This window comes from Cervus elaphus, chromosome 30, assembly GCF_910594005.1.
Source record: "Cervus elaphus chromosome 30, mCerEla1.1, whole genome shotgun sequence".
Classification (NCBI taxonomy): domain Eukaryota; kingdom Metazoa; phylum Chordata; class Mammalia; order Artiodactyla; family Cervidae; genus Cervus; species Cervus elaphus.
In genome coordinates, this window is record NC_057844.1 from 74,044,292 (window position 1) to 74,116,380 (window position 72,089).

Consider the following 72,089-nt stretch of genomic DNA (forward strand, 5'->3'; position numbering starts at 1 on the left):
GCCGGGCCCCGCCCCCCGGGCCGCCGGGCCCCGCCCCCCGGCAGCGCTGCGGCTCGGGCTCGGGCTCGGGCGCGCGCTCCGCCGCCGGGAAGAGCAGCAGCAGCGGCGGCGGCGGCGGCGGGCGGGGAGCTGGGCGTGGAGGCGCGAGGGGCGGGGCGGGGCGGCCGGGCGGGCGGCACTGCGGGCCCGCGGTTCGGGCGGCTCGGGCGTCTCCTTAGCTCCCGCTACCCGCTCGCTTTCAGTGCCTGCTGGCGCCCGCGGGGCCGCCTTGCCACCCGGCTCGGCCCCTATGCCCAGGGTTGCACTTGCCTCCGCCGGCGCCCGGGGTGCCGCGGCGGCCGTGAGGTGGGGGCGGCCGCGGAAGGCGGCGGGGCCGGCCGCCGGCGCAGGGTCCGGGCGCGCAGCGAGGCGGGCGTAGGTCTATGTCGCGGGCGGCGGCGGCGGCGGCGGCCGCGGAGGGACGATGCGCGAGTACAAAGTGGTGGTGCTGGGCTCGGGCGGGGTCGGCAAATCCGCCCTGACCGTGCAGTTCGTGACCGGCACCTTCATCGAGAAATACGACCCCACCATCGAGGACTTCTACCGCAAGGAGATCGAGGTGGACTCGTCGCCGTCGGTCCTGGAGATCCTGGACACGGCGGGCACCGAGCAGTTCGCGTCCATGCGGGACCTGTACATCAAGAACGGCCAGGGCTTCATCCTCGTCTACAGCCTGGTCAACCAGCAGAGCTTCCAGGACATCAAGCCCATGCGGGACCAGATCATCCGAGTAAAGCGGTGAGAGGGCCGGGGGCGCGGGCAGGAGCTTCCCCGGTGGGGGGCCGGCAGCCCCCTGTTCGGAGATCAGAACTCCCTCCCGCGTGCTCTGGGGTGGCCGTGGGCTGGAGGAACTGTCTTGGGAGACAGCTTTAGGATCATAACGCTTTATCATAATTTTTTTTTTTTTTTTACCAGCATCGTCCTCATCCTCTTGAATCTCAAATTTGAGTGCTTTGTTTCACAACTCAAATTTGGCATCCCACAAGCCCAGCTCTTTGTCTCTTGGATGTTACTAGTAGCGCTTGTGCAGAACCCCCAAAGCAAAGAAAGTTTAAATCTCGCAGAGGGGAGAGGGGCGGGTTGGTTTCTGCTGGGAAGAGCAGCTGTGCAAGTATAGTGGAGACATTTTCAGATTCAACAACAAAAAGACCTTTGCAGTTAGTTGACAGCAAAAATTGCCCACACATACGTGGTAAACATGTCAAGTCCGAAGGAAAAAGACCTTTCTCATTTCATAGAAGACTGAAGGGTGCCAAGGCGTTTTAACAAAAATGAACTCTGCAATTAAGATGAAACTTGAAAGACAGATTTGAAGACTTGGCTCAGTGGGATCGAGAAAGTATATTAGTATATAGAGGCATAAATATACCATTCACATTAAAGAATGTAACAACTTTTTTCCCCTTTTTTTAGTCTAGCTGCCTTATTCCTCTCAAAAACAGAAAGAAAAGGGGGGAGGGGGGAGGCATTCCTGGAAATAAAGCAAGTTTCTTCAAAGGTGTGACTCAAATATTAGCTAATGTAAAGTTACTGCAAATAAGCACTTTCCTAATAGGAACTCTTTTTCTCTAAAGTGTGCATTTTGAAAATATGGCCGGTAGCTTAAATGGCTTATGATATTTGTATTCTCTTAAACTGATTATATTTTTTCCTATAATTTCAAGAATCAGAAATGCAATGTCTCAGTTCCTAGTTTTAGCAAATTTTTCTAATTACTGTTTAAGTGTACGTTACTGTTTTATTCTTATTATTAATAATTGCTAATAATTTTGATCTAGTGTAATTTTGTTTTTCTTACCCGATTCTACCTATAACCTTGAATTAATAGACATCGGCTGAAAGCTAGTTGTAAGTGTACTGTAGACATAATCTCATTTTTAGCCAAGTTGAATCAACTCATTTTGAAAGAGCAAATACCAAGTCATGTGCCCTCAGGGGTTGTTCAAAAATTCATTACAAGAAGTAGATTTTTGATGCCACATATAAGATCAAAGGGGAAGCCCTCTCCTGAAGCTCCTCCTCCTTAACTCATTGAGTATGCACTTTAATAGGTAAAATAAAATTATGTATATTACTTCTTCCATTAAATTTCAAACTAGAATAAAGTGAATATTTTTACGGTCTCTGATGATGTTCTAAGATATAAATCTGATAGCTTTTTTTTTTCTTCAGTATCATTTTCTTAAAGTTAATTGCTATAGTTAACATAGAAATACTTTTGGTGTTAAAGTATGTGATATTAAGAGGCTACATTTAAGTGACTCAAATCTTTAACACTTCCCCCTTACTATTAACAACAACAACAACAACAAAAAATCCCTATAGAACAGGGCAATCAAACACATTGCCACATGTCAATCTTACATATATCACATTAAAGTAAATGCCCCAACTGCTCCACTCTTTGTATTTACATATATACAGATAATACATACATCGATAAAATCACATGCCCAGTGCAAACTTCTTGACAGGAGCCCAGGGGACAGAATAGGGCAAAATGTCATTGGATAGTATAGTTCACATGATTTTGTAGTTTCTTTTGGTGTATTTGAGATCACCAATAATGAGTTAGTCTGAACTTAGTGTACTGGAACAATTTATTTGTTTGCAATATGACCCAGGAAGAAAAAACATAAAACTCTACTTGCCCTGATGTCATTGTACTCACTCGTCTCAGTTCCTGATGTAAAAGATTGAAAAAAATCAGCTGACATGGAGTTCCTAAGCTCAAGATAATTGTCCGTAAGAACCACTTGGGCCCATCTGTGTCCTGATATTTTTTTTAACCTCACCCTAACCTCATTATCTGGCCTCCCAGCCTATAGCATATTTTAAACAATATTGAAAGAAAGGATCTGTGTATTTTATGTATGTTATAATACAGTATATATTATGCTAAAGCAGGCATTCAGTGTATTGATTCTTTAACTTTTCCCATTTAAACAATAAAATGTGATTTTCAAATAAGTGCATTTTTTGTTCTTTTTGAGGATCAGTTTTTAAGCAGTTGCTGTAGGAGGTATTTGTAGTTGTTCTTTCCCCTCTGCCAGTTAGCTGCTTTACATATTACACACAACAGTTGTTTAAGGATGTTTAATATCACCATAATGCTGATGACATAAGTGAAATGTAGAGAGGGTTGATATTTTTTTGCCAAAAACTAGTCACTGGTGGAGAGGATATTTAAACCAAATCTGCATGAATCCATGTACTCTTCTCTTCCTCTGCACTGGGCTGCCTTTGAACTTGGCATTTACTGACAAATTCAATTATGCAGCCTTTGGTCTACGGCAGTACTATTCAATTCAAATATAATTGTGAGCCACATGTGTAGTTTTGAAATATCTAGTAGCTGAATTTTTTTTTTTAATGTGAAGCAGGTAAAATTAATTTTAATAATGTATTTTATTTAACCCACTCTAAAATACTGTCATGTCAACCTGTAATCAGTATTCAAAAATTGAGGTATTTTCATCATTTTCTTTTGCATACTAAATTTTCAAAACTTGGGGTTCTGTTTATACTTACTGCACATCTCAGTATTTATAGAGTATTATAGCTGTATTTCAGTTGCTCGGCAGCCACACGTGGCTCCAAGGCTAACATATGGGACAGTGCAGGTCTAAGGTGTAAATATTTTGGGGAAACGCTGGCTTCTCTAAGCCCCAGCTTCCATGTTGTGAATTATGAGTATGGCACGCACCTCTCAGAGAATCTGCCCGCAGTGCTGGAGACCCAGGTTCGATCCCTAGGTCAGGAAGAGCCCCTGGAGAAGGAAATGGCAACCCACTCCAGTATTTCTGCCTGGAGAATCCCATGGACAGAGGAGCCTGGTGGGCTACAGCCCATGGAGTCGCAAAGAGTTGGACACAACTAAGCGACTAACACACACGGACGTGCACCTCTCAGAGTCTTTGTCATATTAAATGAGGTGATAGATTTTAAGGTGTCCAGCACAATACCTTGAACATAAAAATGGCAGCTGTTATTTAACTTTGTCTCCTTGTCTGCTTAAATGTTATTTTAGAGGAAATAAATTTGTGGCTGCATTTTGAAATTCATCACCTAGTGTAGACTAGTGAAGTGTTAGTCACTCAGTCACGTCTGACTCTCCGTCCCCATAGATTGTAGCCCCCCAGGCTCCACTGTCTATGGGATCTCCCAGACAAGAATACTGGAGTGGGGAGCCATTCCCTTCTCCAGGGGAATCAACCTGACCCAGGGATTGAACCCAGGTATCCTGCCATTGCAGACAGATTCTTTACCATCTGAGCCACCAGGGAAGCCCAAGATTATACCAAAAAAAGCAATCATGATGAAAACAATCCTTGGAAAAATTTTGTTGGTATTCTTTTAAAATATTTTCGCTTATTAAGGATCTTGCGGGAAAGGCCACAGAATGAACATGTAACTTTTACTGTAGCATCCATGCGTGGGCAACAGTGAAATGGAGCGTGTCGCTGGATTGTTCTTGCATGGAGTGTTGCTTCTAGAAAATATAAAACAGGCCCCCACTCCCTTAAGTGTCTATCAGTCAGTTCAGTTTAGTTGCTCAGTCATGTCCAACTCTTTGCGACCCCATGGACTGCAGCACACCAGGCTTCCCCATCCATCACCACCTCCTGGAGCCTACTCAAACTTATATCCATTGCGTCGGTGATGCCATCCAACCATCTCATCCTCTGTCGTCTCCTCCTCCTGCCTTCAAGCTTTCCCAGCATCAGGGTCTTTTCCAATGAGTCAGTTCTTCACATCAGGTAGCCAAAGTATTGGAGTTTCAGCTTCAGCATCAGTCCTTCCAATGAATATTCAGGGTTGATTTCCTTTAGGATGGACTGGTTGGATCTCTTGCTGTCCAAGGGACTCTCAAGAGTCTTCTCCAACACCACAGATCAAAAGCATCAATTCTTCAGTGCTCAGCTTTCTTTATAGTCCAACTCTCACATCCATACACAACTACTGGAAACAAAGTAGTCATAGGTTCACAGGTTCATGGATATCCATACACAGGTTTCCCACGCCCCATCTGAAAGGAGAGTGTTCCTATGAAACCTTTCCTAAGCCACAATGGCATAAAGCAAATAAGCGGTTACCTTAGGACATATCGTGCTTACAGATACACACCCAAAAAATGTGCTAGGTAAAGCTCAGATGCGCATAGACACAGTTCAAAGCGGTGGCAGCTTGATGCTGAGATGCTGAGCGTGGTTCCTGGGGAGGGAGCTTGGGGGTGCCTCTCTCCCCATGGGGTAGTGCTACTTCTCAGCTGCTCACAGCAAACCAAATGCTGAATACCATTTTCATTTTTCACTTTTAAAAGCAAAAATCACCTGATTTCTTTTGGTTATCAAAAACAGGTACTAACAGAGGTCCTTTGTAAAAGCAAAGTGGTATACAGCAACTTTGGAAAAGCACAGGGTGTTTGGAAAGTAGGTGCGCAAGTTTCTATCCAAGCTTAGCAGGCCAACTAAATGGTGGTTTTTATAAATTCCCATGCTTGCTTTCATTGAAATTGACTTTGAATGAGATCAAATGCATAGAGAAGAGTGACAGGGATAGAGAATGTATTTCAGTTGAAATAAGACTCGAATTCTTTCTAGTGTCCTGGTTACTTGTCCCATTCCCCCCAGGGTAAGCTGTGGTCCTGACTTGAAGTATCTTGGAACATGCTGTGGAAGGCCTGTCGTAGGATAAAGCCCAGAAATCCTCACCATGGCGAGGCTCAGCATGCTGTTGTCCCTCCCGGCCTTTCCAGCTTCCCCTCTGGCAACCTTCCTCGCCCCTTGCATTTGAGCACCCAGACCTCCTTTTAGTTCCTTTTAGTTCCGTGAAATTGCCTATCTTCTGGGCATTCCTTCTACATGTAGAAATCACCTGCCTTTTGCAGGGTTAAATCCTCCTCTTGGTTGCTGTAGTTTTTTAGTCACTGAGTCATATCCGACTCTTTGCAACCCTATAGACTGTAGCCCTCCAGGCCCCACTGTCCATGGGATTTCTCAGGCAAAAATACTGGAGTGGGTTGCCATTTCCTCCTCCAGGGGATCTTCCTGACCTAGGGATCAAACCTTCATCTCCTGGTGGCTCAGACAGTACAAGAGTCTGCCTGCAGTGCAGGAGACCCGGGTTCGATCTGTGGGTCAGGAAGATACCCTGAAGGAGGAAATGACTACCCACTCCAAAATTCTTGCCTGGAGGATTCCAAAGACAGAGGAACCTGGCAGGCTACAGACCATGGGGTAGCAAAGAGTCGGACATGATTGAATGACTAACACACACATAAAAGATTTCCTCCTCAGGGAAGCCTTCCTCATCTTCCCAAATTGAATTTACTCCTTCCCATCTTCCCACACTATACTGACTTCATGCCTTGCCCCTTCCCTCAACCACGCGTATTTCAGACATCAGTGGCACCCTGTGCTTCCCCTCTTTTGGTAGTGCTCATCAAAGTTTAAATATTTGAGTGATACTTAAGTACAATCAGTCTTTCTTATTAAACTCTAATCCCATGTGGCTAGCACAGCCCCTGGCACTTAGGAAACAATCAAGAAAAATATGTTGAAAAAATTCAGTGTTCAAAGAAAGATTTACTTTAGTGGCCTCAGTTTCCCCAAGCATTTTAATTTTACAGATAGAGGAGGTGATTCTTTAAAGCCCATTTTGTAGCTGGAGTAGACATTCTCCCTTCAACTCTTAACATTCTAGGAGAATACTCCTATCTACATAGGGCAACCAGAGAAGAGGTAGTTTAATAAGAACCTTAAAGAATTAGGAACATGACGTCATCCAGATGGAGAACTTGGCATGGGAAATGCTCAGCAGATGTTTTGTTCAGGTGCTCAGTCGTGTCCGACTTTTTGCAACTCCATGGACTGCAGCACGCCAGGCTTCCCTGTCCTTTGATATCTCCCCATAGTTTGCTCAAACTCATGTCCATTGAATCGGCAATGCCATATAACCATCCCATCTTCTGTCATCCCCTTCTCCTGCCTTCAGTCTTCCCCAGCATTGGGGTCTTTTCCAGTGAGTCAACTCTTTGCATCAGGTGGCCAAAGTGTTGGAGCTTCAGCTTCAGCATCAGTCCTTCCAATGAATATTCAGGACTGATCTCCTTTAGGATTGGCTGGTTTGATGTCCTTGCAGTTCAAGGGACTCTCAAGAGTTCTCCAGCACCACAGTTCAAAAGCATCAATTTTTAGGTGCTCAGCCTTCTTTATAGTCCATCTCTCACACTCATCCATGTCTACTGGAAAAACCATAGCTTTGACTAGATGGACCTTTGTTGATAAAGATGGACCTTTGTTGATAAAGTAATATCTCTGCTTTTTAATACGCTGTCTAGGTTTGTCATAACTTTCCTTCCAAGGAACAAGCATGTTTTAATTTCATGGCTATAGTCACAGTCCACAGTGATTTTGGAGCCCAAGAAAATAAAGTCTGTCTCTGTTTCCATTTTTCCCCATCTGTTTGCCATGAAGTGCTGGGACCAGATGCCATGATCTTAGTTTTTTGAATGTTGAGTTTTATGACAGCTTTTTCACTCTCCTATTTCACCTTCATCAAGAGGCTTTTTAGTTCCTCTTTGTTGACTGTTAAATAGACCAGATTAGCTAAACCAGGAATTTATATAAAGTGTGAGAGGAGGTAAGGCTAAATATTAATATGCAAAGCTGAATTACAGAAGGTTAAAGACTTTCGGACTTGATCTTGTAGTCAAGGAGCACGATCAGGATTGTTGCTGAAATGGTAATATAGTGATGATATGATAGATGGCTTAGTGATAATAGACCAGAATCAGAAGGAAGAGTTGTGAGATACTGTCAGAATCTCATATAAAGATTCTGAGTGAGCATGGTGTCTGTCAGAACAGAAAGGAAAGAATGGATGCAAACGATGTGAAGAACGAATTAATCAAACTTAGTGGGAGAGACGAGGGAAAGGTCAAAAGTAACCTTGACGTTCTGAACATGAGCCAATAGGCTTAGGGAGGAATAGCTGGGGGAGATGTTTTCACCTTTGGAGATGGTGATCATCCAGATAAATGCAAATAATAAGCAATTAGGATATTGGAATAAAGCCTGAAAAGTCAGTTTATGTATGAATACAGAGACTCGAGATCATCTTCATAATTCAGATCTGGAGAGCAGATGAAACCTTCTGGATAGAGTATAGAGAGACAGAAGTGGATGGCCGGTAATAGAAAATAGAAATGTATATGACCAAGGATAGAACTTGAGAATTTCAAGATACCTAGAGGAGACTTTGTTAGGTTAGAAGAAATGGCGTGTTTTAAGACTGGGAAGAAGACTGGGGAAAGGGGTGGTTAATGTTTACTACCCAAGTGAGTGAGTGACTTTTTTATGTTTTTTTAACCTTATTTATATTTCTGTATCATTTGAGCGATCACTTTTAAGTGACCAGCTGGTTGTTTGCACTTTTTCTTCTCACAGCAAGTTGCCAAAAAGCCTGCTCTAAGGTAGAGATGGATTGCCAATTGTTAAAGCATAGATCTTGACCCACAGTAATTTGGCGCACAGAGCTAAAACCAGGAAATACATACAGTGCTGTTTGTCCCGATAAATGATTTCTGGAATCTGCCACCAACTCCTTCTTCCCCAAACACTACCTTGCCCTGTTTGATCCCCCCGAAAACCAAAATTGTAATTGAGAGCTCCTCCAAGGTACAGAGCCTGATAGCTATGAGTCATCTTTTTATAGCCCAGAGGTTTTTTTTTTTCCCTGAAAGGGGAACTTGGTTTCGCTGCAATGTAAAATTAGAGTAAATTACAGTAGAGTCGGGTTCTTTTTACCATCCCAGGATTAGAATTTTTTGAGTTCACTTTGTAGATGATGTCCCTACAGCTCAGCTTTCTGGGAATACCTCTGTGTAGTTAGCACGATAAGGGAAAAAGTAGTTTGCTATGAATCTTAAAGAATCAGCAGCTTGTGACCTACAAATCTTAATCTAGTTAAGGTTTTGTAATCATTGTATCAATAAAATCTCTAATCAGGGGAATCATTACAGTTTCTTTTTAAAGGTAGATAGGGCAAAAAGAATTTAGCCAGCTAGCCATGCCACTGTATACAAACAAAAGATATAAACCCTCCCCAAATGGATAAATCCTCTGGCAAATGGAACAAATGGATGATTCAAAAGGCAATTTGACCGGCCACTGAAATGAGAAGTATTCAGGCAGGTAGAGGACACTGACCACCTAACTCTCCTTTGGGGAAAAGTCAATAATTTATAAACGTTAAGGAGTAGGAACTAATAAAATATGTCTGGATGATAAAACCAACAGGAAAAGCCAACATATTTCTAAGCAGTGATCTTTATATAATACTAGGTATACCACACTTAAGGAGGTTTTTTCTAAGGATAATTTTTACTTTATATGGTTTCTCTCTTAGCCATCGTCTTTAGAACCTGAACCCCTGGGGAAAGAAGTGAGGTTCCCATTCTAGAGTTTCCTCTGGCTTTGTTTGGACTTCCCCCCTTCTCTCCATCTGTTCTTACCTACTGTTTCCTCAGGTACTTATGTTTTTCTGGCCTATAGTATAAAAGGAATTCTACGTACCCCACATTGTGGGGAGAAATATTTGAGTTTGAATATGAGTAGACTTTAACCCAAGATAAAACTGTTGGAGACGGAATAATTGCAGAAGTAAAACTGAAGAGAGTGTATTTCTGTAGGAAATGTATTGTGAAATATTAATGGTGTGCAGAAATATACCATGTATATATTTGCCTTTTTATTTGTAACTTGGACAGTTGTGAAAGTGAAACTCACCTGTTTAAATTATACTTAGAAAAGATTGAAACCTCTTTGGAAACATCTGATCTAATATTTCAACTACTTCACCTTTTATTCTTGTAGGAAAACTCTAATAAAAAACAGACACCTATATTAGCCTGATTTTTAATAAATTTCAGTTTAAATTAAAGGTCACCGCTATGAAATAAGATTCTTTTTTTCCAGCATGTGAGTCAGAATAAGGTTATTGGTTATCTGAATCAAATGTCAGCAGCGTATTATATTGAAGACATGGTTTGGAAGGTCCAGTAACAGAACAGCATTGGGATTCTTTGCAGTTTGATGTATTTCATTACTTAATGTTGGAAATGAACTTATCACACATTGCTGAACTCTATCTGAATAAGCTATTTAAAACAGATTGCAGCATGTGAATAAAGTGTACTTGTAAATTACACATTCTTTAAATCAAAATGCTGAAATGTATTCACTGGCCGCATTGGATAGATTGTTGGATTTATTTTTGTTTTGAAAACAAGTCAGATTGGTATTTTATGGGGAAGTATGCTGATTAATTATTTTGTGGGTTTTTACAGTTTATTCTTATTGAGATAATTGATGTATATGTTGTGATAGTTGTAGGGTTTTTTCACTCAGTAAAATTACCCAGGACAAAAACATTGTAAAGCTTTAACTTAAAATATTTAGAAGTTATTTCTCATAAAATGTAATGATTTGATATACATATATACTGCAAAATGATCACCACAGTATGTTTAGTTAACATCTGTCACCACACCTAGTTAGAACTTGTGTGTGTGTGCTGACAGCTTTCATGGTTTACTCTCTTAACAACTTTCAAATATCCAATACAGTATTGTTACTATGCTGTACCTTACCTCCCCAGGACTTACTTATTAGTTATTTTATAACTGGTAGCGTATACCTTTTTTTTTTTTTAAGCACCTTCACCCATTTACCACCCTCCATCTGTTCTCTGTATCTTTGAGTTCAGTTTTGTGGCTTATTTGTTTCTCTTAAGATTCTCTATATAAGTGAAATTATACAGTATCTGTCTTTTTCTGTCTGACTTATTCCACTTCACAGGCTACCCTTAAGTTCTATCCCATATTGTCTCAAATGGCAGGATTTCCTTTTGTTTTTTTATTTTCTTATGGTTTAGTAATATTCTGTTTTGTGTATATACCACATTTTCTTTATCAACTGTCCTTCGGTGGATACTTAGGTTGCTTCCATGTCTTGACTCTTGTAAATAATGTGGCAGTGAATTTGAGGGCGCATGTATCTCTTTGAAATAGTGATTTTGTTTTCTTCAGATGTAAATATCCAAATGTGGCATCTCTAGATCATATGATAGTTCTATTTTTAATTTTTTGAGGATCTTCCATACTGTTCTCCTTGGTGGCTGTGCCGATTTACATCCCTGCCCACTGTGCTCAGGGGTTTTGTCTTCTCCACATTCTCAACAACACTTGTTATTCTTTGTGTTCTGGGTGATAGTCACTCTAACAGGTGATAATCTCATTGTGACTTTGATATGTCCTTCCCTGATTAGCAGTGTTGAGCACCTTTACATGTACTTGTTGGTCATCTGTATGTCTCCTTCAGAAAAATGTCTGTTCAGATCCTCTTCCCATTTTTTAATTGGATTTTTTTTTTCTATTGAGTTGCATGAGTCCCCTTTATATTTTGCATATTAACCCCTTGTAAGATGTGTGATATGTAAATGTTTTCTTCCACTCTATAGGTTGCCTTTTCATTTGGTTGATGGTTTCATTTGCTGTGCAGAAGCTTTTTAGCTCTTTTTTTATTTGTTTTGTTGCCTTCGCTTTTTATGTCAAATCCAAAAACTTATTACCAAGACCAGTGTCAAAGAGCTTACCACCCTGTGTTTCCTTCTAGGAGTTTTATGGTTTTAGGTTTCATGTTTAAATCTTTAAATCTGTTTTGAGTTGGTTTTTGTTTCTGGTGCGAGATAATACTCCAGTTCCATTTTTCTGCATGCAGCTGTCCAATTTTCCCAGCACCAGTTCTGGAAGAAACTACTCGTTCCCCATTGTATATGCTTGGCTGCTTTGCTGTGAAGTAGTTGATCGTATATGTATGGGCATTCTTTAATCTGTCCCATTGATATATTAATATATGTCTGTTTTTATGTTGGCACCATACTGTTTTGATTTCTGTGGCTTTGTAATATAGTTTGGAATCAGGAAGTATGATGGCCCCTGCTTGGTTCTTCTTTCTCAAGATTCCTTTGGCTATTTGAGGTCTTTTGTAATTCCATACAATTTTAGAATTGTTTATTATATTTATGTGGAAAAGGCCTTTGGAGTTTTGATAGAGATTGAATTGAATCTGTAGACTGCTTTGGGTAGAATGGACATTTTAACAATAATCGTCTAGGCCTTAAGTACAGAACAGTCTTAGATTTTCCTTCATTTTCTCTCATCAATGTGTTTTTTTTTATTGTTATTATCTGTCAAAAAGGAATATTTTTTAAAAAGCTATCTACTTCTTTGTATTTAGTCAGCAATGAGGGGCTTTTACATTTTATTAAATCATGGCTCTCAGAAATACATTTTACAGTGCACATACAGACATAAATACATGTAACTGAAACCAAAATTTCATGAAACAATAGTTACACTTGCTGTGTTGCTATTATTATAGTTTCTGTATTATTCTTTCCTTACTTTGTAAAAATGAAAATATAATAAATATTATAAAATTATAAATATTATAAATTATTTTATAAATACATATAAATTATTTTTATATATTTATAAATATATATAAATGATTATAAATATTATAAAATATTATAAAAATATAAGTGTTCCTCTTGATCCACTAAATTGATCTCATCACACACAATTTGAAAACTGCTATTGTGGAACATTCTTCTCTAAGAAAAATAAATGGAACTATCTCTTTCATAGTTTGAAACAACTTTTATCTTCTCTTCCCACTTTTCCATTTTCCAGCAATGCTGTATAAATGCTCTAAAAGTGAAATAAATTTCCCAACTTGAGTTAGTAAATGCAGCCTCTGTTATGGAAAAAGAAACCATTTAGTCAAGGATCAAAAAGATACAGAAAGTGTATCTTTTGAGGAAGCATCTATTACTGTTTGCTGGGCAGGTTACAATTACGAGGACTTGTTTCTCAAGTAGGTTTGTTCGTCCTGATAAGGCGGGATAGCTCTGGCCCTGTGCAGCGTGGAACAGAGAACGGGGCGCTGCAGTTGGATTCCAACCGGAGTGCGTGTTCATTAGCACAACAGGTTGCTGGGGAGACTGATCTTTATAAGAGGCCTGCTGCATCTCTCCAAGATGATATTGATTCAGCTCTGCCTTTACGACAGTAAAAAGAGATGAAGATGACCATAATTATAGCTATCTTAAAATTACTTTGTAAAATTACCCCAGAGAAACATTATAGACCTTTACTTAAAACACTTAGGAGTGTTGTTTTTCATGTTTTTCTTGGAGCAGCCCTTAAAAATTAATAATTCAAATGTGGAAATCCTACATCCTGTTAATAATTCAGTACATCTTAATATTTTCTTCTTACCAGATGTCTTTACATCTTTCTGCAAATGAAGCCTTAGAGTGTTTTTCTCGCATTTTGGGTGGAAATTTTTATTTTGTTCTTAATTCTAAATACATGCATCCTTAGGTTTCCAATGAACATAACAAATATACTGTATTTATTGTAGTTCTAATTCAGTTTTTAATTTTATCATACATAATGATCTGATTTTACCTATGAAGACCCATAACAGTTAATCTGGTTAAAGCTGAGCTTCAGTACTTACTAGTTATGAGGAGCAAGTTAGCATTCTCTGCATCTCAACTTCCTCATCTGGAATATAGGTATAATATAATAATTGATGAGGTAATGAATGTAAATTTTCTGTGCCTTGGTGTAGTTGCTCAGTTGTGTCTGACTCTTTGCGACCCCATGGACTGCAGTACTTCAGGCTTCCCTGTCCATCACCAACTCCCAGAGCTTGCTCAGACTCATGTCCATCGAGTCAGTGATGCCATCTAACCATCTCATCTTCTGTCATCCCCTTATCCTCCCGCCTTCAATCTTTCCCAGCATCATGGTCTTTTCCATTGAGTCAGTTCTTCACATCAGGTGGCCAAAGTATTGGAGCTTCAGCTTCAGCATCAGTCCTTCCATTGAGTGTTCAGGACTGGTTTCCTATAGAATTCTTTGCATAGTAACCCTAAAATATCAATAATAACGTTTCACCAAAGATCACAGAAATAGAAATGTGAGCCAAATATTTTCCGACTTTATAAAATCAGTGTACCGCCACGTGATTTCTTAGGCCTTTGACTCAGTTGCCTTCCTATATGTAGATAAATTATATAGCTTATCTAGTATTGCATTTCCATTTTTCCATTGCTTTCTCCTCCGTGGGCTTCCCTGGTGGCTCAGAGGTAAAGAATCTGCCTGCAATGCAGGAACTACAGGAGACACAGTTTCAATCCCTGGGTCAGGAAGATCCCCTGGAGAAGGGCATGGCAACCCACTCCAGTATTCTTACCTGGAGAATCCCATGGACAGGGGAGCCTGGTGGGCTACAGTCCGTGGGGTCGCAAAGTCGGACATGACTGAAGCAGCTTAGCACAGAGCACAATCTAGTATTGCATTTCCATTTTCCCACTGCTTTCTCCTCCACGTCTGAAGTGCTCATCCAGTGTGTGTTACAGACCTTATAGGCCTGAGTGCTTTGTATGTTCGCCTTCCACAAGACTCTGTTGCCTGTAGATGGTGACAGTATGATTTTGGGCTCACAAAGAATTGTGATTCTTTTTTTTTTTTTTAAATGTGTGTTTGTCACTCAGTCGTGTCCGACTCTTTGCGACCCCATGGACTGTAGCCTGCCAGGCTCCTCTGTCCATGGAATTCTCCAGGCAAGAATACTGGAGTGGGTTGCCATTTCCTTCTCCATTTTTTTTAGTACATATATGTAAAATATAAAAATATTTCACAGGAAATGATCAGATATATAAAAAGTATTTGTTAAATAACATTTCTTTTTTAAAAAGTTGACGATGATAATAGACTTTGTGTGAAAGCCAAAACTGCGCACGGGGTAGAAATAATTTTAATAGTGTTTATGGCTAGTTATATATATAACTACATCTGTATATATGTATATATAGAGAGAGAGAAAGAAGGAGGGGGGCAATGGAGGGAAATATGTTGACAGAGCTTTTTAATAAATTGATTCTAGAAGTCTTGTCTTTGCATAAAAGTCATCACTGTCAACATCAAATACTATGGTTTAAAGCATTTTATTTGCATAGCATTGCCCTGGGCGTTATGCAGAATAAGTACAAGATTCTATCTTCGTCCATGTGGTGTGTCAACATGTACTACAAATGAATATATGTTTGACAGTGTTGAGTTTATTATATATGGAGAGAGAGACAGAATACATTTTTTTTTTGGAACAATTTTATTTCTAAGTTTTAAAGTATTATTCCACCAAAGACATTGCTTTTACTAGACCACTTTTTCTAAGGAAGCTTTTGGGGGGTACAACATTTTTTCCCCTTCCTATTTTATTGAGCTGTAACTCACCCACAGCACTATATAAGTTTAAAGTGTACAGCATAATGATTTGACTCATGTACATCATGAAATGATTATCACAGGAGGTTTAGTGAACATTCATAATCTCATGCAGATGCAACATTAAAGAAATAGGAAAAAAAGATTTTTTTTCCTTGTGATGAGACTCTTAGAATTTACTCTCTTAACAACTTTCATTGATAACATACAACAGTGTTAATTATATTTAATCATGTTGTACATTATATCCTTAGAACTTATTTACTTAGAACTAGAAATTTGCGCATTTTGACTCCTTCATCCAGTTCCTCCCCCAACCCCCATACACCCCTGCCTCTGGTAACCACAAATCTGTTCTCTTTTTCTGTGAGTTTGTTTTTTTGTTTTTGAAGCCTACAACAAATACTTGGCCTGCAACGCTATGTGGGTTCCTGGTGCACAACATAGTGATTTGATATTTCTACACATTGCAAAATGATCACCATGATAAGTCCTGTTACCATCTGTCATCATACAAAGATTTTACATTATTATTGATGCTATTCCCCTGTACAGATGTATACTATATATTTCATACTTCTGAATCATTCATTTTCTAACTAGAAGTCTGTGCCTCTTAATCCCCCTCACCTATTTCTCTCACCTTTTCTAAAGATGCATTCTGACTCAAAAATTTCTCTCTAAGACTAATGTCAACAATTGTGTATTTTCTTTATTTAGTACATCTTAATCCTCCCTGGAAATGAAATCTTAAAACTTTCTGTCTGTATTTGGTTGTTGAATGGTTTGAGCAGAATTGTTATCTTAGAAAGCATTAAGAAAGCAAACTGATTTATGGATAATTGAGAGAAAATAGAGCCGGTTAGCTAGTACCCAGGGAAGATCGCTGGGAGATAAGCTAAAGATAAAAGTTCACTTAAAAATAAAAGTTCGTTATCAGGGATAGTTTAATATAGATTGAGAAACAAAGGATAAGCTTTATCGCCATATCAGGTGTTTGTTTTTTGGTCTTTGCATTTAGTAAAACTGAAGTTTCCAAATATGCTATATATAAAACTATTTTCGTTCAGTGTCTAATTAAGTCGTGTCCGACTCGGTGAGACCCCATAAACTGTGGCCTGCCAGGATCCTCTGTCCATGGGATCTCCCGGGCACCAGGCAAGAATACTGGAGTGGGTTGCCGTTTCCTCCTCCAAAACCATACTGAGATATAATCTCCTCCTCACCCAGACAACCCACGTATACTCAGAATGCTTTCTCTTCTGCTTTGTGAGCCAAACAAACTTTGCCCATCAGTCCTGTTGGCATAATGAGGGGCTCGGTGTGCTCACAAGTGCATGCTACATGGACACTAACTAGAAAGTTAAGGTGATTTTTTAAGTTTTATTTTAGAGGAGCTAGAGATGAGAAAATAACATCTCGATGATATATCAGTTTACGCATAATACTAATGACACAGAACTTTTCTCAGTGGCCTTACATTAAAGAGCCGTAATGCTTGCATAAACTCTACCTGTTCTTGCACTCAAATGGCCATTAACCAGTTTGGCATACTGCTGTCTTCAGAGGGGAAGGACGTAAACACTGTCGGGTGGTAGGTAGGACGCCTCCCAGAGCTACATCCATCTGAAAAGACCACTCTTGGTATTTATTCCTCAGGCTATCCTGAGCACATCATCTGGTTTTACTAAATGAAACAGTTGGACATTTACAGAGGAAGGACTATTTGGGGAAGGCGAGTGGTTCTGTTGCTCCCATCAGCACACGCTGTCGAAATCACAAATCCTCAAGTTTTTGGAGGGGAAGGGGACAGCAGAGGATGAGATGGTTGGATGACTCAATGGACATGAGTTTGGGTAAGCTCTGGGAGTTGGACATCTGGGAGATGGACAGGGAGGCCTGGCGTGGCGCGGTCCATGGAGTCACAAAGAGTCGGACACGACTGAGCGACTGAACCGAACTGAACTGAAAGCTTTTGTAGGCCATGCTGATTGGCTTCTAACAATCCCATAAATATTTTCCTTTGAATGAGTACCACCACTTTCATCTGTTCCCTTTTCTCCAAAGGTGACCTGATGTCTTTTTACCTGGGACAGTTCAGGTTTATGCCTGTTGCCTTGGCACATTTGTTTACGGTGTCCCTTTCCATCTCAAAAGCATCTCTTGGCAGTAAATTATATAGTCCCTCTAGACTCTTACCTTAAGTTCCCTGTTTTTAGAATCATGACAATTGCAGCCTGGTTTTTTACATGTATTTTTGAAATACCCAGTCTGTATAAACAGTCTCTTTCTTTGACTTGGCCGCCATCCTTCTGTATTATATTTCTTAACTTGGGGCAGCAGATCCTCATGACCTGGAAATTCAGTTTAAAGAATGACATCTTCTTTACAAAACATGCTAGACTAAAGATGGCTGTGGATTGTTGGACACGACTCCCAGAAAGAGGTGGGATCTATTTCCCCTCCCCCTGAATCTGGGCTGGCCTGTAACTATTTTGACCAAGAAAGATGGCGGAAGTGATGCTAAGCAAGTTTGGGGCCTAGTCTCTACAAGGACTGTGCACCTTCCACCATGGTCTTTTGGAGCCTTGAGCTGCCATGTGAGAAGTCCAGCTGCCCTGAAAAGGCCCTGAGACTGTGTGGAGAGAGAGAAGGAGCTGCCCGTCCAACTGAGTCCACCAATGTGCCAGGCCTAGGGTGCAGCCAGCGTTGACTGCCTGCCCAGCCCAGCCCTAGCTGAGCATCACTGAGTGAGCCCAGTCAGTACCACATGGGGCAGAAGAATCACCCACATGGAGCAGAAGAATCACCCAGCTGAGCTCTGCCCAAATTCCTGACTCACACCACCACAAAATCCAGTAAAATGGTTATGTTAAGCCATTAGTTTCGGGGTAGTTTTTTATACAGCAATAGTTATCTGAAACAGTAAAACATTTTTAGATGAACATGTTGATATTTTAGAAATTATTTTGACAAAAGAGCACTATTGATCCTTTGGATTTCTCTGTGACAATCTTTAAAGAATATTGAGGATGGGTGGTAAGTGAATGGATGAATGTATTTTAGCTGTTAAAAGGTGGCAGAGTGATGCAGGCACTCACCCTTTGCCTTCACATTTTATCTGCCCTGTGTCATTTTACTGTTCTTACCCACACATGACTGACTACACTTTGAAGATCATACTTAATTTTATTAGATTATAACATATTAAAGTTTAGTTTCAGCAGAAAAATCTAAGTCTACTGTATATGCTTTGCACCTGCTTGTAATAATAATAGTCTTACTGGCCCCTCCCCCTGAACTCTGCCCGCAGTGTATATTGTTTATAAACGTAGTTGACATACACCATCTAATCTGTGTTAAGAATAAAAGCTTCTTCCATGTATTTATTTGGTGGTAGTCTGCTTCAATTTTGATATCTAGCACTTGGTACAAAGAAAGCATCTAGTAAATATTTGTTGAATTATAAATAAATGTTCCTTTAGTTCATTACATTATGGATTTTGACCATTTTTCTTCCAAATATCTGGAGAGCCTTTATGCTGCAAATCAGTTTTAAGCATTTTGGCATCTAATGGAAAGCACGATAAAGGATAAAGAAAAATAAAGCATTCTAGATAAAGTACATCCAAAACGCTCTCTCAGCCTGGGGACCATGGATATGGCTTTCCTGGTGGCTCAGTGGTGAAGAATCTGCCTGCCGGTGCAGGAGACGCAGGTTTGATCCCTGGTCAGGAAGATCCCCTGGAGAAGGAAATGGCAACCCACTCCAGTGTTCTTGCCTGGAGAATTCCACGGACAGAGGAGACTGGTGGGCTACAGTCTGTGGGGTCGCAAGGGAGTCGGACACAACTGAGCAACTAAAACAATAGCAGCCATGGATGTGTTTGCATGGTTTCTGTGACATTTTCACTAGGGGCTCCATGTGAAAGCTGTCATATTTGCAAATCATCACTTTAAGTCATTCTGTTTTGTAAGACTGTAAGTGTCAAGAATTGATTCCAGTACTGGAGAAACAGCTACATAAAAACATTCCTGGCCCTTGCTTTCCTGAGGTCCCTGATCTAACTTCAAAGGTGGCACCGCTGGTTTAAGGCAGAAACGAGACCTCGGTTCTCCTCCTTCTCTTCAGTTCTGTTCCATTTTCTTTTTTATTATCCCACATTGTTCTGCAAGGCTTCAGAGCCACGGTTCAGCCTACGGCCATACCACCCTGAGCACGCCCGATCTCGTCAGAGCCGGGGTTCATATCTAGTGACTTGACTCAGCAGTGTTTGAAGCAAGAAGATGAATAGAGTAAGGAAAGATACTTCTGTTTGGAGAAGATGGTAAACGGTCAGCTTTTGATGTTAGAGGCAGTTTGATAGTAGTAGTAGACTAATTTGATATTAGTATCTATCCTGTTGTTCTCACATTGTACCCACAAGAGCTAATGGCCTTTATTGTAGAAGACCATCCTGCCAGGGAATGGGAGCTGGAGATAAGAAATAAGATACTATGGAACAATTTGTGTACTTTTTTACAGCTATATCACCACAATTAAAATTCTAAAACTGACTTACTAACAGATGGTTGGAGAGAACTTAGAAAAGAATAATTAGCATTTTGTAGTATTTTACAGTATCCATAATACTTCAATGGATAATTCATGTAAACTGCTTAGCACAGTGTCTGGCACCTACTAAGCCCTCTACGGATGCTAAGCTATCATTAGTAAAGTCATCACCGTCTTCTTCCATGCTGTAATACCTAAAGATCAGTAATGTTTGTTTCACAAATAAGGAACAGGAGGGGAATTTGTTTGGCAAACCAGTGGTTGGACTCCGAGCTTCCCGTGCGGAGGGTGCGAGTTCAATCCCTGGTCAAGGAACTAAGATCCCACATGCCACATGGCGCAGCCAAATTTTAAGGAAAAAAAAAAGGGGGGGAAACTGAGACTGAGAGAGATCATATGACATGTCTTAGGGAGCACAGCGGGGACTTTTTGTAGGTGCCCTAAATATGCATCCAGTTCTCTTCCCATTGTGGACTCCATCACGATTTTAGCCAGTGACCAAGCCGTGGTTGACCTTGAGTGTTAGCCTTTATCTAGTGGTTGTAATTGTTGTTCTTTAGTTGCTAAGTCATATCCAATTCTTTGCAACCCCATGGACTGTAGCCCGCCAGGCTTCTCTGTCCATGGGATTTCCCAGGCAAGCGAACTGGAGTGGGGTGCCATTTCCTTCTACAAGGGATCGTCCCGATGCAGGGATTGAACCCACATCTCCTGCATTGGCAGGCAGGTTCTTTACCATTAAGCCACCGGTGAAGCCCCAGTGGTTGTATAGCCGCCATTTATTTTTCTAAGGTAGCGATTTGCGGGGATGGGGCGAGGACCGTGTGCAGGGTTGTAGGATAACTGTTGTGGACATGGCATAGAGGATAGAATAGCGGGGCAAGAAATTGGAGGTAGGACCAGTTAGGAGACTTGCATAGCTCAGGCTTGAGTTGTTTTGGAAATTAAAGGAGTTTTGTAGCAGGAATGAAAATGAAGGGACCAGTTTTCTCACATCCAATAATTCTCACCTTGCCTGTCCCCTATAATCAGTACTGTTCCAGACCTGTTGTTACAGCCTCTCATCTCAAACTTGATTACTTTAGAGACTCTTGAAGACTTTTGCTGACCATCCTTTCTCCCTCATTCCCACAGTGACCTCTTATAACCATTTCTAACTTTTTTTACTTCGCTGTTGGGTTGAACCCTGCCAACATACCCGTAGCTCATCATTCTCCATTGACTGCTCTTGGGCACCATAATCTCTGCCAATAATGAGGGTTTCCAGTTCCTTTCTTCACTGTGCGTTTGTTTTGTTTTGCCTCTGCCATCTGTCACCTGTTACTTCTCCCAGTTCAAATGAAAAATCCTTTTTAATGGACATCACCAGTAAAATTTACGCCCAGTTGAACCAACCAGTTGCAACCTGCCGTACATAATTGATGCACTCATTCCCTGAGCTGTTTATTGCTGAAAGAAGAAAAGCTCATTCTGCTGGTCTGATAACCTGAACTTTCTAGAGATTCAGCGTGTTTCTGTTTTTTAGTTTTATTTGGTGCTGTTTATATTTAGTGATTTGGAAATAAATATTTGAAGATCTTACTACAACAGAAGGAAAGTACCCCAGGGAAAAACACTGTTCTGTTCATAATTTAAAAGTTTCTTAAAAAGTGTTAGCTCTACCTAGCTTTGATGCATCTTTAAATGTTCTTCAGTCAGAGATAACTTTTTTAAAAATACTTGTAATTGAACTTTAACTGTGTACCAGAAACATACGAATTTTCATTCACCAACATTTTTGCCAAGAATGCTGAAATGAGGGGATGCTGAAAAGAAATATCCTATAATTTGACATAAATATAGATAACAGTTCAAATAACTTGTGTATTTCTGAGTAATTGACTCAATTTAGTCTTTTCGACTACAATAGTTGGACCTGTTTTTTAATGCAGAGGTTTTAGATTTCAACTGTCATTAAAGATAAAATGCAAGTTTTATGTCTGAAGACCTTTGTTTCTTAGATGAGACTTCTGTGTTCTTTGAATATGTGCCCATGCTTGAATTGTCCCTGCTGTTTAAATTATCTAAGAAGATGCTTACTTTGTTGACAGATTAGTTGATGACTGAATATACATTAAAATGCAGGTTGAAATTTAGTTACACATTAAAGTACCAAATGTGAACCCAGTAGCTGCTCTTCTCTGCCTTATTTTGGATATCTTGGATATTGTGCTTTAAAAAAAATTAATAATAATGGTTTATTCAGATATTTGCACATGTAGTTTCTAAATAACAAGGTTTAAGGCTTCCAGTTGCAAACACTTACCCACATAAGACACATATCTGGGGTGGAGCATTTTCATATCTAGTAGATAAAAAGCCAGGTTGAATGTAGTCATAGTTATATTTTTTTCTAACATGAATATTTGGAGTTCTCTGGCTTACTGTGACATGTTGCTATGCCTGAGAAGAATTGTAGTCAGATGGATACAATTTATAGATCCAATAGTGAAGAAAATGTTCAGAGTTTTCATCGTTTTTATTTCTAAAAGCATTTACTTTGGTATAGTATTCCTTATGCTTTCAGTCTTCAGCCAGCTTTGAATATAAGATAAATAGCATGGGGCGTGGACAGAATTTTAGAATAGACTAGCAGTATTTAGCTGAGCAGTAAACTAACTGATCCACTTAATCATGTACTGGACTTCCCTGGTGGCTGTGCCTACAATGCGGGAGACCCGGGTTCTATCCCTGGGTGGGGAAGATCCTCTGGAGAAGGAAATGGCAACCCACTCCAGTACTCTTGCCTGGAAAATCCCATGGGAGAAGCCTGGTGGGCTACAGTCCATGGGGTCGCAAAGAGTCAGACACGACTGAGCGACTTTACTTCACTACTTCACTTGTGCAACTTACACCCATTACCAACATGCATGCTCGCTCGGTTGGCCTTGAAGGTTATTTTACTATTCCTATTTCAGTGAGGAAATCATTTAGATAATTATTTATTGATGTTTTTTGTTTCAATTTCTTTCTTTAATTGAGGTATAACTTTTATGTGGTTAAACATACAAATAAGATCAGACAGCTAGATGTATACTCCAGGTAGCCAAATCCTGCATAAAGATGTGGGACAAACCTCTCAAACAACACAGCACTTTCCCTCATGTTCCATGCTCGAAGACCAACACAGATTAGTTTTGTTTATTTTTAGGCTTCTGAAAGTGAAAGTGTTAGTCGCTCAGTTGTGTCTGACTCTCTGCAACCACATGGACTGTAGCCCACCAGGCTCCTCTGTCTATGGGATTCTCAAGGCAAGAATACTGGAGTGGATTGCCGTTTCCTTCTCCAGGGGATCTTCCTGACCCAGGGATCAAACCGGGGTCTCATCACAGCATCCTCATTGTGAGACTCATCCATGTCACTTATAGCAGTAGCTAATTCTTCATTGAGGTACAGTAGTCCCTTGTGTGGATATCCCATGATTTCATTGTTTATTCTGCTGACGGGCACTTGGGCAGTTTTGAGATCAGGGCTATCATGAGTAACACTACTGTGAACGTTCTAGTACGTATCGTTGGGTGCATATATGCACACTGTCCCTTGGTGAACAGCTCGGAGCAGAATTATTGGGTCATAAATGCATAGTAGATACAGCTAACCCTTGGACAACGTGGGACGAACTGTGCAGGTCCACTCACATGCAGACATTTTTCAGTGGTAACTCCTGCATTGCCGCGCAGTCCATGGTTTGCTGAAGCCCGAGCTGTGACCACGGATACAGAGGGCCAGCTCTAAGCTATGTGTAGATTATCCCCAAGTTGTTGAAGTTGTACTAACCAATGATTCTCCCAAACAGCTGTGCTGATTTCCTTTTTTCCCCAATAAGAGTCGTTCCACTTGCTGGCCAACATTTGATATTATCAGCCTTTTAAAGTTTTAGCTTATCTGATAAGAGTTGAGTGGTACCTCATTTTGATTTTAGTTTTTATTTCTCTGGTATATAATGATAAACACCTTTCTATATGCTTAATGACTGTTGGCATATCCTCTTTTTAAAACAACTTACTCACATGTTTGGTCCACTTAAAACTTGTATTGTCTTTTTCTTAAATTTTGTGGAAATTGTTTATACATTTTGGATTGAAGTTCTTTTTCAGATACATGTATTGCAGGTACCTTTTCCTCACCTTTGCCTTACCTGTTCACCTGCTTAATAGTTTCTTTTAAAGAACATAAATTCTTAATTTTAGTTTATTAATCTTGCATTTTTATGCTTAGTTCTTTTCTGTGTCCTAGTTAATGTATCTTTCTCCACTCCAAGGTTATGAAGATTCTTCTTCCATGTTTATTTCTAGAAGGTGTATTGACTTTTATTCTGTGATTCATCTCTAATTTGTATGAAAGGTGTGAGATGCAGAGAGTCAAGGTTTTTCTTTTTGTCCCCCCATGTATGGCTATCCAGTTGACTTAATGCTATTTATTTAAAAGACCACTTCCCCAAAGAGTTGTAGATGGACCTTTGTCATAAATCATGAAATAAAGCTACACTTGTAAAAGCAGTAGTTTACCTATGAATCATTTACTGATTTCTCTGTCGTCCAACCATTACCTGCTGTCTTCTTCAGCCAGTCCATTATCATGTCTTTGTTGATGCTGCCTACAAAATTTATTTTTTTTTCTTTCTTTATTTATTTATTTTTTCAGTGGGTTTTGTCATACATTGACATGAATCAGCCATAGATCCACACGTATTCCCCATCCTGACCCCCCCTCCCACCCCCCCAACCCGACCCCCCCGGGTCCTCCCAGTGCACCAGGCCTGAGCACCCGTCCCACGCATCCCACCTGGGCCGGTGATCTGTTTCACCACAGACAACACACATGCTGTTCCTTCGAAACATCCCACCCTCACCACCCCCCACAGAGTTCAAAAGTCTGCTCCGTACCTCTGCGTCTCCTCCTCCGCCCTGCATACAGGGTTGTCGTTACCATCTTTCTAAATTCCATATATATGTGTTAGTATGCTGTAATGTTCTTTATCTTTCTGGCTTACTTCACTCTGTATAATGGGCTCCAGTTTCATCCATCTCATTAGAACTGGTTCAAATGAATTCTTTTTAATGGCTGAGTAATATTCCATGGTGTATATGTACCACAGCTTCCTTATCCATTCGTCTGCTGATGGGCATCTAGGTTGCTTCCATGTCCTGGCTATTATAAACATTGCTGTGATGAACACTGGGGTGCACGTGTCTCTTTCAGATCTGGAGTCCTCGGTGTGTATGCCCAGGAATGGGATTGCTGGGTCATATGGCAGTTCTATTTCCAGTTTTTTAAGAAATCTCCACACTGTTCTCCATAGCGGCTGTGCTAGTTTGCATTCCCACCAACAGTGTAAGAGGGTTCCCTTTTCTCCACACCCTCTCCAGCATTTATTGCTTGTAGACTTTTGGGTAGCAGCCATCCTGACTGGCGTGTAATGGTACCTCATTGTGGTTTTGATTTGCATTTCTCTGATAATGAGTGATGTTGAGCATCTTTTCATGTGTTTGTTAGCCATCTGTATGTCTTCTTTGGAGAAATGTCTGTTTAGTTCTTTGGCCCATTTTTTGATTGGGTCATTTATTTTACTGGAATTGAGCTGCAGGAGTTGCTTGTATACATTTGAGATTAATCCTTTGTCTGTTTCTTCATTTGCTATTATTTTCTCCCAATCTGAGGGCTGTCTTTTCACCTTGCTTATAGTTTCCTTTGTTGTGCAAAAGCTTTTAAGTTTCATTAGGTCCCATTTGTTTATTTTTGCTTTTATTTCCAATATTCTGGGAGGTGAAGCCCAAATTCTTAATGACATCAGTTCAGTTCAGTTCAGTCGTTCAGTCGTGTCCGACACTTTGCGACCCCATGAACCACAGCATGCCAGGCCTCCCTGTCCATCACCAACTCCCAGAGTCAACCCAAACCCATGTCCATCGAGTTGATGCTGCCATCCAACCATCTCCTCCTCTGTCATCCCCTTCTCCTCCTGCCCTCAATCTTGCCCAGCATCAGGGTCTTTTCCAGTGAGTCAGCTCTTCGCATCAGGTGGCCAAAGTATTAGAGTTTCAGCTTCAACATCAGTCCTTCCAATGAACACCCAGGAATGATCTCCTTTAGGATGGACTGGTTGGATCTCCTTGCAGTCCAAGGGAATCTGAAGAGTCTTCTCCAACACCACAGTTCAAAAGCATCAATTCTTCAGTGCTCAGATTTCTTTATTGTCCAACTCTCACATCCATACATGACCACTGGAAAAACTATAGCCTTGACTAGATGGACCTTTGTTGGCAAAGTAATGTCTCTGCTTTTTAATATGCTGTCTAGGTTGGTCATAACTTTCCCTCCAAGGAGTAAGCGTCTTCTAATTTCATGGCTGCAATCACCACCTGCAGTGATTTTGGAGCCCAGAAAAATAAAGTCAGTCACTTTTTCCACTGTTTCCCCATCTATCTGCCATGAAGTGATGGGACCAGATGCCATGATCTTAGTTTTCTGAATGTTGAGCTTTAAGCCAACTTTTTCACTCTCCTCTTTCACTTTCATCAAGAGGCTCTTTAGTTCTTCTTCACTTTCTGCCATAAGGGTGGTGTCATCTGCACATGTAAATATAAGAGTTCAGACTAATGAGCTATTTATAAAAGTAAGGGAGGGTTTTGAAAGATGAAATCTGACCTAAGCTTTGAATGGTTCTTAGAATTTGATTGGTAGAGACCATTATCTTTAGAGAACTATCATGAACAGGCAGACAGAATTCAGAATGGAAGATTCTCTTTATCAATCTGTAGGAGATAAAGTTGAATTAGATAATAAAGAACTAGAGTTTATATATCTGAAGAAGTGAAACAGAGAGGTTTAGAGATGATATCATCAGTGCTTTGCCCTCTGAAAAGAGGGGCATGAGTGACGTCACATAAGTAAATTGTTCCAAGGTATTGGTGCATTTCATCCAAGTTTCTCTTTCAGGAGCATATTCTTTTCCATGTCTGTAGTGTGTGTAGTAAGCTTTCTCTTTCTGGTATTGTTAACTTGTGTCATCTTTTTTTCTTGATCAGTCTGGATAAAAGTTTGCCGATTTTATTGGTCTTTTTCAGAGAACCAGAGTTTAAGTGTTTCTGATTTTTTCCTATACTGTTTTTCTGTTTTCTTGTTCTTTTATTTTTGTGGTTGTTGTCCAGTCACTTAAGTTGTGTCAGGCTCTTTGCAACCTCATGGACTGCAGCATGCCAGGCTTCTCTGTCCTTCACCATCTCCTGAAGCTTGCTCAAACTTATGTCCATTGAGTCGGTGATGCCATCCAACCATCTCATCCTCTGTCGTCCCCTTCTCCTCCTGCCCTCAGTCTTTCCAAGCATCAGGGTCTTTTTCCAATGAGTCGGCTCTTCACCTCAAAGGTGGCCAAAGTATTGGAGCTTCAGCTTCAGCATCAGTCCTTCCAATGAATATTCAGAACTAATTTCCTTTAGGATTGACTGGTTTGACCTCCTTGCTGTCAAAGGGACTCTCGAGAATCTTCTCCAGCACCACAATTAAAGAGCATCAGTTCTTCAGCACTCAGCCTTCCTTATGGCCCAACTCTCACATCTTTTATTTTTGTCCTTTAGTATTTCTTCCTTCTGCTTAATTTGGATTTATTTTGTGCTTTTTCTCTTAGTTTCTTAAGGTAGTAGCATAGATCACTGATTTGAGGCATATAAACATTTAGTGCTATAATTTCCCTCTCTGCAGTGCTTTAACTGCATCCCACAGATTTTGTTATGTTTTATTTTCATTCACTTAAATTTTTTCTAATTTTTTAATGATGTCTTCTTTGGCCCATGGATTATTTAGAAGTATATGATTCAGTTTCTCAGTATCTGGAGATTTTTCTAGGTATCTTTTGTTACTGATTCCTAGTTTAATTTCATTATGATCTGAGAACATATTTTGTATCATTTCAGCTCTTTTACATCTGTTACAGTTTTTATAGCCAAAAATATGGTCTTGAGTGAACATTCCAGGTGCACTTGACAAGAATATGTATTCTACTTTTATGAAGTAGAGTATTCTATAAATATTAATTAGGTAAAGTTGGTTGCTATCCTTCTGCACTGCTGCACTAAACTAGTAGTTCTCCCAGTTTGGGTCATCTTCCTAGCAAAGTGGGCAGAGAAAAGAGAAGGGAAAAAACTAGAGCTTTCTGTCATCCTCTTTGGACCTTAAGAAGCCCTGTTTTCAGTTCCTCTAACCAGAAATTTCTAATGAAGTCTTAGCTGTTGGCATTGCCCACCACCCCAGCTCTGCTAGGGGACCCGTTGTAGGTGAGCTTTGAAAGGACAAGCAAGGAAAAAGGAAGGCTTTCCCACCCACGCACACCTTCCAGCTCACAGGCATCCCTTCACTTGACCTTCTGGGTAGAATGAATTTCTCCCAGAGTTCTGACTGTGTGCATACCACTGAGTGCCCACTCCATGCAAAGAGAAAAAACCAGGAAACTTAACCTCATGGGTCTTCTCTCCAGGAATTGGCCCCCCACCCCAATCTCCCTGTTTTTCTCTTTACATTTCAGAGTTGTTTGGTAGTTACTTTTTGTATCCTGTCATGAGTTTTCACTTGTGATCAGTGGGATATAAAGACTTTAGTGAACTTAAGCCCCCTTGGTTGCCCTAGTCCTCCAGTATAGCTTTCTTTTTTAAAGACTCTATTTCTTTAGAGTGGTTTAAGGTTCACAGCACAATTGAGACAATGCAGAGATTTCCTGTATAGCCCTTGACCCCACACATGTATAGCCTCTCCCATTAGCACCATCCCCCACTGGACTGGGGAAAGGGAAGGGAAGCTGAAAGTCACTCAGTCGTGTCTGACTCTTTGCGACCCCTATGGACTATACAGTCCATGGAATTCTCCAGGCCAGAATACTGGAGTGGGTAGCCTTTCCCTTCTCCAGAGGGTCTTCCCAACCCAGGGATCGAACCCAGGTCTTCCACATTGCAGGCAGATTCTTTACCAGCAGAGCCACAAGGGAAGCCCAAGAATACTGGAGTGGGTAGCCTATCCCTTCTCCAGCGGATCTTCCCGACCCAGGAATCGAACCAGGTCTCCCGCATTGCAGGCAGATTTCTTTACCAGCTGAGCTATGACATTGGTTAAATTGATGAATCTACACTGACTTGTAATCACCCAGCGGTTTACCTTCGTACACTCCTGGTATTGTATGTTGTGTGCATGCGTCAGTTGCTCGGTCGTGTCCAACTCTTTGCAACTTGATGGACTGTAGCCTGCCAGGCTCCTCTGTCCATGGGATTCTCTAAGCAAGAATACTAGAGTGGGTTGCCATTTTCGTCCTTCCGGGGGATCTTTCTGACCCAGGGACTGAACCTGCATCTCCTGTGTCTCCCACATTGCAGGCCGATTCGTTACCTGCTGAGCCATCAGAGAAGCCCTGTACATTGTGTGAATTTGGGCAAATGTTTAACAGCATGTATTCATCATGATGGTATCATGAAGAGTATTTTTAATCATGATGGTATCATGAAGAGTATTTTTCATCATGATGGTATCATGAAGAGTATTTTCACTGTCTTAAAAATCCTTTGTATTCCATCCATTCTGCCCTTTCTCCCCACCCTAACAACCCCTGGCAAACACTGATCTTTTAACTTGTCTCCAGAATTCTGCATTTTCCAAAATGTCATGCAGTTGACACCATGCAGTATGTCGCCATTGCAGATTGGTTTCTTTCACTTAATAATGTGCATGTAAATTTCCTATTTTTTTCATGAGTTATTTCTTGTTAACACCAATGATACTTCACTGTCTGGATATACCACAGTTTATTTATCCATTCACCTGCTGAAGGATATGTTGGTTGCTTCCAAGTTGGAGCAGTTATGAATAAAGCTGCTGTATACATCTATATGCAGGTTTTATATATTTGTTAGTACTTGATTTGGGGAGCTAAATACCAGGGATTGCTGGTTTGTATGCTAAGGATATGTGTCGTTTTCTAAGAAATCACTAAACTGTCTTCCAGGTGGCTGTACCATTTTGCATTCCCACCAGGAGTGAATGAAAGTTCCTGTTGCTCCATGTCCTCTCTAGCATTTGGTGTTGTCAGTGTTCTAGATTGTGGCCATTCCAGTAGGTGTGTAGTGTCTCAATTTTAATTTCTCTGACAAAATATGATGTGCAGCATCTCTTTACATGCTTATTTGCCCATCTGTATACCTTCCTTGTTGAGGTGTATCTTAAGGTCCTTGGCCCAGTATTTAATCGGGTTGTTTGTTGCCTGTTGAGTTTTAAGACTCCCTTGTATATGCTGGATAACAGCCCTTTATCAGGTGCCTTCTGCCAAGTATTTTCTCTCCCAAATGGCTTTTTAACACAACATTCAAAGTGCCTGAGTTGCACTGTCGTGACCAATTGGTGCCTCACCATCATCCTGTTCTTCTGATACAGCGTCAGCTCTTAATTTCTATAAAAACAGATTATTTTCATTTGTATCATCATGGAGTAGCCCTGAATGCCTTGTATATCTTTCTGGTGTCATTACAGCCCTTACTTAATTTTTAGATTACATTTACAAATTTCTCTTTGTTCTTCAGTATGCATGCAGTCTGAAACCAAGAGACAGACAGTCACAGCAAGAAATTTGGGTTTCCTTTTATTATTCAATCTAAGTTACCAGAAATTCCCTTTTAAGATGAAATATTTAGTCACCTCAAAACAAGTCATTTTAGAGGAAGAAGGAAGCCTTACTTAGCTTAAACGTTTTCCACCTTAATAAGAAGTATTGATGTTTTTATGCTACCGGGCTGTGGTTGGGGCCTTCATCTCCCAGCCATAAAACCATTCTCTTTGTCCAGAACTGCCATAATACTTCCCTGAAAGATTAAAAATACCCATCCCAAGGGTGGGGAAACAGGCACCCTTGACCTGAGCTCTGCTGGCTGTAGTATAAATTTCTGGATGTCAGTCAAGATTGCATGTGTGTGAGCTCAGTAGTCTGAACTAATCTAGAAATGTGTGTGTGGTTTTTTTTTTTGTTTTTCCTGGTTCAAAGGGTATGCCGTGCACACATGCACACAACACAGACTATGCACACTTTTGAGAAAGAAGCTCCACGTCTAGGTGTGGTTCATCAGTTTGCTGTGGGTTAATGAAAACATGAATGGAGGGGAACGCTTCACACACAGATGGGGAAGGGGCAATTAGTTACGGTACTTTTATTATCACACAGATGCTATAAAATGGAGTACTCTTTAACCATTAACATGATGTATACCACTTATTGGTATACAGAGTCCAAGGTAATAAGTGAAAATAGAAGCGACTAAATATAACGGGCATGATCGCCTTTCCAAAAAATCTACATTTACATAGATATGTATAAGAAAATAGCCTGAAACAATACACACCAAAGTAGTTATAGCAATCATTCTCATGGAGGTGAGATGAAGAATGTTTTTTTGTTTTCTTCTTTACCTATTTAAATATTGCCATGGACTTTAAAAAATCATTTTGTGTTACTTAATTTGACCAGGGAGGTGGGGAAGGAAACCTGTGAGAAAAGATTTCTGTGTTCTCAGCGGTCACAGGAAGGACGAGGTGTTACAGTCATTAGATAGGGATAAACTTTTTAGCACCAACTTTTTAACACTCACATTTAACAGGGCTGACAGGACAAAATGGGTTGCCTGAGATGTGAGTTCCGCATCACTGAAGGTGTTCAGATATAACCCATTTGGTGAGGTTGTCATGGAAATGACTAAAGCATCAGGTGTTCTGACATTTTACCTTGAGACTCTCTTGGTGGGTGAGATTTTTCACAATGGGTAGAAGGTTGAACAAGGGAACCTTGTAAGTAAAACTCTCTCTGATTCTCATTTCTGAGTTCAAAGAGAATTGTATTTCAGCCTGCTTGATGGAAAAGTGACTAAGGACATATCAGCGTGTTGAAATTCATGTGAGAGCCTAGCCTCTTCACCTTCCAAAAGACGTCAAAGGAACTGAGTGTGGTGGCATCTGTCCACAACTTATCATTGGTGAATCAACGAAGGGAAAAGGAACTGATCCTGGACTTGCTGCAGTATAAAACCATGAACTGTACACATCCAGTGCTATTTGGGGTCACAAAGTAACAGATCAGGTCAGTGATTCCTGAACCCTGCCGAACCTCACAATCATTCTTCAGAACTTAGACCCAGTTTTAAGTAGGCTTCTTAGGCCCAACCCCACAAATTCAGATTCAGGAACCCTGGATTTGGGCCTGGGAATCTTGGTGATCAGCCGAGTTTAGACACAACCAGAATGAAATACACGTACACGTATACCCCTATCAGGACAGTTACATAAAGACCATTGATAAACATCAGATGCTCCTGAACCATTCAGGTGTACAAAGCCGCCTCGTGTGGAGAAGCCCATCAGTGTTCTACAGCTAAGGGATACTCAAGCCAGTGTTTCTGATGTTTCATTCAATGCATTAAGTAGAGCTGCTCAAAAGAACTAGCTCTGTTTATTAATACATTATGTAACCATGCTTATGAATACTGTAAGCAACAGGGACATTCATGTTAATAAAACCAGTGTTAGTTCTCAGACTATAAACAAAAGTAAAGCGATTTGAGCTGCAGAAGCCACTGTATGACCCTGGTTGCGCTCTCAAAGGAAATACCAAGGAAGATACGCTGAAGTTGATGAGAAACCAGCTGATGCCTGAGATGTGGATACAGCGGTACCCTGCTCACGATCGCATCAACAGTAACACGTAAATGAAGTGTTTGGGGGATGTTGCATCTTCAATTTTGTTCCCAAGTGATATGTTTATTAATAGAAAGGGGGGGCAGAAATCAAGACAGCTCACCAAACTATGGTAAATAAAGAGCATGAGATGAAAATACTAATTATCACCTGCTAACCAAGCACCCAGTCTTCCTAAATGATCTAGTCGATCTCATCATAGAGGTCACGTTTGTCTTCTGAGGCCACTTTTGCCAACAGGTTCCAAAGTTCATTTGTTCCGAGTGAACAGGTTTCCTACACCAGGCTTTCTGAATGCTGGAGTCGGGGAGGTGATACAGAGGGACCCCACGGGCCCTTTGCTCTTCTTCCCACCAGCTTTTATGCTGCCTGGTCCACATCCTGCCTGGAGTGCTCTCCCCCAGACACCTGCTTGGCAAACTCCCTCACTCCCTTCATGTCTTGCTCACCTGCCACCATCCCAGTAAGGCCTTCCCTGCTCATCTGATTTAAAATCGCACCTGTGCTCCCAGCCCACTCCCTGTTCTGCAATTTTTTTTTTTCCATCGCACTTAACACCATTTAGTAAACCAATAATTTACTTATTTACTTGGGTTTATTATCGACCACTATCTTCTCTGCTAGACTCTATGGCAGAGCTTTGTTCACTGATGTATCTTAAGTGCCTTGAATAGCATCTAGCACAAAAATAGGCCTCTATCAAATAAACACTTGTTAAATGGATGAATAAATATGTAATACATTGAAAGTGAGAGTGTTAGTTGCTCAGTTGTGTCCAATTCTTTGCAAACCCATGGACTGCATCCCCCCAGGTTCCTCTGTCCATGGGATTCTCCAGGCAAGAATACTGAAGTGAGTAGCCATTCCCTCCTCCAGGGGATCTTCCTGACCCAGGGATCGAACCCAGCATCTCCTGCACTGCAGGCAGATTCTTTACCAGCTGAGCCACAAGAGGAACACTTAATTATTATATGTGAGGCTCCTAGAAGATGTGCAAAACTCTTGGGTCCTATGATCAGAACTCTCAGTATGATCAGAGAGCAAAATCACCACTGATATATAGTAAATGCCTATAAAGTCCTTTGATAAAAATTAGAGTTGTCCAGATCCATTTCCTGAGAAATGGTAATATCCAAATCTTAGATTTATCCTTGATAATGCTGCTGTTCAGTCGCAAAGTCATGTCCCACTATTTGTGCCCTCATGGACTGCAGCACACCAGGCTTCCCTGTCCATCACCCTCTTCCAGAGTTTGCTCAAACTCACGTCCATCGAGTTGGTGATGCCCTCCAACCATCTCATCCTCTGTCATCCCCTTCTCCCAGCTTCAGTCTTTCCCAGCATCAGGGTCTTTTCCAATGAGTCAGTTCTTCGCATCAGGTGACGAAAGTATTAGAGCTTCAGCTTCAGCATCAGTCCTTCCAGTGAATATTCAGGGTTGATTTCCTTTAGGATGGACTGGTTTGACCTCCTTGCTGTCCAAGGGACTTTCAAGAGTCTTCTTCAGCATCACAGTTCAAAAGCATCAGTTCTTCGGCGCTCAGCCTTATTTATGGTCCAACTGTCACATCTGTCCATGACTACTGGAAAAACCATAGCTTTGACTGTACGGACCTTTGTCAGCAAAGTGTTATCTCTGCTTTTTAATATGCTGTCTAGGTTTGTCATAGCTTTTCTTCCAAGGAATAAGAGTCTTTTAATTTCATGGCTGCACTTATTTTGAAGTTGTGTGTTTCAGATTGCTAAGGAACACACTGCCTAGAGCGTGCCCTCTTGTTGAGACCATTGTCAGTGTGATCTTGCATCAAAGGGGAAAAAATGAGACTCTGTTGGGAATACAGTTTGCTTTATAAATTAGAGTGAGCAGAGAGAACCATCTTGCCAGGAAGATGAAGCTGTGAAAGTATTGTTGCTAGCATTAACTGCCCGCCTGTTGCTCTGTTTCCTGAATGATAAAAACGCTGCCCAAATCCTGCCTTAGTAAATCCTGACTATGTGTAGTTCTCTAACGGATTAGCTGTGTCTAGTCACATTTGTTATCACTCGTGTGCAGTTTTGCAGTTTGCTTCCTTGATAAATTAGAGATACATTCTGCTTGGAGGAGAAAGTACAGACACACATACTGATTTATACTGAAATCACAAAAAGCCTTTAAAACGATGTATAAAGTAAAAATGTATTAGCAACATTGCTTAGGACAAACATAAACACAAGTAGTAAATAAATTTGCACAGTGGCACCATTTTTTACACCATGAATAACCATTGTAGAGAGAATCATCTTTAGGTACAAAATGATTTATGACCTCTTGTCTTTGTTCTTTTCATAGTTCTGTTGTCTGTTAGCATTTTCCAAACATCGTGACTTATAGACACCTTATCTTAGTCTATCTGTCTCCTATAACAAGAATACCACAAACTGCATGGCTTAAACAACAAATTTATTCCTCATATTTCTTGAGGCTGGGGAGTCCAAGGTCAAGGCCCTGGAAGATTCAGTGTCTGGTGAGGGCCCACTTCCCTAGGATCATCTTTTCACTCTGTCTGTATGTGGCTATAAAGGCAATGGTGATCTCTGGGGTCTCTTGTATAAGGACACAAATCCTGTCCATGACCCAGTCCTTTCCCAAAGTCCCGACCTCCTAAATACCATTCCATGGGGGATTAGGTTTCAACATCCAAATTTCAGGGAACACACATTTAGTCTATAGTACGGTGATTCTAGTCAGGAAGGAAAAGAAGAGATAACATCAAACAGAGCTAATGATTGGAATGTTTAAGTCCTTGTCAGGCCGAAAAGAACAGTAATTATCTTTCAACAGGCTAATCTATGACAGTTTGTATAAAGGGATAGAGCATAGTTGTATTTGGTGCGTTCCATCCTAGTGAGTTCTGCTAGCTTGTTTCTTACTTAGGAATGATTAGAACGTGATCAGTTTTGCATACTTTCATTGTTTTTAGTTGCTCAGTCATGTCTGGCTCTTTTGCGCCCCACGAACTGTAGCCCACCAGGCTCCTCTGTCCATGGGACTTTTCAGGCAAGAATACTCCAATGAGTTGTCATGTCCTTCTCCAGGGGTTCTTCCCGACCCAGGGATTGAACCCGTGTCTCCTGCATTGGCAGGCAGGTTCTTTACCACTGAGCCACCTGGGAAGCCCTTGTATACTTTTAGAACATAGTAAAATTTATAAAATTACAAATTATGTGTTTAGTCACTAGAGGTATTACCTCATCATCTGAAATTCTGCATCAGCATCCCTTATAATGAACACAGTTTACATTAATCCATCTAAGGGGAATATTCTGAGATTCTGAGAATAATTTTCCAAGTATATCTGGGAAAATAAATTTATTTTAAAAGATATGTAATTGATTAAAACCTCATTTTGAACAACCCATTTGTGATCTACTATGAGAGCTGCCTTCTGGTCAATGTCAAACCAACTGGAGCAAATAATTTTTCATGCAGCTAAGAATATCTGTAGTACCAGTTCAGTTCGGTGGCTCAGTCGTGTCCGACTCTTTGCCACCCCATGGACTGCAGCATGCCAGGCCTCCCTGTTCATCACCAACTCCCGGAGTTTACCCAAACTCACATCCATCGAGTCAGTGATGCCATCCAACCATCTCATCCTCTGTCGTCCCCTCTCCTCCTGCCTTCAATCTTTCCCAGCATCAGGGTCTTTTCCAGTGAGTCAGCCCTCCACATCAGGTGGCCAAAGTATGGGAGCTTCAGCTTTAGCATCAGCCCTTCCCGTGAATATTCAGGACTGATTTCCTCTAGGATGGACCGGTTGGATCTCCTTGCTGTCCAAGGGACTCTATAGTACCATATGGTGAAAAAAGAGAAAATCCACTTTACCTGTCACCTCTGTGCTAACGTCTGCAACCCCTGTGTGTCCGCGTCTGTTCTCTCGCAGGTACGAGAAAGTGCCGGTCATCTTGGTGGGGAACAAAGTCGACCTGGAAAGTGAGAGAGAGGTGTCCTCCAACGAAGGCCGGGCGCTCGCCGAGGAGTGGGGCTGCCCCTTCATGGAGACGTCGGCCAAGAGTAAAACCATGGTGGACGAACTCTTCGCCGAGATCGTCAGGCAGATGAACTATGCCGCCCAGCCCGACAAGGACGACCCGTGCTGTTCCGCGTGTAACATACAATAGCATTGACACGTGGCTGCCCGCCCCCCTCCCACCCACCGGAGGCGACACCAGCCTCGCCTCCCCGACCGTGGAGCCTGCAGGGTGCGCGGTGTGAACCTCCAGTGAAGCGGCAGATCGTCCTTCAGAGCCCAGCGGCGATTGTCAGCTGAGAGCTCTGAGTCACCTTTGGGTCCAGTAACTCCAATCTTCACCGTCATCCTCGTCTCCTCCATGGCACCTGCAACTTCAGGCGTCGTGGCCCAGTCGATCCGCAGGGCGACCTCCTTCGAAAGCTATGATGGTATTGTCACTTGAGTTGACAGAAGCAACTATGGTCGTCGTTAAAAGTAATCACGGGAGAGAAACCGGAAGAATTCCTGTGACCGCTTAACCATTAAAATATTTTGTCTTCTTTAAAAAAAAAAATAGATGAGTCAAGGAGAAATATTTTCCTACCAGAGTACTGAATTTCAGGAACTGAGATAGTGCTTCTAACCAATATATCACATCAAGGAAGATAATAGCAGCTGACCTGCTGGCAGCATTCCAGGGAGAGATTCTTTGCTCAGCTGACTCACTCCTGTTTTTCAAAGTCGATGCTTAACTGTAGATGTTATCCTAATTTGTGACGCGGAACTAACTCACGCACCAGTCTCTGATAGAGCCAGAGTCAGCACAGGTTGGGTAAAAATACAGCCTGGTGTTACAATGTGTTATCACCTGCTTTGCCCAGAAAGTGGAGACTCTCATAAGGGTCTGAGTCAGATTAATACCCCAGACCCACCCCTCTGTTCACCAAGCAGGGATGGTCTTTGTTACTTTACTGAACAAGAAGGAAGCAACTGTGATGGAAAGAGATTGCCTAGCCTTACTAATGAGAAGCGTTCCAGTAGATGAACTAGTACCATCGTGTAAGGAAAATGAAGCCATGTTGCATCCACATGTTCCCGTTTGCAGAAACCTCGCAGGACAGTACAAACATCTTGCATTTTTACGTTCGTTAAAGCAGCAAATTCCTTCTTGCCTTTAAGGGCTATGGTTGTGGTGTGATTCTTGGCTAACCTGCTTTCGAAATAAAGTTTTCTATAGCAGAGCTTTATTGCAGGCATTAAAAAAAAAAAATTGAATAACCATGTGAAATAATTGGGGCTTAAAAGTAGAACAGAAATTATAGAGTGGAAGGTAAGAGACAAAAAAAAAAAAAACCCTTTAATTTTCCTGGAGAATTCTATAAAGATTTTCTTACAACAATTTTGCCCTGATTACTGAAGTGGCAAATAAAGCTAGAGTGAATATTTTGTCTTGAAAAGGTGCTCAAGTCCTGACATTTTTGGTTTTTATAGCCGCCAAGTATTTATCATTTGCATGAATAATGGCACAGGAAAAACGTATTCATAAGTTTTACAATCAAGCGCAGAAGGGTTTTCACCCACCTTCAGAGTTATAAAATGCTGAAGAGAGTATTTTGAGCTGATCCTCTGGAGATGAATTTGGCCTTCAGAACTGCAATATCACTGAGCCTGTGATCTGCATACCGCCCCATATTTCTTGTTGGTTTCACACTCTTGTGCAAGTAACCTCGGGTCTTAACGTGTGTTACTGAGTGAAGAATGTGTGTTTGCGTGTGCATGTGTGTTTAATGTTATGAAGAATTTGGCACAAGTCAGAGATAATTGCCTACACTGAGAATCTGTCCTGCAGAATACCATGTATCAAAAACATTTTTTTAAGTTTTTTTTTTTTTATACATTCCTAAAATCATTGCTAGCCCGCCCCCTAAGTGTTTAGTAAACTGATGTTAAGGTTGGAGGAGAGAAAAAAGGTGGATAGTACTTTTCATAAATGAGAAGACAGATGTGTGGGTAAAACCAGGCATGGTTGTCAAAAGTCTTTGAATTGTGAATATTTGCATTCTTCAATATAATTTTTTGAATAATTCCCAATTATGAAGCACCTTTTATAGGCCAGAAAGTTCTAACCAATTTTACTGCATCAAATTTGGTCATGTAAAAGGTGATTTGACTCAATCATGTAGACAAGTCAGTGATTCAAGAAGTAAGATTTTTATCAACTGAAAGAGAAATATTTGTTAGTGTACCGTTTGAGTTTTGAAGCCTCTTAACTTCTCAGAATGATTCTGGTTTTTAGAATTCCATATTTAGTAGAAATTTATGGCAAGTAAGATTACATATAAAAACATCTATAAAGATTTTACAGTTTTACCTTGTGGATTGCTATGCAGACAAGAAAAATAAGTTAAATAATGTGAAAGGTATGGCAGGATATGAGGTAGAAAAGATTATCTAAAAATTTGGGTTTTAGTTAGATGTGTTTATGTCAGACAATAAGGTGGCTTTTTTTTTTTTACTGTAAAGATGTTAATAGCTGATACGGCTGCCTGATGAGTGTTTCCACCCAGCCTTGCGTATTTAGTGACAAAGCATCAAATAATATCCAGAAACTTGGAAACCCTTGTGTGCTCTTACTGTCGGTGTTTCATCTGGTATGAAAATAACTCCGCTTGAATGAATGTGTTTGTTGAGATGTTAATACAGAGCTTAAGAACAGGAAGATGAAATTTGTTGGCACATGAATTAATAGTTGGTGACCTTGTGTCACTGTTTATTTTATGCCCTGATCAGAATAGCAACTAGATAAGTGAAAGTTTTTCTAACATGCCTTAAAAATGTTATGGTTTGATCCAAAGACCCACTTTTTCTTTAGCTACTACGATAAGGTTTTCTTCCTTTTTTTTTTTTTTCCTTTGTTTCGTCTTGTTTTACTTTTATACAAAGGCAGCATTTTGTTGTTGTTGTTCTATGTTGCAACTTTTTTTTTTTTTTTTGGTTCTCTTAAGCTGTGATAGTGATGGTGACTGATGCCTTTCTTTTTGTTCAACTCACACAAAACAAGCCAGCATCTGATCAAAAGTATTACATAAAATCTTCCTTAAACTATTGAAAGGTGCTTTGATGATTTTTCTTCTTTGGTTTGTAGAATTAGGACTGAAATTTTTACTCTAATCGCTACAGTTGCCATCACTTTTCTGTGGTCAAACTACTGATATTTGCTTTTCTGTATAAAGAAATGTTGCCTAAGGATGTCTACTGTTTGTTTTCAGGAGTTGTTCAGTGGGAATATTGCCTATATGTATGAATATGAAAGTGCTTATTTCGCTTGTTGCCATTGGGTTTTTGTTTGTCTGTTTTGTAGTTTTTTGTTCTCAGTAATCCTGTGTTAGCACTTGGGTAAGCTTTAATTGTCTCCTTAGCCAATCAAATGTTAAAGACTATGGGGGTCTTTTTTTTTTTTTTAATTAACGTGTCATTGTGCATCTCTTAAATCTTGATCAGGGTTTCAAGAATGACTGCAGTGGGTTTTGGAAACAGACTTATCCTTATTGATTTGGGGTTTCCCAGAGATAAATATAGTTCACAGTTAATTGTTGAGCTCTAATACAACTGACCATTTAAAATTGAACAACAGTTTATTGTTTTGTAACAATGTCAGTTGTTAAACCTTGACCTTTCAGTTAAAACATGAATTGTAGTTATAACTCAATGCAAATTCAACAGTTGTATTCGGAGTTAAATTATTTTAACAAATAAATTTATTTAATGAAATTGCCTCTGGATTCTTTGTTGTTGTTGCTTTGTACATATTCATGGGTGAAATGTATTTATTTAAAAACGAAAAAACTGCTGTAGAATTCTATTTACAGAAATGGTCAAGCTAATTGAGAACTCATCATATTATTATTTTTTTTTTTTTTTTTTTTTTTTTTTTTTTTTTTTATTCATTGATATGAATCAGCCATAGATTTACATTTATTCCCCATCCCGATCCCCCCTCCCACCTCCCTCTTTACCCGACTCCTCTGGGTCTTCCCAGTGCACCAGGCCCGAGCACTTGTCTCATGCATCCCACCTGGGCTGGTGATCTGTTTCACCATAGATAGTATACATGCTGTTCTTTTGAAACATCCCACCCTCACATTCTCCCACAGAGTTCAAAAGTCTGTTCTGTATTTGTGTGTCTCTTTTTCTGTTTTGCATATAGGGTTATCATTACCATCTTTCTAAATTCCATATATATGTGTTAGTATGCTGTAATGTTCTTTATCTTTCTGGCTTACTTCACTCTGTATAATGGGCTCCAGTTTCATCCATCTCATTAGGACTGGTTCAAATGAATTCTTTTTGACAGCTGAGTAATATTCCATGGTGTATATGTACCACAGCTTCCTTATCCATTCATCTGCTGATGGGCATCTAGGTTGCTTCCATGTCCTGGCTATTATAAACAGTGCTGCAATGAACATTGGGGTGCACGTGTCTCTTTCAGATCTGGTTTCCTCAGTGTGTATGCCCAAAAGTGGGATTGCTGGGTCATATGGCAGTTCTATTTCCAGTTTTTTAAGGAATCTCCACACTGTTTTCCATAGTGGCTGTACTAGTTTGCATTCCCACCAACAGTGTAAGAGGGTTCCCTTTTCTCCACACCCTCTCCAGCATTTATTGCTTGTAGTCTTTTGGATAGCAGCCATCCTGACTGGCGTGTAATGGTACCTCATTGTGGTTTTGATTTGCATTTCTCTAATAATGAGTGATGTTGAGCACCTTTTCATGTGTTTGTTAGCCATCTGTATGTCTTCTTTGGAGAAATGTCTGTTTAGTTCTTTGGCCCATTTTTTGATTGGGTCATTTATTTTTCTGGAATTGAGCTTCAGGAGTTGCTTGTATATTTTTGAGATTAATCCTTTGTCTGTTTCTTCATTTGCTATGATTTTCTCCCAATCTGACGGCTGTCTTTTCACCTTACTTATAGTTTCCTTTGTAGTGCAAAAGCTTTTAAGTTTCATTAGATCCCATTTGTTTAGTTTTGCTTTTATTTCCAATATTCTGGGAGGTGGGTCATAGAGGATCTTGCTGTGATTTATGTCAGAGAGTGTTTTGCCTATGTTCTCCTCTAGGAGTTTTATAGTTTCTGGTCTTACATTTAGATCTTTAATCCATTTTGAGTTTATTTTTGTGTATGGTGTTAGAAAGTGTTCTAGTTTCATTCTTTTACAAGTGGTTGACCAGTTTTCCCAGCACCACTTGTTAAAGAGGTTGTCTTTTTTCCATTGTATATCCTTGCCTCCTTTGTCAAAGATAAGGTGTCCATAGGTTCGTGGATTTATCTCTGGGCTTTCTATTCTGGAGAACTCATCATATTAAAAAGGAAGGTTAGTAGATCATTTTCATAGCTTTTAAAAATTAAAACATGAGAAGATTTTTAAATTAGTAATTTTAGATATAAATGGTATTTTATATTTTTGATGATAGCTGACTAATTTGAAATCTCAACGGCATTCATGTTCACAGAATTGTTCTAGATAATTAACATTAATTAGCAGTTGCTTTGTGGCCCTGCTGGTATCACAAAAACCTATCAGTGTCCTTCCAGTGATGGCTTGGGTGGGGGTGTCTCTTTGTTTGGGTCTTGTGCATTTTTAAGGTATCAGAGGCTGGAGGTTGCTCTTTAGTAGGGCTATAGGGCCTGCTTGTTCTATATAGGGCCCTGTGAATGTTGACAGATGCTGTTAATTATATACAGCCTTCAGCTGCTCTGATAAGGAGCCCATTCATTCCCTAAGCCAATTTAAACTGTGCCTTTTGGTCATGTTGCCTTCAAACTGTGTTGAAATTTCCTGGCAACATTCCACCAGTTTAGAAGCCTCATTGTTTTGGAATAGAAGAATAATTTGAATGAATATAACAGAGGCACTGTAGGCAGAATCTCAAATATTTAAAGGAAAATGTGTCTATATTTTAGTATAATAAACAAATACCTACTGGTTGGCTTCATAATCTCATTTGAAGCATTTGTAAAGTATTCAAGCCTGTCACATTCTGCTTTCAATTGGGAGAATTTCTTTGTGACTGTGAAATAAAATTTTGAAAGTCTTACACACTGTACTGTTTATTGATTGTTAGAGGTCCATGAATAAAAATATAAAAAGCTGAAGAGAAAAGTGCTACCGATTGGTCTGACCTCTTGAGACGTGTGAAGCGGAGAAAATTGTCACAAACTCCCTTTAAAAAGCTGCTAACCTCTTAATTTGTTTCTCTACAAATAAACTTTATTATGTTATTACGTGACAAATATATTACATTAAAGGGTGAAAATGTAATCCCTGAAGAAAAAACCAAACGTCCTCTTTCATGAGCAATACCCATTTGTTCTAGTGTAGCACACTTTTTTTATGTTCTTTATTTTCTTTTTTTTATTTATTTATTTTTTAATTGAAGGATAATTGCTTTACAGAATTTTGTTTTCTGGCAAATCTCAACATGAATATCTATGTTTCCAAGTAACTAGGAATAAAACATAGTGACACTTCATTTGTTAAATGGAAAATTTTAACTGGTTTTACATTTTCAATATTAACTTTTTCCCCTGCTTTTTGCTTTTTTTTTCCCTTTGAAGTTGTTGTTCAGTCACTAAGTCCCATCCAACTCTTTGCAACCCCATGGACTGCAGCACACCAGACTTCCCTGTCTTTCCCTGTCTCCCAGAGTTTGCTCAAACTCATGTCCATTGAGTCGGTGATGCCATCCAACCATCTCATCCTCTGTCGTCCCCTTCTCCTCCTGCCCTCAATCTTTCCCAGCATCAGGGTCTTTTCCAGTGAGCTGGCTCTTCTCATCAGGTGGCCAAAGTATTGGAGCTTCAGCTTCAACATTAGTCCTGACTCCAGTGAATATTCCAGGTTGATTTCCTTTAGGATGGACTGGTTTGACCACCTTGCCGTCCAAGGGACTCTCAAGAGTCTTCTCCAACACCACAGTTCAAAGGCATCAATTCTTTGATGCACAGCCTTCTCTGCGGCTCTTCCAGGTAACGTGATATGTTATTTCTTAAAATATTTTCTTCAAACAATAGTCTTAATGTTACCTTTCTAAAGATTCCTGCACGATTAATGGAGAAAAAAGTAGAAGACTATCTGCTGGAAATACTCAATATGAAGACCTATTTATACACACAAATGAGAGAGGAAGACCACTGAAGGGGCAATAATGTGATTCAGTTTATGGGGATTTTTATTAAGGATCCTCCCATTTCAAAAACTCAAAAATATGAAAGATTTCATTGTTTTATCATATGATTACAATTTTATATTGACTGTGTTTGGGGTATTTACACTTTTATCTTTAAAAAGATCGAATATCAGTGAAATGTACAGAAAGGGAAAAGCCACTCAATTTCCAAATTCCCAAAACAACCATGTTAATATTTGATGTAAACCATTCTAGACATCTTTCTCTGCATATACAGATACACACACATGTGTAAGAAGGATAAATAATTATATGTTGCTTATAAGAAAACTGGCTCTAAAGCAATAAAAATGAATCACACATGGTCACTGAACTAATAAAAGTGCCAGGGTTGAGATCCAGACTCTTGTAACTTTAAATCACCTTTTCCCTACTGTTACTTCTTTTTTTAAATGGTATCCACCATTCCAGGCTCATTCATCTGTTCTTCACTGAGGATTACTCCTACACCTAGTATGGCACAAGCATGCAGATAGGCACGTACACATAATCCCGGATATCAAAGACAATTTAATTGTCCTGGTCCCTTCAATCTGCTCTGACAAAATACCATCATGCATGCATGCTAGTTGTGTCCAAATATTTGCGACCTCATGGACTGTAGCCCACCTGGCTCCTGTGTCCATGGGATTTCCCAGGCAAGAATACTAGAGTAGGTTGCTATTTCCTCCTCCAGGTGATCTTCCTGACCTAGCGGTCAAACCACATGCTCTGTGTCTCCTGGATTGGTGGGTGGATTCTTTACCACTGGGCCACCTGGGAAGCCCAAAACACCATCAGCTGGGTAGCTTATACAACAAACATCTATTTCTCAGTTTCAGAGATCGTAGAGTCCAGGATGAAGGCTCAGGCAGATTCAGTGTCCAGAGAGGGTCCTCTTCCGGGTTGCGGATGGCTGACTTTTCCCCGTGTCCTCACAGAGAGGACAGAAGGGGGAAGGCAGCCCTCTGAGGTCTCCTTCATCAGGGCACTAATCCCATTCATGAGCAGTCCACCCTTGTGACCGAGTCACCTCCCAAAAGCCTCCTCATTACACTGGGGATTAAGTTGCAACACACAAATGTGGAGGGAACAAACATTCTGCTCTATTACTGGTCTTCTCCTTGCCTTTCCCTTTAGCTCATCATATAAGAATTAGCCTACTGGCAAGAATGAATTAACCTGTATCTTGCCTACTTCGGGGCTCGGATGTAAAGAATCTGCCTGCAATGCAGGAGACCCAGGTTCAGTCCCTGGGTTGAGACGATCCCCTGGGGAAAGGAATGGCTACCCACTCCAGTATTCTTGCCTGGAGAATTCCATGGACAAAGGAGTCTGGCGGGCTATGGTCCATGGGGTCACCAAGAGTCGCACATGACTGGCACTTTCACTTTACATCACCTATTTTTACATGCCAGGGCTCTAGCAACCCAGGAGGACCCAGGGTCCTGGGCATAGCCCACAGACACTACAGCTGGCTCCATTCCTTCCAAAGCCAATGCAACCAACCTGAGCTGTTCCATCCTGGGACTTGAATCTGGATGGATGGCCACACAGCAGGGTTCTGGGGCTCTGCTGCTGGAGCAAGTGTCCCTTTCCTAAGGAAGCCTTCAGGCTGACAACAGGATCTGCAAGGGCCCTCCCTGCTCCTGGGGGGTGGGCAGTGGGGGGCTCTGAGGCAATTTAGGGACACAGCAAAACAGGGGGGCAGAGGCATGTATGTATCCGTACACAGGAGAGTAAATGCCAGGTCTGTGCCTGCAGTTGGGTATTAGACATTTTTTGGTTTTAGTGAGATTTATGGTTAAAAACATCAGGACTGGGAAGTTCTTCTTAAGACCCTTCTACAAAATGAGTGATTCATATATACTTACAGCAACTGAAATAAATCACTGTTGAGTGGAAACTACTAACACCAAGAAATGATATACTATAAAGAGACAATACAATTTCTGTGAAGAAAGTCACAAACTCTAAGTTAGGAAACCAAAAAAGGGTGAGCCAAAGCAGCCAGGGGCCTCATTTATCTGGTCCGTAGTCATGTCTGTGTGGTAAGAAAATGAGAAAGTTCTAGCCTGCATTGGGAGTGTGGAGTCAACCACTGGACAACCAGGGAAGTTGGAAAGGTTGAGCCTTTAAGTTATAGCTTTGATCCCTCTCGGTCAAGGTTAATGAAAATGTATTTATGAAATTCATTTAAAAAAATAGTAACTCTGATTCCTTTTTTCTTCTTTGTATAATTGGTTCATAATTATTGATAATGAAGCAGTTTAAATGTCTAATGATGGTTGATTTCCTGTCAATTACTGAATTTACCTGACTGCAGATAAACTGGTTTGGTTTGTAGACTATTCTAACTGCCCATGAAAAGAGATTGTTCTCCTCCCTACAGAGGTTTTCTCCCAGAGAATCTTGGCTGATAAGATCTGGTGGTAGATATATGAGCCGGAAGAACTGTCTTGATTAAATCAGAAGTATGAACCCTAGAGTATTCCTCTCTTCCTCCATCAGATCACCAAGCCCCAGAGCTTGGTTCTTTCTGCTGCAGAGGAGCAAGTCAGTGCATTAATCAGGATGACCTTTTTACTAAGCCCATTCCAACCAACTTTCCCTAGAAAGTGACAGTATCAGAGGTGACTATAGCACCTAAACCAGATTTAGTTCACAAACCAGTTAATCTACAATGGGTTAATACGGAATTTAGTTTGTCTGCTTTTTTTTAACTGACCTATAACACACGTATATATATGTGTGTGTGTGTGTGTGGATGTATGTATGTATGCATATATATATATATATATAGCACACACAAAACGCTTGCTCCTTGGAGGGAAAGCTATGCCAAACCTAGACATGTATTAAAAAGCAGAGACATCACTTTGTTGACAAAGGTCCATATAGTCAAAGCTATGGTTTTTCCAGTAGTCATGTACGGATGTGAGAGTTAGACCATAAAGAAGACTGAGTGCCAAAGAACTGATCCTTTCAAATTGTGGTGCTGGAGAAGACTGCTGAGAGTTCTTTGGACAGCAAGGAGATCAAACCGGTCAATCCCAAAGGAAATCAACCCTAAATATTCATTGAAAGAACTGATGCTGAAAATAAAGCTCTGATACTTTGGCCACCTGATGCAAAGAGCCAACTCATTGGAAAAGACCCTGATGCTGGAAGGATTGAAGGCAAAGGGAGAAGAGGGCAGCAGAGGATGAGATGGTTGGATGGCATCACCTACTCAATGCACATGAATCTGAGCAAACTCCGGGATTCAATGAAGGACGGGGGGAGCCAGGCATGCTACAGTCCATGGGGTTGCAAAGAGTCAGACACAACTTAGCGACTGAACAACAACAAAAATAAAACACATATAGTAAAATGCCCAAAACTAAGTGTACAATTCAGGGAACTTCTACATATGAAACCACCAACCACATCATAATATAGACTATTTCTGTCCCTCCAAAGGGCTGCTTCATGCTCCTTCTCGGTCAATACCCACACCCCACAGGTCAACATCATTCTGACGTCTATTGCCATGGGTTAGTTTTGCCAGTTCACGAGCTTCATATAAATTAAATCACACAGTATATGCTCTTTTGTATCTAGACGCTTTTGCTCAGCATGGTATTTGTGAGATTCAGCCATGCTGTTATGTGTAACAGTAGCTTCTTGTTTCTTATCACTGTACAGTATTCCTATGTGTGAACTTACTTATACAATCTACAGTTGATGGACATTTGCACTGTTCCCACTTTGGATCTATTATGGAAAAAAATGCTGCTATGAACATTCCCGTAGATGACTTTTGGTGGGAGACTGACACAAGGCTCACCTCTCCCAGGTAAATATAAAGTCACAGTTGACAGTTTTCTCAGGTTGTACCAGCTCACACCAAAACCAGCAGTGAGTGAGAACTCAAGTTTCAGAGGTCACAGGACAGGCTCCCTGGGAAGCAGACGCTACAACAGAGTGTGGTATGCAGGATGTTCATTACAGAGTGTCCTTGGGACCCCAGGTGGCTCCCCAGGCAGCACTAGGGGTAAAGAACCCTCCTGCCAAGGCAGGAGGCTTAAGAGACGTGAGTTCAATCTGTGGGTCAGGAAGATCCTCTGGAGGAGGAAATGGTAACCCACTCCAGTATTCTTGCCTGGAGTATCCCATGGACAGTGAGGCCTAGTGAGCTACAGTCCATAAGGTCGCAAAGAGTAGGACACGCCTGAAGTGACTTAGCACACACACACACACACACACACACACACATGCCCTTGGGATCGGATCCTGCAGACGGGAGCAGTAGGAACGAAGACTGGAGACAGGGAGAGGGAAATTGAGCTGCAATGCAGGGCCAACAACCACCTGGGCTTGGGAGAGTTAGAAGGGCCCGGCAGAGGTATCCCGAGTCGGGCCAAGTGACTCACGTCACTCGTGTCAGGTCCTGTGGGCCTTCTGTCCTTCAGTCACTGTGACCTTGGGTGAGATGCAGCTGAGACAGTCACAGAGGATTAGGGATGGAGGCTGTCCGTGCCCCAAGCATCCGGGCAACAATCACTCCATTGAAAGGAGATCCAGGCAGTGCCTCGCAGTGTCTACCTACTCCACACACCCACGTGCATACCTAGTGCTGTTGGCGTTTCATTCAGTCATGCTGGCGGGTGTGCAGTGGAATGCCACTGTGGATTTTACTTTGCATTTCTCTAAGGTCAATAATAATCATATGCCTATTGGCCATTGGTTTTCCTCTTTTGTGATGTACCTTTTGGGGATGTTCCTCACCTTTTTGTGATGGTCATGTCTTTTCTCCATTGTTTAAACAGATTGTTTTTCTCTTATATATTCATATTAGGTCTTTGTATTTTATGGATATATATATATATATATGGTTCACGTATTGTTGAAGCCTGGCTTGGAGAATTTTGAGCATTACTTTACTAGTAATTACTTTACTATATATATATATATATATATATATATGTAAACATACTATCCCAGTGCAAAGTTTGCCTTTTCATACTCTTGTTGGTGTCTTTTGATAAACAAAAGTCCTTAATTTTTTCTCCAAACTTTAAACTTTTTATTTTGTATTGGGATATAGACGATTAACTCCAAGGCCAAATTTGCATGTTACTACAGGTACTTCTTGGTAGCTCAGACGGTAAAGCGTCTGCCTACAAGGCAGGAGACATGGGTTCGATCCCTGGGTCAGGAAGATCCTCTGGAGAAGGAAATGGCAACCCACTCCACTACTCTTGCCTGGAAAATCCCATGGACGGAGGAGCCTGGTAGGCTACAGTCCATGGGGTCGCAAAGAGTCAGACATGACTGAGTGACTTCACTTCACTTCACTTCACAGGTACTTCTTGACTTCCTACTTTTGCCTGGAGTAACAGGCAAATTTGGCCTTGGAGTACAGAATGAAGCAGGGCAAAGGCTAATACACTTCTGCCAAGAGAATGCACTGGTCATAGCAAACACCCTCTTCCAACAACACAAGAGAAGACTCTACACATGGACATCACCAGATGGTCAATACCAAAATCAGATTGATTATATTCTTTGCAGCCAAAGATGGAGAAGCTCTATATAGTCAGCAAAAACAAGAGTGGGAGCTGACTGTGGCTCAGATCATGAACTCCTTATTGCCAAATTCAGACTTAAATTGAAGAAAATAGGGAAAACCACTAGACCATTCAGGTATGACCTAAATCAAATCCCTTACGATTATACAGTGGAAGTGACAAATAGATTCAAGGGATTAGATCTGATAGACAGAGTGCCTGATGAACTATGGATGGAGGTTCGTGACACTGTACATGAGGCAGTGATCAAGATCATTCCCAAGAAAAAGAAATGCAAAAGGCAAAATGCTTGTCTGACGAGGCCTTACAAATAGCTGTGAAAAGAAGAGAAGTGAAAAGCAAAGGAGAAAAGGAAAGATATCCCCATTTGAATGCAGAGTTCCAAAGAATAGCAAGGAGAGATAAGAAAGCTTTCCTCAGTGATCAATGCAAAGAAATAGAGGGAAACAATAGAATGGGAAAGACTAGACATCTCTTCAAGAAAATTAGAGATACCAAGGGAGCATTTCATGCAGAGTTCCAAAGAATAGCAAGGAGAGATAAGAAAGCCTTCCTCAGTGATCAATGCAAAGAAATAGAGGGAAACAATAGAATGGGAAAGACTAGACATCTCTTCAAGAAAATTAGAGATACCAAGGGAGCATTTCATGCAAAGATGAGCTCAATAAAGGACAGAAATGGTACGGACCTAAAAGAAGGAGAAGATACTAAGAAGATGTGGCAAGAATACACAGAAGAACTATACAAAAAAAGATCTTCATGACCCAAATAATCATGATGAGTGATCACTTACCTAGAGCCAGACATCCTGGAATGTGGAGTCAAGTGGGCCTTAGGAAGCATCACTATGAACAAAGCTGGTGGAGATGATGGAATTCCAGTTGAGCTATTTCAAATCCTAAAAGATGATGCTGTGAAAGTGCTTCACTTAATATGCCAGCAAATTTGTAAAACTCAGCAGTGGCCACAGGACTGGAAAAGGTCAGTTTTCATTCCAATCCCAAAGAAAGGCAATGCCAAAGAATGCTCAAACTACCGCACAATTGCACTCATCTCACACACTAGTAAAGTAATGCTCAAAATTCTCCAAGCCAGGCTTCAACAATACGTGAACCATGAACTTCCAGATGTTCAAACTGGATTTAGAAAAGGCAGAGGAACCAGAGATCAAATTGCCAATATCTGTTGGATCATCAAAAAAGCAAGAGAGTTCCAGAAAAACATCTACTTTTGCTTTATTGACTATGCCAAAACCTTTGACTGTGTGGATCACAATAAACTGTGGAAAATTCTGAAAGAGATGGGAATACCAGATCACCTGCCCTGCCTCCTGAGAAATCTGTATTCAGGTCAAGAAGCAGCAGTTAGAACTGGACATGGAAAAACAGACTGGATCCAAATCAAGAAAGGAGTACATCAAGCTTGTATATTGTCATCCTGCTTATTTAACTTACATGCAGAGTACATCATGAGAAATTCTGGCCTGGATGAAGCACAAGCTGGAATCAAGATTGCTGGGAGAAATTATCAATAACCTCAGATAAGAAGATGACACCACTCTTATGGCAGAAAGCGAAGAAGAACTAAAGAGCCTCTTCATGAAAGTGAAAGAGGAGAGTGAAAAAGTTGGCTTAAAGCTCAACATTCAGAAAACGAAGATTATGGCATCTGGTCCCTTCACTTCATGGCAAATAGATGTGGTAACAGTGGAAACAGTGACAGACTTTATTTTTGGGGAGCTCCAAAATCACTGCAGATGGTGACTGCAGCCATGAAATTAAAAAATGCTTGCTCCTTGGAAGAGAAGTCATGACCAACCTAAGCAGCATGTTAAAAAGCAGAGACATTACTTTGCCAACAAAGGTCCATCTAGTCAAAGCTATGGTTTTTCCAGTAGTCATGTATGGATGTGAAAGTTGGACTATAAAGAAAGCTGAGCACCAAAGAATTGATGCTTTTGAACTGTGGTGTTGTAGAAGTCTTGAGAGTCCCTTGGACTGCAAGGAGATCCAACCAGTCCATCCTGAAGGAAATCAGCCCTGAATATTCATTGGAAGGACTGATGCTGAAGCTGAAACTTCAATACTTTGGCCACCTGATGTGAAGAACTGACTCATTTGAAAATACCCTGATGCTGGAAAAGATTGAGGGTGGGAGGAGAAGGGGATGACAGAAAATGAGATGGTTGGATGGCATCACCGACTCAATGGACATGAGTTTGAGTAAACTCCAGGAGTTGCTGATGGACAGGGAGGCCTGGTGTGTTGCAGTCCATGGGGTTACAAAGAGTCAGACACAACTGAGCAACTGAACTGACGATGTGACGTGACGTGAGGGCGCTCAGTCATGTCCGATTCTTTGCGACCCCATGGACTATAGCCCACCAGTCTCCTCGGTCCATGGGATTTTCCAGGCATGAATACTGGAGTGGGTTGCCATTTCCTTCTCCAGAGGATCTTCCTGACCCAGGGATCGAACCCCTGTCTCCCACATTGTAGGCAGACGCTTTACCGTCTGAGCTACCAGGGAAGCCCAACTGAACTGAACTAATGATCAATCAACAATGTTGTGGTAGTTAAAGGGGAACAGCAAAGGGACTCAGCCATACATACACATATATTCATTCTCCCCCAAAGCCTCCTCAGAAGTTCTTAATTTTAATGAAGTTAATGTATCAATCTTTTCTTTTATAGTTAGTTGTTTTCTGTATTCTTATAAAGGAATCCTCCCTTACTCAGGGTTGTTCTTGACTTTCAGGCCCTCAATAGTATGCTGAGCTGAACTTAACATGGAATGATTGTAGAATAATTACTCATACAGAAATTGTTGACCAAAGGGAAATACAGCTACTGTTACTATTATTCATTATTTTATTTATTTTGGCTGCACCAGGTCTTAGTTGAGACATGTGGGATCTAGTTCCCTGACCAGGGATCAAACCTGGGCCCCCTGCATTGGGAGCATGCCGTCTTAACCACTATGCCACCAGGGAAGTCTGTTTCATATTATTAGTGAAACACTTAATTAACAAGTTTGGTTCTTGGCCAGTGTTTCCCTAAACATATTTCACCAAGCACTATGTCTGTGGTGAAAAAAGAAAAAGAATTCCATGGTCAAGTAAGTTTGGGAAATACCTGGTTAAACAAAATTACGCAGGTTCTTTCCTGTAGAATTCCTTGGAGTCTTCAATATTCTGATGTACACGAGGCAACTTCAAGAGAGATGGCAGGTACTTTCCAGCTCCAAATTACTTGACCACAGAATGCTTTTCCCCAAGAGCATTTCACCCAAGTGTTGTTTCACAGGTGACTAATTTAGTAAATATATCTCAAGGCAAAGGATATAATGTCCAACAAAAAAAAGGGGTTGAAAAATCTGAATCTAAGAGTCCATAGAGATATTTTAAAATATCTCTAAAAATAAGGGAGGAAGGGGAGTAGCCACTTTTTATAGGATACTAGTTAATGAAAGTAGAAAGACAGAATTAGAAAATCATCCTCTTGCATCCCCATGTAAAAGTTGATTTGGATTTTGCATGCTCTTTGTGATCCCATGAACTGCAGCTCGCCAGACTCCTCTGTCCATGGGATTCTCCAGGTAATAATACTGGAGTGGGTTGCCATGCCCTCCTCCAGGTGATCTTCCTGACCCGGGGATTGAACCTGTGTCTCTTACTTCTCTTGCATTGGCAGGCGGGTTTTTGTTTTGTTTTGTTTTGTTTTGTTTTTTACTGCTAGCGCCACCTGTGAAGCCCTGCATTATATTATGGAGTGGCAATCAGACAAGTCCACATCACAGGTATTCCACAAAAATAGGTTTGAATGCAGCAAAAAGGTTTGTCTCAAAAGACAAAAATTGGGGGAGAGGGGACGACACTGTTCTAGATTTAAGGAAAAGAAACAGACATTTTAAAGAAGAGAAGATGCATTTTTCCTGCCTCCTGGTCTTTCATTGTGCAAAGTGAGCCCACAGGCAAAGTTGCATTGCACATGGAACATCTCCAAAGAAGGGAAATGGGATCCCACTCCTAACGGAATGCATCCAAATCTGTGTGTGAATCTCGGGAGAAAAAGCCAGCCTTCCCCCTGATCTTGATATTCAAAAACCTCCTCGGCTGGGCTTGGACTCCCTTGCTCCTGAGAATCAGTGAGTTGGGGTAAGGTTTTTCCCTTAATGTAAGTGATACTCATAATACTTGCTGCCCAGAGACCCACCTGTTTGTTTGTTTGTAGCCACCTTTATGGTTGAACAATACAAACTAAAGAAAATCCAGGATACTGTTGCCTGAGGCCAACGCCAGAGCAAATAAGGAATTTCGGAGTTCATCCTGTGAGACTGAGTGGGAGGTTTAGGATAGGCATCAGCGGTCCCCTTGAACCAGTTCAGAGTTTCATCACACGCCTCCCTCCACCTTCCCTCCCTTCATCCCTTCCTTTTTGTCTCTTTTGCCACTGCATCTTCCGTGGCCCCGTGTGGCCGGGTTTTCTCCACATCCCAAGCACAGACAGTTGCTATTTAAAGCATTCACATTACTTCCTTTGGAGGATGATGCTGGTCTGGTGGTTGCTCTGGTTGTTTTTTTCTAGCAATAAATTAGCTCACTTCAGCCATTTCCGGTGGTGTCAGTCTGTGATTTGCAACGGAAACAAAGCAAAGATGCAAGAAACTCTTCTCATGCACTCATGCCGCTAGTATTTATTGTGCATTTCTTTTTAATTACAAACTTTTTATGTATAACAAAACCAATTTCTCTCCAATTAAAGCAGGACAACAGTGATGGTGACCTCTAGGGCCTCCCAAAGTCCCCCATGGCCTGGGGCCAGGTGGGAAGGACCAGAAAGGATTCACAGGACTGGCTGGGACACTGGAACCAACTGGGGAACCAGAACAGATGCTTCTTGGACTCAAGGAAGAGGCGTTTCAGAAGTAAATCCTGGCAAGAGTCCGAAATGGAGAAATGTGATAGTAAGAAGTGAAAAAAAAAACCCTAAAATAATGGCTGGCCTTCTCATCCTGACTTGAAGGAATTCCAAAGAGGAGCAAATGAACACATCTTTTCTTCTTGTTTTATTCCATCTGCAGAGCTCCCTTCAAGATGACTGTGTCCTTGTTTCTTCTTCCTACAGAATTTTGTCAGCCTCCATCCTGAACAAATATTGTCTGACGTATTAGCACATGGGTAGCTTGGAAAAATACAATTAAAGGTAAAATGTACTAGAACTGAATGATACAGATAACCTCGTCATTCACGTTTAATTACATTTGGATGGATTCTTCGTTGCCATGGAAACTCTCTATCCTTAGGAAATTTTGGAGGCAGGGATCTCCTCCAAATTTCACAGTTCTGTATCTTAAAGAAACTTTTTGTTCTATTTATGAGTTTAGAAGATATTATGCAACTCTCCATTAGGTAAGCAGGCTAACAGCCAAAGCAGTTAACATAAAAGGCATTGTTTGCTTTTCACTGTTACAAATTTCATTGTTACAAAAACTGCTACAAATTCTTTATGGAACTGTTTTCTTTGCTGTCTGTAGATCCGTTGATTCATTAAACTTCTAAATGTCCAATATGGCAGCCACTAGCCATGTTTGCATGTAGCTGCTTAAATTTATGTCAGGTAAAGTTAAATTGGAATATAATTCTTCAGGCTTTCCAGGTGGTTCAGATGGTAAAGCGTCTACCTGCAGTGTAGGAGACCTGGGTTCGATCCCTGGGTCGGGAAGATCCCCTGGAGAAGGAAATGGCAACCCACTCCAATCTTCTTGCCTGAAGAACTCCATGGATGGAGGAGCCTGATGGGCTACAGTCCATGGGTTGCAAAGAGTTGGACATGACTGAGTGACTACCATACATAATTCTTCAGTGGCATTACTAGAATTTCAAGTCCCACTACCCACATTTTAAGTGCTCAATGGCCTTAGGTAGTTAGTGGCTATATATTAGCATAGATATAGACCATTTCAGTCATCACGGAAAGTCCTATTGAATGGCACTACATTAGAATAAAAATTGCTTGCATCAGACCTATTCAATTTTCTTTGCTCAGAAACAGCAAGAGACTTAAGAACATATATCTGAGGTTACATGGGTGCGCACCCTGTGTTGTCATAAATGGCCTTGCACTTAAGAAGGACCCTGCTGCTGCTGCTGCTAAGTCACTTCAGTCGTGTCCAACTCTGGGCAACCCCATAGATGGCAGCCCACCAGGCTCCTCTGTCCATGGAATTCTCCAGGCAAGAGTACTGGAGTGGGTTGCCATTTCCTTCTCCAAAGAAGGACCCTATGCTTGGCTTAATGCTCTGTTCTCACGATCTTGAAATTCTTAATAATTCTGAACAAAAGACTTCACATTTAGGTACTAGGTTTCTCTCAAATTACGTAGCCAGCCCTGAGCATATCACATGGAGCTTGGATGCTGAGTTCTTTGTTTCCTTCCCTTGTTGTTGTTCAGGTGCTCTTTTGTGTCTGACTCTTTGAAACCCCGTGGACTGCAGCACGCCAGGCTTCTCTGTCCTTCACCATCTCCTGAAGTTTGCTCAAACTTATGTCCATTGAGTCGGTGACGCCATCCAACCATCTCATCCTCTTGTCGTCCCCTTCTCCTCCTGCCCTCAGTCTTTCCCAGCATCAGGGTCTTTTTCCAGTGAGTCGGCTCTTTGCATCAAGTGACCAAAGTATTGGAGCTTCAGCTTCAGCATCAGTCCTTCCGATGAAAATTCAGGATTAATTTCCTTTAGGACTGATTGGTTTGATCTCCTTGCCATCCAAGGGACTCTCAAGATTCTTCTGCAGCATCACAACTTGAAAGCATACGGTTCTTTTTCAACCTCCTTTCCTACAATCTTCAGAGAGTAAGGAAAAACAGTTGGCACATGGGATAAAATTTAAGTGCCTGTAGGACTTTAGACCATCTCATCAGAGACCCTCATCAGGGATTCAGTTTAAATAATGTCTGTTCCCAAGAATGCCAAAAGCCTGCAGCTATGTCCTGGCACCTGGAACATTAAGGGAAAATTGAGTTCTCTTTTGAACAGGTGTTTTATAACAAGGATTCTGAGTTGCCCACAGTGGAATTCTTTTCCATTAAACAGCCTTGCCAGAGTTCATGTTTAAGCTTTAGCCCGATTGGTTTTATTCACCATTCATTCAATCTTTATTCTCACTGTCATTCAGTCAGCAGAGACAAAGCATCTATTATGCACAAGACACTGTTGTAGATCTGAATAAAAAAATTATATTACACAAACCTACTGTTGCCATCTGGTAAATTACGTGCTGCAATTAACCCAGCATTAATGATAGATACAGGAGGACAGTTAAAATCAAATGCAAGGCCTGAGTACCATCAGGGGCTTATTAGCTACTATCCATGTTTCCATGGTCACATTAAAACAAGAAGAATAAAGCTAGAATGAATGTGGCTGCAATTCTGACTGATTCCTATATTGTGTTATGAAGGGGAAGGATTTCTTTCAAACCAAATTTTGGTTAGATTTCTTTTTCAAAATAAGTACAATGTACCTGCCAAAAAAAAAAAGGAAAAAAATAGTTCAGAAAATAGCAGTGTTAATAATAACAATACAGGAAATACTAAAGTCATTTTCACTTGCTTTGGAAATTCATTACATGAGGTGCTTTTCTGACCATTTTGATTGCTTCTTATGTTGATTTAAGCTCACATTCACATTGATGTTGCACTCGGTGAGCTTATGTGATTCAAGAGTAGATCAAATGGCAGAGAGAAGACAGTTAGATGATTCAAATGGCCCCCCAAAATTTGCAAAGTGAGAGACACTCATGCTGAGAATTGGACTGTCAGTTTAAAATGTACTCTTCTCTCCTTTCTATATCTTGTGGACTTGCAGAAAATCATGCCACGAAAATTGATGAGGAAATAAGGGAAAACAAAATATAAAGTAGAAAAATCAGAAAAAAATAGAGGTGACATTATTATTCACCATGTGTGCCAGATGGGATGTACTCCTGCAAGCTGAGCTCTTCCTGTTCCATTCTGAGCTCCCTGGAAGCCAAAGTAAAAGCCGAAGAGGAAAGCAAAACTGTACAATTCACTATGTACTTGAGATGAAGATAACCCACTCTGCAGAGGTTCCAGGGGTTCTTGTGAAGCCCTATAAAGGGCTCCCTGTAAGATGAAGCAAATGACACCATCTGCTCCATAATAGGGACTCTTCTGTTGTCAGTCTTATTCCCTGTCACTCCTTTATTCACTTAAATGATTGCTGTTTATAGAATAATTTTCTGGATTTTCAGCAAAGGGGCAGGTTTTAAATATTCCACTCAGACCATTACAGAAAGATGAAGCATTTCTGCTTGCTTCATATTTCAGGCACAGTGAAAATACCGTGAGCCTATTTAAATGAGGTGAATGAGGAAAGGACTCATGAGGTGTCTCAGAGTTTAGGGGTCAAGATTATTTTTACAGAAGGACCCTCTTCAGATGTTTCATGATAGGGAAAATGGTGTGGGGTGAAAGCTCAGGAATTAAAAAAAGAAAGAGAAGGAAAGGGGGGCGGGAAGACAGATTAGGGAGCAGAGAGCAGTCCTGAGACATTAGCCCTGTTGGATTTAGCATCCTACACAGTGACACGTGTAGCAACGTTGGGTGGAAAGATGCTAGACATTCAATAGGAGCAAAGATGGAGTGCATGGACACTCTGGGCATGACGTCGAGGTATTATTAAGCCTGTGTGTAATATTTGTGTGTGTGTTTACTTTCTTATTATCTATATACAATTGACATATAAAATTATATTAGTTAGGTATGTTTTTAATAAACTTAACTTTTAAAGCACTTTTGGGTCCACAGAAAAAAGGAATGAAAGTGTACAGAGTTCCTATACACACCCTGCCCCCTCCACGTGCACAACCTCCCCACTATCAACATCCCCCACCATCATCGTCTGAAGCTCATAATTTACATTAGGGTTCACTCTTGGTATGGTACAACCTGCGAGTTTGGACAAACATGTAATAACAAATTTGCAACAGCATAATGAATGAAAGCTTTTCTTAATTATATTCTAATTGACTATAGTTAGCATTCATTTGTGCTTATCTATATAGCCGATCCCTTCTCCGGCAGATCTTCCCGACCCAGGAATCCAACCGGGGTCTCCTGCACTGCAGGCAGATTCTTTACCAGCTGAGCTACCAGGAAAGCTATGTATATACACATATGGGTGTATATATACATACATATACATAAAATCACATATTCTTTATGCACTCATCCACTGATGGAAAAGTCCATCTATTTTTATCCTCAGGAAGCCCCAGTTCTTTATAGTCATTTGGCTAGACTTGAGTGTGACATTATCAAGAGCTCAGGCTATGAGAACAGCTAGAACCAAGCACTTCTCGTCCTCAACAGAAATCAGTGGGTTCAAGAGGCTTTTTCCTTATTAATTCCACATTTGACTTCCTTTAGTCCTGGTCTGGAACACTATACATTCTAGTGGGAGGTGGAAAGAATATGGGTAATGGAAAATAATGGAGTGTGGGATAAATCTAATTAGGAAAAGCTGATTACAATCTTACCTCAGGAGACTGAGTTGCTTAGGGAAATGAATTAAATTTTAAAGTTAATTAGGCAATAATGTATTGCATCATTTGTTGAAAACCTTCCTAAAAATTATGTGCTCAATTTCAGAGTCAAAGTAGCAGCAAGTTTTGGAGCCCATGTTCTGTTTCCAAGTCACCACTAAATTGTTCATGAAAATACTAAAAAGGAAAAATTGACAAAATGGGAAAGTCAAGGTAGGATTTCTACTAACTGCATTATTTATAAGTTTTATTACACTTTAAAACACACACACACACACACACACACACATGCATCTATACTAACTTAAGGGCAAAATGCTAGAAATGATTTCAGTACAGTAAAGGAAAAAAAGCAATATTCTTTATAATTACCATATCATCAAAATTTAACACTGTTCTAGGAGTTTCCCTAATTCAGTGAAAGATGGAAAAGATAGAGATAAGAAATAGTAGGAATTAAGGGAAGAAAATATTGCAGACACAGTTGTCTTGTTGGAAAACCTTAGAAAATCAATTGGAAAACTAAAATTTTAACTAAAAACAAATACAAATAAACATACACAAATCAGTGCTGGGCTGTTCTTAGCCACTCAGTCGTGTCCATCTCTTTGCGACCCCATGCACTGTAGCCCACCAGGCTCCTCTGTCCATGGGGATTCTCCAGGCAAGGACACTGGAGTGGGTTGCCATGCCCTCCTCCAGGGCAAATCAATGCTAACTACAGTCAATTAAAATATAGTAAAGAAATGCTCCTGGTTATTATGGGACAAACAAACAAGTAAAAATGCCCTAACAAGAGAGGTGAAGAAGCTACAGCAGAGGGAACCACAGAATTAAATAAGGCACTTAAGGACATGATGCAGCTGAAGATCTAAAACTATCCAGATGCTATTTTTCTTGAATTTGATGCAACATCAGTCAAACTGCCAATTTTGAGGGAACTGACAAAATCATTGTAAACAGTTCATCTGAAAAATAAATGGGAAGGAAGAAATCAGAATATTATAATAATGTAGGAAAATGTCAGTGGGGTGAATCTTGAGTGCCTGAGCTTCCTCAGTTTCTGATGAAAAATAAATAAATAAAACTTTGTAGATGCTTCAGAGTCAGACCTGGTTGAAGCTATACCAATTAACACCACCTGGGTTATCTTAGCCAAGGGGCTAAACTTTTCTAAGACAGAAAATTTCTTCATCTAGAAAATCATTATATATCTAATTTATTTTTATCTAAATATATATTTTTAACACATTAGTGTATTATTTGGGCCTCCCACATGGCGCTAGTGGTAAAGAACCTGGCTGCCAATGCAGGAGATGTAAGAGACACGGGTACGATCCCAGAGTCGGGAAGATCCCCTGGAGAAGGAAATGGCAACCCACTCCAGTATTCTTGCCTAGAGAATTCCATGGACTGTGGGCTCTGGCGGGCTTCCATCCACAGGGTCACAAAAGAGTCGGACACAACTGAAGCAACTTGGCATGCAGGCAGTATGTTATTTGTTTATAAATATATATTATTATATGAAGTATGATTATAATTAAGAGATCATTTTATCTCTTAGCACAATACCTGCTACATTTTTACTCATTTATATAGACAATGAAACCTTTAGGGAAATGTGTTCCACGAACCAAAAGAGGGTCATTTCTCAAAACTGACAAAGCACATAATTTAGAATGAAGCCATATTATAAATCTTTATGGCTATAATAATACTCACTGCTGGTAATTGTCTGATAAGGTTCCTCCTGGAGTGAAAAATGGTGTGAAATTACTGAAAAGTAATCTAACAATACTTCTCAAGAACTTTGAACAGGTTTCTACTCTTTGACCCAATGATTCGACTTCTATGGATCTAAGCCAAATATATTCATTATCTCATCATGAATAACAGTTCAACTGAGAAAATATAAAGTAATATATGGTATATGCACATGAGAATATTTTAACTTATGTATAATTTATGCAAGTAAAGAATTATAAGTGACATGGTAAAATGTTCACAGCAGAATAAAGAATATTTTGAATATCTTTATGCTTTTCTTTTTTTTCCCCTACAATAAGCAATTAGAAATGAAGGTCACTTTAAAACAATTTTATTTTGGAGTATAGTTGATAAAACAGTAAGTATTGTGTTAGTTTCAGGTACACAGCAAGTGATTCAGTCATACACATACACGTATCTGTTCTTTTTCAAGTTCTTTTCCCATTTAGGTTATTAAAGAATATCGAGCAGAGTTCTAGCAGTGTGAATACGTCAATCCCCAAAAAAGCATATCTATGAGAACAGTTAGGCTGCTGTAAATAAATAAAGTATAAGATTTAAACTTTCTTTAAATGAAATAAAATATGTAAGTCTACTTCCCTGTATTAGTATTAATTCGCCATTTATATTTTGGCATTGATTTATTTAAAAGCCTTGGAGTTTTTTTTGAAAATACTAATCATTCTATAATACTTATAATATTAAACAGTAGAATTTTAGACCACATATGTTTTAAGGGAAGGACAGAGTACTCCCTGGGATTGTATATATACATGCTTATATTTTATTTACTATTAATAGAGTTACTATTCTTATAATTTTCCTCTTTCTCTTAAAAAATAATTTCAACCTAAAAAATGAGGATCACAGTTATTTGGATTTTTGTTGACGGAGATTCTCTATATACTGAAAATTACAGAGTGCCTCTATTCTGTTCTACTGAGGAAATGAACACAGCCCTGGGGAGGTGTCAAATCTTGGTGAAAATTCTAATTCACTCCCTTGCTAACTGTACGTCTTGACTTTGTCCAAATTATTTCACCTCTACCAACTTCAGTGATCGCAACTAAACAATGAGGGACAGTTTTACGGGTTCTTTTGAGATGATTCCTGACACACCTGTGGCTAGGATTAAAAATATAGGCTCTGGCCCAGAGAACTAAAGTGAAGGGACAAAATTTTACATAGAAAAACAGAAAACAGAGTGCAATTTTAAGAGGTGCTGTGTTTAGAAGATAAGAGTGTACTCTGACAGCAGCACAGAAGAAAACCAAGTTGAGGACGGAGTAAAGAAGAACAAATGGCTAACCTGGAATAACAGAGCGCAGGGCGTGTTTGAAGTCAGATTCGCTAGTTTGGCTTCTAGGGCAGGGAGCGGGTCCTACCCGGCCCCACCAGGCTCCTCCCCTTTTCTCCTTCATATAAAGGAGAGTTAGAAAATGAATTTTCTAGTAAGCCGAATATTCTGATTCACTGATGCTACAGTAATTACTGTAAGACAGCTTACACATTCCCAGATAGCTACAATCTTTTCATAAAAAGTACTTCACCTGAAACTGCTCTGAGCATAATCATAGACTGAATCACAGATTGTATCTGAATCTCTGTAGATGCAAACATTAGCACAAGATCTTACAGGCTGTCCATTTAAACATCATTTATATACACAGCAAATAAAAGCCTGATTATTTTCACTCTATGGCTTTCTGTCTGCTTTTCAGTTACTTTTTGAACTGGAGTTTGTGACAAGTGTTATAGCTATGGAAAAAAGATAAATCACAATACACTGGGAATCTCCTGCATTAGACAAGTTGGAGAAGATTTTATGTGGCTGTACATAGAGGACTTAGATATTAAAAATGACTAGGTTTGGAGAGCTGGCTTGAAAAGCAGATAAAAATTTAAATACTGTGGTATTTTTATTTTGGCTATTTGTATGGTTAAATGCACACATTGACCTTTTGAAAGTCAGAAATTTCCATGACCCAGACAAATAAATAGAACATAGTAGAACATATTTTAAATCCAACCCCATTGTCTTTAAAGCATTTGGAAAAATAAAAAGCAGCTAGAGAGATAGCTCAAGAGGAAAACAAAAATACTTAGTACAAATAAAATATTCAAAAGTCTATAAACAAATTAATTTTAAGCAGGAGAGTCAATATGAAAAGCACAATACTATTTGGCACTGGTCTTTCTGACTTTTTTGGCCCCAGGCTGAGAGACAATGTTGACAGAAGAGGAGCTAAAACATTGGCTGCTGGCGTGTGGATGTATATTTTGGTTCAAGGTTGTGTGAGTTAATCATATTGGGAGAAGAGACGAGAGAGCATTTGGTTTTGGCAGAAAGAGCTGTAGAGTTTGCGAAATAGTGGACCTGGACAGTGAAAATGCTGTTCAGTGGTAGAAGGTGGAAACCAGAAAACCAAAAAATCCAAGGGTTGAATGGGATTTGAGAGACCTTGTTTACTCATGAGAGTGAAGCCAAGCAGGGTCTCTCCCAGTGACAGAGGCCTCAGTGTCCCCTGCTTATCGTTGAAGGGGAACAGAGGCTATGGAGATAAACTGCAGCCTCCTGGGCCTTCCCCGAGTTCCAAAGAGCAGATACTCAGGGAACTCAGAAAATGTAGAAACAAAGCAGTCAAGCAAGACAAAATAATAGTTTAGCGGTCAAACAAGGCCAAAGACATTTAATTCCTCCTCGAGGACTCTAGATAATATCCCAAGCCATCTCCTTGAGTTATTTTGTAAATACTAAAGCCTACACCAGGTGGGAGATTCTCAGCATGTAGACCCCAGAGAGGTTGGAACCAGAATGTGGGTGATTGAGATTCCAGAACATTCCAGAACATTATCCTGTCACCTCACCATCAATCAGTCATGATTGTGCATGAGCTGATCACGTGCCCTGCAACACACACCTCTGATCTTGCCTTTAAAACCTCTTCCCTGAAAGCCAGCAGGAAGTTCGAGTCTGTTGAGCAGGAGTTGCCCTTCTTCTTGCTTGTGTATGGAAGTTGCTCAGTCGTGTCTGACTCTTTGTGACCCCACAGACTATACAGGCCATGGAATTCTCCAGGCCAGAATACTGGAGTGGGTAGCCTTTCCCTTCTCCAGGGGATCTTCCCAACCCAGGAATTGAACCCAGGTCTCCCTCATTGCAGGCAGATTCTTTAGGATCTGAGCCACCAGGGAAGCCCAAGAATATTGGAGTGGGTAGCCTATCTCTTCTCCAGCAGATCTTCCTGACCCAGGAATCGAACCAGGGCCTTCTGCATTGCAGGTGGATTCTTTACCAGCAGAGCTACTAGGAAAGCCCACACTTTTTCTTGCTTGGCACCCTGCAACAAATTGTAGGCTTTCTTCATCATAACTGGTTGTCAGTAGACTGGCTTTGCTGAGCACAGGTAAGTAGACCCCAGTTCAATTCAGTAAAAAGCGGTAGATGTTACTAATCGACTCCCTGTTTTCTCCTGCCCTAGCAGAATGATTTCTCAGAAGCCAATCTCTCTTAGAATTCAGCTCCAAACATTAAAAGATTTACTTCCAGCCTAATTTTTGCAACATGCTAAGCAAGTATCACAAGAATTATCTGTGAAAGATAAATCAATGTGAATGTACTTCAAACAGAAGTGGTATATATCACTTTGAAGAGCACAGAATGTATCAGAAACCAAACATTTTTTAAAAGCCCAACACTAGTTGCCTTCTTGCTGATAATAGAGCATGCACATGTTTTTTTAAAAATTATTTATTTATTTGGCTGTGTTGTGTCTTAGTTGTGGCCATGCAGGATCCTTAGTTATGGCATGTAGGATCTAGTTCCCTGACCAAGGATCAAACCCAGGCCCCCTGCATTGGGAGCACAGAGTCTTAGCCACCCAACCACTAGGGAAGTGCCTCTCACACTTTTAAGCCATTGTAAAACCATGGTAAATTCTAATTTTCTTTATCCTTAATCATTATGCTTAGTATTATAGGACTTGAAGGTATCCTAGAGAACAACTCCTCTGAACCCTTCGTTTTATCCATGAGGATATCAAAGCCTAGAACTTTTACAACAGCCCAAGGTGCATAGATGTTTCAAAGAGCCAAAAATGGTATAGCAAACTTCTTCCTTTTCCTATAGTCTCTATTTCAAATAATAGTGGAAGCATTCTTCAAGTAACCTTAGCTCTTTCTGTTGTTGTTATTGTTCAGTTGCTAAGTCATGTCTGACTCTTTTTGACCTCATGGACTGTAGCATTCCAGGCTCCTCTATCCTCCGCTATCTTCTGGAGTTTGCTCAAATTCATGTCCATTGAGTTGGTGATGCTATCTAAACCATCTCATCCTCTACATCCATTCATCCATTTATCCATCTATCCACCTATTTATCTTTCAAATGCTTATTTGGCATTGACTATGGAAGATCCCCTGGAGGAGGAAATCGCAACACACTCCTTATTCTTACTTGAAAACCCCCTGGACAGAGGAGCCTGCCGGGCTACAGTCCATAGGGTCACAAAGAGTCAAACACGCCTGAGCAACCGAGCACGTCTGTAAAGATACGGCACTTCCCAGGTGGCAGAGTGGTAAAGAATCTGCTTGTCAATGAGGGAGACGCAAGAGACATAAGTTCAATCCCTGGGTCGGGAAGATCCCTAGACTAGGAAATGGCAACCCACTCCAGTATTCTTGCCTGGGAGATCCCATGGACAGAGGAGCCTGACAAACTATAGTCCATGAGGCAGCAAAGAGTAGGACTTGACTAAGCAACTGAACACACACATACTTGTTAGGCTCTTTTGATATAAAGATTGAGTAGAATACCATCTCTGGTCTCTAGACCTTGGACAGGAGGAAAAAGAGTAGTCTCAGAGTTCCAGGTAAGCCAAGCATGACTCACCATCAGTCCCTTTGGTGAATAGCAGGACATTTCACTTCTGCTAGTAAACGAGGCCGGAAGGGAAATGGATCAAGTTTAGTCAGATTACAAGTGCTGACTTCAACTTTCTACAAGGTGTTCCCAAACCAAGCAAGTGAGAAATATCATCATGCAGTTTTAGCCATATTTTCTGCAGGTCTTATGACTTGATTTGTAAGCTGAAGTGTTTTTACTGACATCCTTTAACTTTCTTGGAGATAATCTTACTTCTTCTGCGCACCTGCCTACATGGCCTTCTACAGTCTACGCCTTCATCCTGGCCTTCCCAATTCTCAACTTAAAAGTTGCAAGAGAAGTATTAACACTTGAGAATGTCCTTACTTGTTTTAGATCATTCAAAGGTATATGAGTGTTAACTTGTATCTAATTTATGATGTGCTTCACAAGGGTACTCTTTATTGCAACTGTAAACTCTTTAAAAATTAAAACATCTTCAGTTCTCATTACAAAAACAGTATATGTTCAGTGCAGAAAAGGAAGTCAGAAGCCCTTTTCTCCTGATTTCAAACACTTTACATTGAAAATCCATTCGTGCGGCCAGAAGGCTCTTCCGGCGTGGAGACGCGGAGGACCTGTGATATTCTATTTACTCTCATGTCAAGGGAATCTACAGCAAGAACTTAAAGGTCTTGATGGAAAAGTCTGAGAAACTCTCAGCTTGACTGCAGCTTGCTGCCCTGTGCTTGGGGAGCTGAGAGAAGGCCAAGCTTACAGCTGAATTTTCTCAAGTGGCTTGATTTTAAATTAAATGTAGTTCTGAGGACATCTGCCTCCCAGCCTGAGCTACAGATTTCTGGAGCACTTCCATGAAGGTAAGGACTGGGTTTTTTCTTGTTCAGGGCTGCTGGTCTCTCATAGCTATTGTGATGCGAGACATACAGTGAAGAGGGCATATTCTACTGACTGGGAGTTGAATTAAACTAAAGATATAACGGCCCGATATAAAAAAAATCTCCGCAAAGCATACAAGGTCATTGTGCCTAGTAACGGTCCTTTTTTTCTTTTTTAAAGTGCATCTGGGGCAAAGGGGTCTCACAAGCATAACCAAGCAGACTCCAATAAGAAAGACAGTGAGGAGAGTGTTTCCTCCAATGCAGACACTTTACCATCTGAGCCACCGGGGAAGTCCAATAACCATAATAGCTAATGCCTGTCATACTTCATGAGGGCTTCTGCCCTGGTTCAGCAGTAAGGAATCCGCCTGCAATGCAGGAGATGTGTGTTCGATCCGTGGGTCGGGAAGATCCTCTGGAGAAGGAAATGACAACCCCCTCCAGAGTTCCTGCCCCGGATATCTCATGGACAGAGGAGCCTGGTGGGTTATAGTCCATGGAGTCGCAAAGAGTCAGACATGACTGAGTGCACACACACACACACACACACACACCATACGTCACATGTACCAGGCACTGTTCTAAACATTTTACAAATATTAGCCAACGCAGTTCTCCCAGCAGCCCCTACGTTAGAGATGAGGAAACAGAGACCCATAAAGCTTAAGCCATGTGGCTGAAGGTCACATCACACAGAGCCAAGTCTGTATCTCCCTCACTTCATGTAAAAAGTCTGATTGGAACTGTTGGAGGAAGAGTTGAAAAGGGGCAGCGGGCAATTGTGTAGAGTGAATTCATTTCTCATCCAGTCTCTGTTCTCTGGGTGAGTTCTACATCTGGAATGTTGACTCGGTAATATGAAGCCTGACCCCAGAGCTGACCAACGGTCTCTCAACGCTTCGAACCTTCAGGCTGGACTGTGCCCCTGGGCTATTTGCCGGGTCTTTCTCGGATCTTGCTGTAAGAAAGATGAGACGTCACTACAAGTCAGTCGATCTAGCTTCCAAGTATATAGGTTGGGAAAGAAGGTCAAAAGCTTCATTTCCGAGGAAACACTGTCTTCTGAGTCATTCATTCACTCATGTGTGAAAGAGAGATGGAGAGAGGCAAAAACGTTTGTTTGCAACAATAAAACATATAGGATGTCAGACGGTGATAAGTTTTAGGGAGCAGAGTAAAGCAAGGAGAGATGGTAGAGAGTGCTGGGCTGTGGGTGGGGGAAATGTCACGTAGACTACTTCAGGTGTGTCTGAAATCTCTATTGATAATCTGAAATCGGTCCACCCGATGCCAGTAGCGGTGAGTAAGTGAGTTCTCTCCTTTCTTTTTTCTTTTTTACTTGGCTGCCTCGGGTCTTGGTTGCAGCAGGCACAAGCTATCCACGTTGTGTCATGCGGGATCGTTTGCTGCGGCACATGCCTCTCTAGTTGCGGCTGTGGGTTTAGTTGCTCCATGGCATGCAGGATCTTCGTTCCCCAACTAGGGATCAAACCCATGTCCCCTGCGTTTCAAGGCAGATTCTTAACCACTGGACCACCAGGGAAGTCCCAGCTCTTTCCTTTCTTAACGTCACCGCTATAAGAAGAAACACCACTGCACTAGGAAAGTAGCTGGCTAGCGGATCCTCTGGAGAAGGCAATGGCATCCCACTCCAGCACTCTTGCCTGGAAAATCCCACGGACGGAGGAGCCTGGTAGGCTGCGGTCCATGGTATCACTAAGAGTCAGACACAACTGAGCGAATTCACTTTCACTTTTCACTTTCATGCATTGGAGAAGGAAATGGCAACCCACTCCAGTGTTCTTGCCTGGAGAATCCCAGGGATGGGGGAGCCTGGTGGGCTGCCGTCTATGGGGTTGCACAGGGTCGGACACGGCTGAAGCGACTTAGCAGCAGCAGCAGCGAATCCTCATTTCAGGGTGAAAGGGGGAAAAGTCATTTACTGAAAACTCAGCTTTGCTTGGGTTTGAAATTGTTAGCGCTGTTACAGTGGCAGTTTATCCTGACCTTGAACTTCGTGATGTGCACCTTTGATAAAACAGACTGGGCGAAGTGAAAGCAATACCTTGGTTTAACCAGAAAATCAGGAAGCAGAATGCAAAAGATGACTGATACTGGCTGTTGGAGACTGGCCACACTGATGTAGGTGTTTCCCAGGTGGTGCTAGTGCTAAAGAACCCGCCTGCCAATACAGAAGACAAAAGAGATTTGGGTTCGATCCCTGGGTCGGGAAGATTCCCTGGAGGAGGGCACAGCAACCCACTCCAGTATTCTTGCCTGGGAAATCCCAGGGACAGAGGAGCCTGGCGGGCTACAGTCTATAGGGTTGCAAAGAGTCAGACACTAGTGAAGCAACTGAGCATGCATGTACGCACACTGATGTAGACATCTTCTCATTGGGTCCAGAAACCCTTATGAACCTTTTCACACTCCTTTCATTCCTTAGGCATCTTCCAAACAGACCGAAGGACTCAGGGCTTCAGTATTCTGATCTGGGTGCTGAGGGGGCCACATATGAAAATATTCCTGCTTGCTTGCCAAGGTCAACCCAGTGGCACCAAGCTCCACAAGAAAGCAGGGCCTGGGGAGAGGGCGCGAGTTTGAAGCATACTCTGAACGCACTGAAAATCACGAGAAATGATCTTCTCAAAAATTTAATTGATTCAGCCAATTAGATCCATTTGCTCACCAAACCACTCCTAGGAGCATGGTGCAGAGACAGGGACTTATGGGCAACACCTAACCACTGTCTCACCTGCCTTGAGCAATGAGAGAAGCCATGGGCATCAGCTGAAATAGAATCTGATCTGCCTTCTATCAGAGGGTGGGAAGATGCTCAATGACCTACTCTCCCATCCAAGAGCCCCAGGTGATGTGCCGAACGAGGGTGGAGGTGGAATTGGCGAGGGCCGTAGGAAGCTCCATGATGTTCCTGGGGACACTTTGCAGCAGGACGCAGAAGAACTGGTTCCCACAGTCTTCAGAGCACTGGTTGAAGGTTTGGTTCCTGAGCCCCATCTCTGGAAGTGGATGGGCCCCCTCTCCACCTCCCCTGGCAGCCGTGGAGCCGGCAGTTCCCCATAGTCTGGGAGCAGGACCACGGGTTTCCCAGGCCTGGGACGCGCTCCAGAAGTGAACACCAGTAAGGTCAGGATTTCCTGTGACCTCCACACAGCCTCCAGAGCGCTCCCAAGGAACATCATGGGTCCCGCTGTTCTCCCGAGGACTTCTGCCCTTTCCCACACTCTAGGCAGGAAGATCTTTTTATCCCTAGCTTCTCTCCGGGCCTTATTGCTCTTCCTCCTCACTCTGAATTGGAATACAAGTTACCTAAAATTGTTCTTAAGATTTTTAAAGTTGTAGATTGACAAAATCACCCCTTCGATCCACCCATTCGACAGTCGGGATGTGACCGGGTGCCTGAGATGACCGTTTGGGCTACGTCCACCCTGCCTGGGAGCAGTGACAACAACTCCAGTCCTCTTCTTGTGCTCGTGCCAAGACATACTGTATTTAAGAAGGGTGGAAATTCCCCATGGCATTTTCTTTCTGATGTTTGAAATATTTGCTTATTTTTCCCACAGGAAACTTAACAGTTAGTGTGCATTCCTAAATGAATTGTTTTGTTTTTTTTTCCTCTTTCCCTCTTTAGCAAATCCTCGGGCAGCTCGTGACGGCCCTCTCTGCCAATGTGACACCTCACATCAGCACGAGACCTTTTCCTCTGCACAGCACGCTTTGATCCATGGCTGCCAGTTTTCATATTTGCTCAGTAAATAGCCATTGCCTTGTTCAGGACTCCTCTCCACATGTAAGAAGCATCTCCAAAGCCAATTGGACCCCGTTAACTTTTTCACCACTCCTAGGCTCAAACTCATGGCTTTCTCTTTTTTCTAAAAAAAAAAAAATTTATTTTATATTGGAGTACATTCAATTAACGATGTTGTGATAGTTTCACGTGAGCAGTGAAGGGGCTCAGCCATACACATGTATGTAATCCATTCTCCCTCCAAACTCCCCTCCCATCCAGGCTGCCACACAGCATTGAGCAGAGATCCGTGTGCCATCCAGGAGGACCTTGTTGGTTACCCATTTTAGGTATAGCAGTGTGTACATGGAGTGAAGTGAAAGTCGCTCAGTCATGTCCGACTCTGCCACCGCATGGACTATACAGTCTGTGGAAGTCTCCAGGCCAGAATACTGGAGTGGGTAGCCTTTGCCTTCTCCAGGGGATCTTCCCAACCCAGGGATCGAACCCAGGTCTCCCGCACTGCAGGCAGATTCTTTACCAGCTGAGCCACAAGGGAAGCCCAGTGTGTACCTGTCCACCCCAAACTCTCTAACTACCCCTTCCCCCTATCTCTCCCCCTGGCAACCACAAGTCAAACTCATGGCTTTCTCTTGACCACAGTCCCAAGGGTTCCCATGGGGCTGGCTATGGAACCCAAGCCCCACCAAACTCTCCAGGTCAGTAGCAGTTGGCCAGGTTCTGCTTCCTGGTTCCACAGCAAGTGCCACAGCCAAAGGAAATAGAGACTCGACGATAAACTGGAGCGGCTGGTGGCCGAAAAGTTTCCAATTGGAACACTCGGGGGTGGGGGTGGGTTGTTTTACAGCTCTTAGCTTCGCATGGTCATGAGGGGCAGTCCTGTGAGGCAGAAGACGGTGCAAAATGTCCGCAGAGGACGGAGGATGGAGTCAGGGGAGCCCTGTGTTTTGAGGCACCTGAGGCCGGGGGAGGGGAGGGAGGCATCTCCCGTCTCAGAGAGATTGTCGGCGGACTTGACTGGGGATCTGGGAGCCTGCTGGACCAAGTGGAGAGGTTGTAGTCAGTTTCCCTTTCCTGGGATTCTCTGTTTCCAATTAAGATCCAAGTGAACTCTCCAGGTTAGAAGATGCAAAGTTTTAGTGCTTCCAAAACAGTTTTCATGGTCGGATCTAAATAACTGAGATTCAGCTGAATTCTGAGCGTATGTAAGAGAATCTGGTCTCCATAAGCCACTGTGCTAACCAAGGCTGGGTCAACCACGTGACCCCTGGGGAAGCCAGGGATCTTGTCTATAAGGGCTTGGAGCTTGGGGGAACAAATTTGGACATGTAAGCAAATACATTTTTCTAAGGGACTTAGGATATAATCATATAAGGTAATCTTATGGGTCCAAAAGAGGGAATGGTCATTCTCCTTGAGGAGTCAAAGAAGGGTTAATAAAGAGGTGATAATTCTGAGAAGGTCTCTGGGAGAAGCCGAGGGTGGGATGTTTCGAGAGAACAGCATGTATATTATCTATAGTGAAACAGATCACCAGCCCAGGTGGGATGCATGAGACAAGTGCTCGGGCCTGGTACACTAGGAAGACCCAGAGGAATCGGGTGGAGAGGGAGGTGGGAGGGGGGATCGGGATGGGGAATACATGTAACTCCATGGCTGATTCATGTCAATGTATGACAAAACCCACTGCAATGTTGTGAAGTAATTAGCCTCCAACTAATA

General features: G+C 41.3%; 1 protein-coding gene across 2 annotated transcripts; it reads left to right on the top strand.

Annotated features, from left to right (window-relative positions):
- The first annotated feature begins 329 nt into the window (after positions 1-329).
- On the top strand, positions 330-40,474 carry RAP2A (RAP2A, member of RAS oncogene family). 2 transcript variants are annotated; one of them, XM_043891982.1, is made up of 2 exons: positions 330-777; positions 36,635-40,474. In XM_043891982.1, the coding sequence occupies exons 1-2, from the start codon at positions 464-466 to the stop codon at positions 36,870-36,872; spliced, it is 552 nt and encodes a 183-aa protein (XP_043747917.1). In that variant the 5' UTR covers positions 330-463; the 3' UTR covers positions 36,873-40,474. The 2 variants fall into 2 exon arrangements, with proteins under 2 accessions (XP_043747917.1, XP_043747918.1); XM_043891983.1 differs by lacking the exon at positions 36,635-40,474 and adding an exon at positions 955-1,812.
- Positions 40,475-72,089: the final 31,615 nt, after the last annotated feature.

Excerpts from the sequence above, each read along its gene's own strand:
- RAP2A (XM_043891982.1), top strand. The coding sequence starts at position 464 with ATGCGCGAGTACAAAGTGGTGGTGCTGGGCTCGGGCGGGGTCGGCAAA. Across the intron at positions 778-36,634 it reads CAGATCATCCGAGTAAAGCG|GTACGAGAAAGTGCCGGTCA; the intron begins GTGAGAGGGCCG and ends GTTCTCTCGCAG.